This window comes from Schistocerca gregaria, chromosome X (assembly GCF_023897955.1).
Source record: "Schistocerca gregaria isolate iqSchGreg1 chromosome X, iqSchGreg1.2, whole genome shotgun sequence".
Classification (NCBI taxonomy): domain Eukaryota; kingdom Metazoa; phylum Arthropoda; class Insecta; order Orthoptera; family Acrididae; genus Schistocerca; species Schistocerca gregaria.
The window spans coordinates 751766228-751838316 of NC_064931.1; the positions used below are offsets into that span (position 1 = coordinate 751766228).

At 43.1% G+C, this 72089-nt stretch overlaps 1 protein-coding gene across 1 annotated transcript; it reads right to left on the minus strand.

Moving 5' to 3' along the window:
- Positions 1-13482: 13482 nt before the first annotated feature.
- LOC126298304 (uncharacterized) lies at positions 13483-40949 on the minus strand. Its single transcript, XM_049989601.1, has 4 exons — positions 40784-40949; positions 20437-20606; positions 13530-13633; positions 13483-13498 (listed from the first exon to the last, which is right to left on the minus strand). The coding sequence occupies exons 1-4, from the start codon at positions 40947-40949 to the stop codon at positions 13483-13485; spliced, it is 456 nt and encodes a 151-aa protein (XP_049845558.1).
- Positions 40950-72089: the final 31140 nt, after the last annotated feature.

The window sequence follows — 72089 nt, forward strand, 5'->3', positions numbered from 1 at the left end:
GCAGGTTGACATGGATGTGTTTGATGTCCTTAGATTAGTTAGGGTTAAGTAGTTCTAAGTTCTAGGGGACTGACGACCTCAGATGTTAAGTCTCTTAGTGCTCAGAGCCATTTGAACCATTTGGAGGAGTCTCGTCATGAATCCATGGACCCTGCATGTCGGCAGAGGACTGTTCAAGCTGCTGGATGGTCTGTAATGGTGTGGGGCATGTGGAGTTGGAGTGATGTGGGACCTCTGATACGTCTAGATACGATACTGACGGGTGACACGTAAGGATCCTGTCTGATCACCTGCATTCATTCATGTCCATTGTGCATTCAGATCGACTTGGGCACTTTTAGCAGGACACGTCCATAATTGCTACAGAGTGGTTCCAGGAACACTCTTCTGAGTTTAAACACTTCCGTTGGCCACAAAACTCCCCAGACATGAACATTATTGAGCATATCTGGGATGCCTTGCAGCGTGTTGTTCAGAAGAGTTCTCCAACCCCTTGTACTCTTACGGATTTATGGTCAGCGCTGCAGGATTCATGGTGTCAATCCCCTCTAGCACTACTTCAGACACAAGTCGAGTCCATGTCACGTCGTGTTGCGGCACTTCTGCGTGCTCGCTGGGGCTCTGCACGATATTAGGCAGGTGTACCAGTTTTGGCTCTTCAGAGTAGATACATCTACAGAATTGGTACAGATATTCCAGGACCATTGGAGAAACTTATTTGCACCCTTGTTACTAGTAATATCTTGATTGAAGGCGAGATACAATCGTGAGAGATGCTACAGGGTTATTCAGCTAACTTGAAGCGTTTAAGATGTCTCAATTCTCTTTTCGCCCAAATAAACTCTGAAAAAAATCCTCACTAAATGACGTAAAGTCTCTTTACATACCTATATTAATAACAGAGATATCAGTATCAACTCAGCTTTTCAAATGGAACTATAGTAATTTTTTCTTCTTATATAGTAGTTCTAAAAGAGACAAATTCAGCGGCGTTTTACTCTTGTGAATTCGGTTACTAGTGCGTCGGTGTGCATTTCCGATCAGTTTTTCGGATATTGTAGGTGCAGGGTCGCATTATGCATGGATTACACCGCCTGAAACCTAGGGACAGCGCCACAAACGGGGCTACACTACAAAAATTTAAAGGAAACTGTATTTGTATTAATACTCGGGTCCACATCCTCTTGTAATCGTAAAATATGTAGACGTAATTACTTTGTATGGATTTACTCAGCTGAATTTTTGAGTGGACAGTAGATATTAAATCAGCATTCGTCTCTCAAAACCGAGCGAGGTGGCGCAGTGGTTAGCGCGCACGACTCGCATTCGGGAGGAGGACGGTTCAAACCCGCGTCGGGCCATCCTGATTTAGGTTATCCGTGATTTCCCTAAATTGCTTTAGGCAAATGCCAGGATGGTTTGAAAGGCCACGGCCGACTTCCTTCCCCATCCTTCTCTAATCCGATGGGACCGTCGATCTCGTTGTTTGGTCCCTTTTCCCAAATCAGCCAACCAACAATCTCTCAAATCCCACATTCCCTCGCGGAAAAGTCCCAGAGACACCCCGCTAAGGCCGCCCCATGTGGCCGATCGGTTCTAGGCGCTTTAGTCTGGAAGCGTGCGACCGCTACGGTCGCAGTTCGAATCCTGTTTGTGATGTCCTTAGGTTGGTTAGGCTTAAGTGGTTCTAAGTTCTAGGGGACTGATGACCTCAGATGTTAAGTCCCATAGTGCTCAGAGCCATTTGAACACCCCGCGAAGGCATTGTATTTCCGTTGGAAAAAAGGCTAACACTTCTAGAATAATGGTTAACGAAATGTTGTCAGATTAAAGTGAGTTCAGTTTTACTGAAAGCAGATCAATCCCATTCCTCAAACTAGCATCCATAAAAGATTTTCCGTCCTTTCGCCAGTCGCGGACTCTTGGCTCTTGGAACGAGAGAAAACCGTTTTCAGATAACTTTATTCATGAACAAGATATTGCTGCAAATTTACAAGGTGTTTTAAGATACAGAGCGTCTGGCAGATAACTTACAGAGTCGTGACGCCATAGCTATGTCACGCAACCATTGTGAGCGTTTTAGCAGGGAAGTTTAAAGTCAAATACATAAGTATGAATTTTTTAAAAGAAAGTAAATATTATTTCATAAAAGAGCTTGTTCATAGTAAGAATTACACTACTGCCAACAGGAGACAACTTTAAATATTTGTCAAGAGCCCTATTACAGAAATATGTCAGCTGACAAGAATTGTAGGGCCATACACAGAGCTAAGCCGCGCGGGATTAGCCGAGCGGTCTTGAGCACTGCAGTCATGGACTGTGCGGCTGGTTCCGGCAGAGGTTCGAGTCCTCTCTCGGGCATGGGTGTGTGTGTTTATCCTTAGTATAATTTAGGTTAAGTAGTGTGTATGCTTAGGGACTGATGACCTTAGCAGTTAAGTCCTATAAGATTTCACACACATTTGAACATGTTTTTGAATACACAGAGCTAGCTGTTCCAGTCATTGTGGGCAACTAACAACAGTGTAAGAGCAGTTAAAGCCGTTACTATAACAACACGTTCTCTAAATTCATCCATGTAATCTGTTATTATGGTCTGCCATAAAATGCAAACTAATCATGATAAAAATAAAGTTGAATTTCGAGCTGGAGTGCTAACCATAAGTATAAAGGGCGATCAAAAAGTTTCCGTTTCAGGGCCTCGTTGCATCGTATATGCAACGCCGCGCGACTCCGATGCGGGTATAAAACCAGCGACATGTAGGCAAGGGTCTGCTGTGGCATTGGTGTCTCCGACGCGCGTGCAGTGAATGTGGAACGTGAACTAAGTCGACGTTATTATCAAATGCGTCCAAATAGGACCAACGTGCTGTTGAAGAATGTGTATGGGGCACAATGTCTGTCGAAAACCGCCCTTGTGGATTTGTGTGCCAAGTTCTGTGCTGCTGCTTCATGACAACGCATAACCCCATATCGAAAATATTGTCACGCAGTAGTTAGTCCAAGTCAAGTGGGAGGCACTCAAGCAACTGCTCTATAGTCTGATTTCTCGCCACGCAATTATCACGGCTTCGGTCCCTTACAAAAGGCTTTGAAGAGTCGACGATCCCTGTTGGGCGAGGATGTGCAGCAGGCAGTTACAGACTCCTTCACGCAGCAGGACACGGAGTTTTACCAAACGGATGTCTTCAATCTGGTGTATCGGTGGGATGATTGCCTCAGTGCTCACGGCGAGTTTGTCTGATTGCCATACCAATTCTGGACTGCGCTGGTTTCGAACGGAACCTTTTTCATCCACATCGGTATCTACGTGATTACTCTGCTATTCACAATCAAGTGCCTGACAGAGGGTTCAATGAACCACCGTCAAGCTGTCTCTCTATCGTTCCACTCTCGAACGGCGCGCGGGAAAAACGAACAGTTCAATTTTTCTGTGCGAGCCCTGATTTCTCTTATTTTATCGTGATGATCATTTCTCCCTATGTAGGTGGGTGCCAACAGAATGTTTTCGCAATCGGAGGAGAAAACTGGTGATTGAAATTTCACGAGAAGATCCCGTCGCAACGAATAACGCCTTTGTTTTAATGATTGTCACTCCAGTCACTTACAGCCTTCAGATTTGTGTCACTTATCACGTAATCGAAATTTAGCGGATTTCTTTTAGTACTCACGTGAATAACTTCACAGTTTTCTTTATTCAGGGCCAGTTGCCACTTTTCGCACCATACAGTTATCTAAATCATTGATCAATTTTGTCACTGTAGCAAGTGATACACCAGCCAATAGCGTCTTTCTGCCGCGTCTGTCTGTAGTGTACACTTCAGAGTGTGCGTAGAATATTTAGCGTTGATTTTCATGTTACAGTAGATTAAGTATGGTGACGTTATTTAATCACTGTATTGTTAATCAAAGGAGAGAATAAAGTAAACACGACAAGCAATTCGTTAATAAGTGATAGCTAGAGCTTCCCGAAATTGCAAATTTTTCTAGAATCAGAAGCAGAAACAGTGGCTCTTACTTCTGCGTTACTTCAGCGTTACCTGTTAGCGTGGCTGGTGTGTGGTGTGGGACAGAGACAGAGGGCTGTTTGGCGAAGTCATAAACTAAGTATTTTTCGTCTCTGCGCAGAACGTTTCGCTCACCTGCCTTCTTGCTTCCACTCCACTCTAGATGCTTCAAATGGTTCAAATGGCTCTGAGCACTATGGGACTTAACATCTGAGGTCACCAGTCCCCTAGAACTTAGAACTACTTAAACCTAAGGACATCAGACACACCCATGCCCGAGGCACGATTCGAACCTGCGACCGTAGCGGCCGCGCGGTTCCAGACTGAAGCGCCTAGAACCGCTCGGCCACACCGGCCGGCACACCACTCTAGATCATGGAGATATTAGTTAGTGAGTAAAGTGTCTCCATGAATTTACCTCCCCGGCTTTGTAGTAGGCCACCATCGACTAGTATAGTTTACATTTGTGACGGTTATCAGCGTTCTCGTGCACTGTACAGATACGAAAGTATCAATGTAGGACGTTCTTACACGTGTGATGCCTTTCTTTTTTCACAACGTTAATTTGTAGGCACCATGAACCCGGTATTTTTCCACTACTGCAAGAGCAGCAGGTGTGGCTACCTGGTGTTGGTTGGGAGCAGCTGATCCATCATTTCAGACAATTGCATCGATGATTTGTCGGACCCATGACACCGCTGTCTCGACGCACGCTGGGTGATTGTGTCAGTCATGGAGCTTTCCCAGGACATGGCTACAAACTGAACCAGTGTGTACACCCACTGCTGCCCTCATTCGGTTATCCTACTTTCACCCACATTATAATGTACCAGTGGCTATCACTCCAGTAACTCCTGTTGTGGAGCCCATGGAATTAGAACCAGTGTCCACCTATTCCCAGTTGCCAGTGGATGAGCCTCACCCCTGCCAACACAGGTGGACCAGCTGCTACGCCAGCCTCCACAATCTTCCGCCACTCCGTAGGCATCAGCTATGTTAGTGTTGTGTATTTCTGGGGAGTAGATACACTGCTAGGGAATTACATGTCCTCAATGGTTCCCCTTAAAAAGGGGACGAATTTAGTATCCACATCAGCGGACAGTGACAGGATGCAGGTTAGATGGCGTGGGTTTTGCGGCAGAGTAGCTCAGCAAGCTGTTATGAACGAGATGCATGAAGCATCGTATGGGCAGAACCACTGACCCAGGTGTTTACCTCTCAGCAGACAGTGAGCCCATGAGTTCTTATGCTGATTTCAACTACCACAGACCTGGTTTTCACCTTACGTCTTGTTCTGTTCCATGTGATTAGTTGCACAGTGGCTCATGCTGGTTTCGTTTTGTGTATTTCTTTGCACTCATCTCTACGTGGTATTTAGACTCTGTGTATAGTGACTCACACGCCGAAATTCGTACTCTCTTGCAAGATTCAGTTCCCGGGTTTTTAATCGAGCCACCGTCGGCTATATAGTATAGTTTACCTACACATTGGCAGTTCGCAGCATTGTCACCCCCTTTGCAGATAAAAGACTTTGTATGAGCTCCACCAGTCACCCTTTTGCAATCGGTAATGGCTCAATAAGGATGAATATGGTAAAGTGTAGGAAATACCGAGAACAGGAGCCACATCAAAGAAGGAAATAAAGGCGTGTATTGAAAAGGAATGCAAAGAAATTTGGAGCAGGGTAGTCACAGGGATGAGAAACAACCAGTTCCTTCCTAATAATAACAAAAGATAAGATGTCGTATTTCTCGTTGAGCAACACACTATATCTCGAGACAATGTTCGTATCCCAGATGTTCACCAAAAACTTGTGAACGTACCAAAGACACCTGTGAAGTGAAGAAAACACACCTCAGACCAAATTATCTGGGAGCGTACCAATATACAAAATGTTATAGATGAAGAGAGGAACACATTTAGTTATATATAGTTCTATAGAATAATAAAGAATGAGTAGTTGTGATACTAGCTCAACTTGCTGATAGCCAAAATAGCAGTTTACGTCTTGCATGCGTACAGACACCCTGTAATAAACCATTCAACGAGACGCAGCAAGGGACAACACTCAGTTACAATTGCCTTCTGGAAGCAAATGATCCTGGAGGAGGGCTGTGAAGAATTTCCTGAGATCCTGACAGCCATTTCTCTCACCACCTCTACACCTTGGGTGGTGTGGGAGCAGCCCCTGTCAATCCTGAATTGTGTCTCAATGGGCCAGAGGGTAACAGTCTAAACAGAAGATAAAAAAGAAAACTACATTTGCTCCTGATGCCAAGAGTATAAATGTAACCTAGTGCAGTATAGTGTAGTTTAGTGCTACGTAATGTTGTGTAGGCTTATAATTTGCAATATCTGTGATGTGGTAGTGTTGTATAGAATAGCAGTGATGCAGCACATGCCTTCTGGATTCCGCATGAACATATGCCTGTGTGTCAGAGGGCCAAAGGGCCTTTATTGTTTAATATGCAGTCACTTTTCCTCTATCTTTTTCTATTTCTGTCTCGACTTTTTTCCATTATTGAAGAACATAACGCTGAGATATACTCAAACATTTGAAATGTTGGTTTAATATATTATGTGCTATACTTGTTAATGCAAGTTCATGTACACCTAGATACGTAGCCAGATAAAGACTGAAAGAAAACAGCAAAACAAATTCTTAACGGACGAGCAGATTTGCATGTCTTTCTGTGTGGAACTTGTGAAGAAAACGGTTCCTGGAGATTGACTGTGACTGTGAATTTTTAATCAGACAATTTCTAAAGAAAAACTGCATGAAGAAAATTAATTTTGTGTAAATCCCACGAACCCGTTTTACTTCCAGAAACTTCAAAAGGACACCGCTATCTGAGGAGTTTCCAAATCCTGATAAACTCCTGATAATAAAATCCCTTGATAGTGGAAAACACTAAAAGAATCTGAAGCAAATTTGATAAATAATTAGGCAGTGTACTGTACTTTTGCTTACCAGTAACAGCTAAAACCAGATAAATTTGCACCTAAAAATGAATGAATGGGAATATTGCATTAAGTGGCATGTAAACAAAGATCGCGTACTTTAACAACTGTCCGATTCAAAGTTCCGTCCAATACGTTAACTTGAGCCAATGGCCAATAAGCCAGTTCTTTGTAATTGGTTGGTGTAAGTAATGTTAATTGCAAATGCCTCAACGTATACGTTTAGTCACATTTTTCAGTGCAACACACAAATTCTCCTGTCTAAATTACTGCAGATACACATCGAAGCAGGCCCGTCCAAAATACATGTACAACGGATGCAATGTCTAATGCAAATACTCTGAAGAACAAAACCAAATAAATGATGGCAATAACTATTTTTAGGGGTGGGGTCAGCAGTCACTGAAGGTGAACAGTGTTTACAATAGACTACTTTTATTTATAGAGAGAAATATTAAGAGATAGTCTTTTACAAAGCATAAAGGAATAAAATTGGTTACAAATGTGTTTCTCGAGGAAAGATTTTAGATCTTAGCTGTTCTGGGTCGGCGTGAGGCAGCGACGGCACTAGAACAGTTTGAAGTTGCTGATATGAATCCTATAAGTTTATCGAGTCGTGTCCTTGGCATTGAAATATCCTCTTTATCAAATAGGAATTTGGGCTGGCGGTGGTAATAAGTGGCAAGCATCCGTTTGTCGTAGGCCAGAACAAAGTAACTGCTTATGCAGCACCTGAGGGTCGTATTAGTACAACTGTAACTTTCACCCACGACAGTTTGGCACAGTCCACATGACGTGTTTAAATTAACATTCTACTTGCTATACTTCGCCTATTGCGAAGCTAGACAGTTCATCTGCTGTTAATATTCACGGTTCATAGTAACACTGTTCCCGCAAAAAGTTACTTACGTAGCAACACAGTTCACAGTTTCCACATTGGCAGTTAGTGTTTTAGCACAGTCATGTATCGTAGTCAAGCAAATGAGCAATATTAAATTCACAGTTTACGTAATGCAGTTCAATTCTAAATAGACGACACTACTCTCGGTTCACGAGTGCCTTGTCACTGCCACAGGCATCGTCTTGCAGAAACCAACGGCGTCTGCATAATACAACGTCCGTTTAAAAAGTCCACCATAAAGTTAAATTCCAAACCGGTGTAACACAAAAACGGTATTAATATCGCATTAAACCAACACCATTGCTACACACAGCAGTCAGTACTTGCTTCCATACCGCCATGCTTTCGCGCCAACAGCTCCCACTGTCTGCTCCACACTGTTCGACCCGACAATTATCGATAGCCCCCTCGCTCCACAATTCTTACAACACTGCCTATTGCATTCTGTTTCACACAATACATTTAATAAAACTTCTTGAAAGATCACCTGAAACTAAATCCAAGTCTTTACATAAGGAACTCGTACAGAAATTAGCACAGCAATCATAGTCACAAACTCCATGTCCCACACTATATAACCAAATGAAAAATATTCTACGTCATCGAAAATATATCAGTGAAGTACAATTTAGTAAAAGAAAGGAAAAAGATTACATCTCGTTATTAGCCATGGCATCACAAACTGTGACAGCTTTTGGCTATAAAAATGAAAAATCGTTGACCCTCGTGACGTCCTATCGTCGGTGCGATAGGAGATGACTTCATATTACAAGGCACAAGAGTGCTCGGCCACGCACTAGGGTGGAGTGGCGAAGATATGGACTCTAGTTCAGAAGGAGCGGAACTCATATCCCTCTGTAGACGTGGATATCTAGATTTTCGTGGTATCCACCATATTTAAACTGATTGTTATAGTAGTTTCTTAGAATAGGCAATGGTAGATCCTTTCCCCATCCTTGTCCAATAGGTAACGACGATGGGTTTTGTAAACTCTGATCTTTTCTCCATCGACCGCTAAGTGCTCCACTATAATATCCAGTCAACAGTGGAATCTTTGGAAATGGAAGATCTCTTATTCAAACTCAGCCATGAGGAGTTGAAAAAAGGCATTGTTCTACACTTTATAGAGACCTCATAGACATCATCGTTAATTTCACGTCGCAATACTATATGTTCTGTTTTGCTGCTCAAACATGTTCACGTGAAACCACAAATTCATTGGCTGAATCTATGTTACCATCTATCATATTGCATTGATACACGAGAGGGGAAGGTTTTCATACACCAGCTGTGTGCAAGAGAAAAGGGAGTGATAAATGGATGGATTTTAGAAAGAGTTTTGATATCACAAATGTCGATAAATATGAAGACGTAGGATACACAGTCAGATTCTGTGATGATGTTACAGACGTTCAGGGATGATGAAGAAGGGTAAATGTATCGATATGAGGTAACGGACCACGGTCCAGGAACGACCGAGTCGAGAGTTATAAGCGAAAATCGTTCTGAAACCTCTCACAGTGGAACTCTTCTCCTCCAAGCTTATTGCTATCCATATTTGTGAGGAGATAGTATGGACCAAACAAGGAAAAAAATGTCTAATAAACATGGGCTCTAAAACGTGCACACTTTAAGAGCTATGGGCACTTGTTCAGTAGAAGACAGATGTTTCACAGTAGCAAAGATAGTTGCTCATAGCTCATAAGGTACAAAATCTAGCGGCAATATTTACTGAAGATTTGTTTCTTGTTTTGGTCGAATATAGCTGCTCCCTAAATATGGAGAACAAAGAGGATACACTAGAAGAGACCCATTGTCAGAGGAATCAGAACTACTTTCGCTTGTAACTTCCAACTGGGCCGTTTCCGGACCAGGGTCACTGACCTCATTATTGATACATTTACCCGTCTCTATCATCCCTGAAGTTTGTACATCATCACCGAATGACCCAGTATTTGGAATCATATTACAGCCGTAGTTACAATTTTATTTTCTAACACTACGACCGGTTTTAGTCACCAAGGCCATTTACAAATATTTACGGGCATAACACTGTGAAGGTACATAAATGCAGATATCAAGACGCTAGGCTCACAACAACTTGAAAATTATCTTAGCTGTTGAAACTTGTAGTGGAGTTGGAAAATAAAACAGTAATTGGTACTGTAATTTGTTTCCGATTAATTACAACAGTTCCAAGATGCGACTCCAGGCGGGTGTAAAATGAATGTGCGCAACGAAAAATAATAAACGCTAAAATGAAGATTTGGCCCTGTCTGACTACCCCCTGAAGCAGATCTTAGGATCTCTTAATTCAATAAATTACAATCTAAACATAAATGAATGATGAAGGCAACATCCTACTCAATGATAAACTTTGTTCATGCTTACATTTTTATTGAAGATTAAAAAGAACTTTATATTACAAAGTTTACATTTCCTAAGTAAAATTACTAATCAATTGCCCAACTCTGCCCCTTATTATGACTGCGCTGTCTAATATCAATAACGGAAAATGACTGACATCATCTATGTACCAAACACTAGAAGGCAGTACTTTCAGAGATGATCTACGGTGGTGTGGAACCTCAGTGGAAATAAACTAACGTGATCAGAGCTGTTTAGCTTTTATAGCCCTAATAAGCCGAAGCAATTTGCGATATCACCGTATGTACTGCGTCCGGTGCGTCGAACTGATGGTTCTCGTACTCGTCTGCGACGATGGAAAAACTCCAGTCACAAATAAACTCTTTCAAACACTAGGACGGCAGAAGGCGGTCTTTCGACTAATACACTCTAAACTGTCTTTTTCTCTCTGTGTTCTACAGACGAGAAACGCGAACTTCAGCCGCAAGGAGGGAATTCAGATAACGTCTCAACGTAAGAATAGGCAGAGGAAGTGATCTCAATTACTGAACGGTGCGTACTCAACGACAACTTCCAACCCGGAGGTGAAGTGCAGAATCGTATAGGTTCGTAACAATACAATGCCTAACTGTTCTAACTATAAACTCTCCAGCCGCGCGTGATTAGCCGAGCGGTCTAAGACGCTGCATTCATGGACTGTGTGGCTGGTCCTGGCGGAGGTTCGAGTCCTCCCTCTGGCATGGGTGTGTGTGTCTGTCCTTTGGATACTTTAGGTTAAGTAGTGTGTAAGCTTAGGGACTGATGACCTTAGCAGTTAGGTCACATAAGATTTCACACACATTTGAACTTTTATAAACTCTCCTGATAGCAAAGACAGCAAGTCTTTCTGTACCAAGAAAACTGATTTCGAGCGACCGTGACACACGGGCAGTCTCAACGGAAAACCACGCCTCTCCACCGCTGTCTTCCCAGCAAGGCTCGGCTCCCCACCATCGTAATTCTGAAAACGAATCATATTCCCGAAACCACGGAATATTCTCCCTCTCTACAGATTCTTCCGAACGCCAACCAACCATATTTTAGTCTTTTGTCGTCCGACGCGGAAAGTTTGCGAGGAAAAACCTATACTCGTACAATGGTACGCTTCTGAGTAAAAATCCTTGGAAATACCCAGCCTGCATGGTATCCGAGGTGACGCTTCCTCGTTGCTCTCAGCTGCGCCCAAGATTTTCGTAGTTTCCGAAGTATAATCCATCCCGTCTGGCTACAAGACCGGCCCAGCATTCAGGTGTCACAACGTCCATCTTGCTACTTCATGTGTTTAAGCAGGACCAACACACCCGTGTGGGCCTTCCACCCAGGGCTTGAGTTCTGCCTGCCGTTTCATTTCCACTGCTGTTACAATCTCTAATACTATGATAATAAAGACACTCTGCCACCTTTCATGCAATAAGCGTTAACAATTATTTACAAGGTGTATGTGACAATGTCAGTCTCCTTTAAATATTCATAAATACGATGTACAATCTATCAAATGATATCCAATTATGGTTGTAGTTCATGGCAAAGTATGTGGATGATTGATTCAAATGGCTCTGAGCACTATGGGACTTAACATCTGAGGTCATCAGTCCCCTAGAACTTAGAACTACTTAAACCTAATTAACCTAACGACATCACACACATCCATGCCCGCGGCAGGATTCGAACCTGCGTCCGTAGCGGTCGCGCGGTTCCAGACTGAAGCGCCTAGAACCGCTCAGCCCTACCGGCCAGCTGCATGTGGATGAGTGATTGTAAGGTGCGAAATTATAGCCACCTTACACAGTTGCAGATAACCTGAACCATCAAGTGCAACATCCTGGACAAAAACTGTTTCGTCCTATTTACTTTGAGTGGGGCATGCCCAAAGAAGGGGACCGCAAGAGTTTGGTCCGCTGCTGGACTGTAGGGTGGGTTGGCAGCAGTACACTGTGGGCCCTGCTAGGCGGCAGGTAGTGCATAGATCCAGTGACTGCTGACGGTGAGCACAGGGTGGTACTCAGTCCACCAGTCTGGTAAGTGATCTAGAGGCAATGTTTTCAACATTCCGACGAGGAGTGTGGAACACCGAAGTTAACTGGGTTTGAAGGGTCTGAGAGGCACCACAGTAGGGCCCTGCTACCCAGCAACCGATGGATGCCTAGCAGTTAGTGTTGCCAGCGAACATTCGTCGGCAGTCCCACTGTACCTGCAAGTAAACTAGCGGTAGTCTTAGGCCTGTATTGCACTATCAAATTTCTTTGTCAAAGATTTGATCAAAGATGTGATCAAATATTCCATCAAATATATTTGACAAAGATCTTTGACATAGCGCTAGAAGGGGTATTTCACTGTCATCAAGTTTTTCGTCAAAGTTCAAGATGGCTGACAACAACAACTTGTTATTAACGCAGTTGCATGTACCACAATTGCACTGTGTGCACTTGTGGAGGAGAAGCAGGGGGAAAAAAGGAAACATATCTGGGTGACGCCGCGGGTTTTACGACGACACGATAAAAGCAATCAACAAAACTTGTTACGTGAGCTTATAGTGGAGGACGTCAAGTCGTACATCAATTACTTAAGAATAGATGAGCATACATTTCTGTATGTGCTCAATGAAGTGTATCCTCATACCATAAAGCACAATATTCACATAAGAACTGCTACATCTGCAGAAGACAGGCTCACTGCAACACTCCGATTCCTTGCTACAGGAGAGGGTTAGGTTAGGTTAGGTTAGGTCAGGTCACGTCAAGTCAGGTCTCCAATATTCTTAATCTATTTTTGTATTCAGCATGCCTCACGTTGTAAAGCGCCTCATCAGCTTCATACATCTCTATTAATTTTGTAGTTGTTGGCACACACCAATTGTATTTACTGTCAGTGTTTATAAAAACACTACAGACAACAGAATGCTGCAGCGATGCTAGCGCTCCATGTTGTAACATATCACATTGCAGTGAACAGTAGACAAGCGACTTCTTTGATCAAATCTACAGCGAGGCCCTAGATTTGATCAAACATTGGACGACATTTGACAAAGTTCCCTATTACACCATCAAATATCTTTGACAAAAATATTGGACAAAGAAATTTGATAGTGTAATACCGGCCTTACCAGCATTCCGACGGTAAGCGTGGTCCTCTGGAGGTCCTTGGGATACGGGAGGTGCGGCGGCAGCACGCTGTTGTCCCTGGCGCCCGGCAGGCGGTAGAGGCGCGTCAGCGAGGGCGACCGCTCGACGTCAAGGGGGGCCCAGGCCCACCACACCAGCGACGCCGGGCTCAGCGGCAGCCGCAGCCGTCCCGGGAGCGAGCGCGGCGCCTCCCGGCTCCACACCAGGCTCCACAGCCCGCTGCCCACTTGCTCGCTCTGAAACATCGCCGCCCTTACTGCTCGCCCTTTCCTCGATAACCACTTATACCAGGGACTACCCCTACAAACCCGTTATGCACAAAGATTCTGCGATTCTTTGGAACCTAACTCATATCCTCAATTAAATATCCGTCCAATTACTCAATACCTAAACATGCATGGGCCATCGTTTATCACCATGAATACTGAAAGGTATGTGCTAAGGTCTGATCAGGGCAGATCCAGAAAATGAAGTCGATAGTTGCCAACTGGAAGGTGGAATGAATATAATATCTTTGAGTAGGAGAATCTTTGATGGTTAAGAGAGCCGGGCGCGCGCACTAAAAAACTCGGGAGTCGCAGCTGGTGCCCAGAGGAAACAGACGTGTGGTGACAGCTTTAAGGTAGGATTCGCACTACGCATTTTTTTGGTTGCACACAAAAATGTTGGAAATGGTAGTTACATCTGTTTTTTACAATATATATATATATATATATAGAGAGAGAGAGAGAGAGAGAGATATCAACATTGTGTTTAAATCTGACAGCCTGAATAATAATCCACATCCTTTGCTTGTATTGAATATGAAAATGATTAGTAAAGTAAAGTTACCCACCAATGAAAGAACGTAGAGAAAATAAGGCCTCTTTGCAATATAATGTGCAGTTCATGGTTTGAAATGGATTTTGGTATAACTAGAGTTATCAGAGCTAAGTTATTTCAGATAACTAATTTTATGCCATTGCACAACTGGCATTATTCAAGCCAAGATATAATTTCATTGAGTAAACATCAGGGCCAAAAGTTAATTTTTCAGTGCCATCTTAATGCCATGGTACAAACGGCATTATTCTCTTAGACTTGATTGCTGAGTCAAATACATGTTTAATTACTGGCAAACTGAAGCAGTGAACGAAACAAGTTCGCAGAGACAGTCAGATTGCTGTATAATAGTTTTGGAACAATTTATCTACGATACTTTCAATACCACATAGAACTTCCTGATTGCAAACACAGGCGTATAGTGGCCAAAAGTACCTTACATGCATTGACCACTTAACCTATAAATAAGAACATGCCCACCTATCCCCATAGAAAACAAGCCACCTCCTTAAAAAAAAATTTCAAAATGAAACCGCCAACAGAATACAACAGCTGTAACTTAACCACCTTACAAAAATTAGTGACTGTTCTCATCTGTTCCATAGACACACCACTCTATCCTGTCAACTCCCTACATCCTGCCTCCACCACTGGAGGATTAATCCGTCTTATCACGACTGTTGCTCAAACTATCACTCCTTTTTCGCGACCTGATATCCTCCAATAAATCACTCTGCCTACTTTTTCTGTACTTCAACTAAGTCCCACAGCTACAGCATCCAGAATCTCGTTTTCTCAAACTAAACACCTTTGCTTAGTCCCATTTACACCCTAAGATTCATAGAATCACCAGTCATACTGCAACAAATACCTGCCATAAAAGTTAGATCCTATTCCATTACATCTACCCTCGCAATTCTCACCTCTCAAATTCCTTTCTCCAGCTCGCTCACCTCCAGTACTAGCACGCCACTTGCATTCCCCTTCCACTTTACTCTTAATGATCTATCGATCTTATTCCATCTGTTTTTTTTTTTTTTTACTCAGACCTCCTAAAGCCAAATATAATGTTTAAGCCAACCTACAAAACTATCAACGTCTTCTAGCTCAACACCAACGCCACAACACTCGCTGTGCAAACCATCACCACCACATGAGTATCAGCTATTTCAATAATACCGTTTTTTTAACGCCCCCCCCCCCCCCAAAGTCAAAATTGGGGGGAAAAAACCAGCCATCGTAATACAGTGGTAAATCTACCATGAAAATTATCTCCAGTCTGCACAATTAATCTTGTTTTCTGCAATTTATAGCCAACTTGAAATAGTTAGACTTTATCTGTAATGGCTATTACATGAAACGATGTTATTGTATTAAGTAAAATAACCAGAAATGGACAAGACAACTAGTCCCTCTAGTAGCGATCTTCTTGTACAGGGTGGCCAAAATACCTCTGCCCTAGTAGTAGTTTTAGTAGCAGTAGCTTTATTCATCTGTAGATCTCTTTTTACAAGAATATAGGACGTGTCAAAGTTTTTACATATTTAGATCAATTTAAAATAAGCTAATTCGTAAACACATATATTTACAGACGTCTAGTTACAGACAATCATTAGATTTACTCCTGGTATACAATACTTTTTTACAAATAACTTATTAAATAATGTGATGCCACATTGTTCACTCATACCTCACTATCAGTCACTGCACACACTGTACACACATGGTTTCGAAACAACTCACTACACACACGCACACACACACACACACACACACACACACACACACACACACACACACACACACAGCTGGCCCAGGTGGCCGACCGGTTCTAGGCGCTTCAGTCTGGAACCGCGCGACCGCTACGGTTGCAGGTTCGAATCCTGCCTCGGGCATGAACTTGTGTGATGTCCTTAGGTTAGTTAGGTTTAAGTAGTTCTACACACACACACACTGATTTCTGGGCCATTTCCTTACCGCAACTTCCCATTTGCTATTCTGAAAAACTGAGTCAGAATCCCTCCATAATGAGTGACATGTTGAGCTCAGAAAGAGGAAGAGGTGTTAGTATTGTGCCATGCATAGTTTGGGGGTAAGTATACCTAGAAAGGAAAAAAAAAGAAAAAGAAACATAAAGCGTAGGTGGTATGTGGAATGTCGGCTATTTTGTAATAATAATTATTATTATTTATTTGTATAACATTTTTTATCAAACCGCTACTCTGTTTTAGCTAAGTAATCCTTCAATGTATGAAATGTATTGCATAACAGATCCTTTTTAGCTGCCTTTTTAAATAAGTGTATTTTTGCAATTCCTTTAATCTCTTTGGTAATTTAGTATACAGTTTTATTCCTTGGTAGAAATGGCTGTTTTGAGTTTTATGTTTATTTTTTCTTGGTAAATGTAAGTTGAGTCTACCTCTTGTTGCATGGTCTTTGACAGAGCTGTTTGTGCAGTAATTACCAATGTTATTTTTTATGTGCACAACTGACTGGTAAATGTATTCACATTCCGTGACAATGTAATCTAAATAGGAAAGAGATCATTCTAAAACTATTCTTAATGCGTCCAAACTTCAGTAAACATTACTGAGGTGAAAGAAAAGCAGCAGAAAAGCCCAGCAAAATCGTAACGCTGCTTAATCTTGCAAGCAGCAGTGAAACGATCGCAGTTTCAGAGCGTTATCAGAAAGGACCTGTATCTTTACTCAGTTTTTCTGTTGCAGGAGTTTAAATCTTCCAGATGGTGGCTTCTGACGAAGTTACGTCGAGACATTGGGATCGTCGGTTTTCCATTTCGTCGGATGAGGCTTGGTTCGCACTGTCTCGGTATGTGAACTCACAGAACACGCGACGCTGGACATCATAAATTGATCAGAACGTCTGTCAGACGTGGCACTATGTTCAGACTGGTTCAGACTATTTCTAGACCAGTTTTTTTAGTCAGCATGTATGCTTCATATCCGTCTTGGAGACAGAAAAAAATACTTTTAATGACAAGTAAGAAGATTATTTGCTATTCGAGCACTCTGTGAGATACAATGGCTGATGCTCAAGAACGTATACAACAGATATATGTGCAACACAATGTTTATGCAGATTTGATAACTGGATTACGGCGTTAGCTTCTACATCCACATCTAAATCTACATGGATACTCTGCAAATCACGTTTAAATGCCTGGAAAAGGGTTCATCGAACCACCTTCACAGTTCTCTATTATTCCAATTTCGTACAGCGCGCGGAAAGAATGAACACATATATCTTTCCGTACGAGCTCTGACTTCCCTTATTTTATCGTGGTGATCGTTCCTCCCTATGTAGGTCGGTGCCAACTAAATACACTCCTGGAAATGGAAAAAAGAACACGTTGACACCGGTGTGTCACACCCACCATACTTGCTCCGGACACTGCGAGAGGGCTGTACAAGCAATGATCACACGCACGGCACAGCGGACACACCAGGAACAGCGGTGTTGGCTGTCGAATGGCGCTAACTGCGCAGCATTTGTGCACCGCCGCCGTCAGTGTCAGCCAGTTTGCCGTGGCATACGGAGCTCCATCGCAGTCTTTAACACTGGTAGCATGCCGCGACAGCGTGGACGTGAACCGTATGTGCAGTTGACGGACTTTGAGCGAGGGCGTATAGTGGGCATGCGGGAGGCCGGGTGGACGTACCGCCGAATTGCTCAACACGTGGGGCGTGGGGTCTCCACAGTACATCGATGCTGTCGCCAGTTGTCGGCGGAAGGTGCACGTGCCCGTCGATCTGGGACCGGACCGCAGCGACGCACGGATGCACGCCAAGACCGTAGGATCCTACGCAGTGCCGTAGGGGACCGCACCGCCACTTCCCAGCAAATTAGGGACACTGTTGCTCCTGGGATATCGGCGAGGACCATTCGCAACCGTCTCCATGAAGCTGGGCTACGGTCCCGCACACCGTTAGGCCGTCTTCCGCTCACGCCCCAACATCGTGCAGCCCGCCTCCAGTGGTGTCGCGACAGGCGTGAATGGAGGGACGAATGGAGAAGTGTCGTCTTCAGCGATGAGAGTCGATTCTGCCTTGGTGCCAATGATAGTCGTATGCGTGTTTGGCGCCGTGCAGGTGAGCGCCACAATCAGGACTGCATACGACCGAGGCACACAGGGCCAACACCCGGCATCATGGTGTGGGGAGCGATCTCCTACACTGGCCGTACACCTCTGGTGATCGTCGAGGGGACACTGAATAGTGTACGGTACATCCAAACCGTCATCGAACCCATCGTTCTACCATTCCTAGACCGGCAAGGGAACTTGCTGTTCCAACAGGACAATGCACGTCCGCATGTATCCCGTGCCACCCAACGTGCTCTAGAAGGTGTAAGTCAACTACCCTAGCCAGCAAGATCTCCGGATCTGTCCCCCATTGAGCATGTTTGGGACTGGATGAAGCGTCGTCTCACGCGGTCTGCACGTCCAGCACGAACGCTGGTCCAACTGAGGCGGCAGGTGGAAATGGCATGGCAAGCCGTTCCACAGGACTACATCCAGCATCTCTACGATCATCTCCATGCGAGAATAGCAGCCTGCATTGCTGCGAAAGGTGGATATACACTGTACTAGTGCCGACATTGTGCATGCTCTGTTGCCTGTGTCTATGTGCCTGTGGTTCTGTCAGTGTGATCATGTGATGTACCTGACCCCAGGAATGTGTCAATAAAGTTTCCCCTTCCTGGGACAATGAATTCACGGTGTTCTTATTTCAATTTCCAGGAGTGTATTTTCGCATTCGGAGGAGAAAGTTGGCGATTGGAATTACGTGAGAAGATTCAGTCGCAAGGAAAACGCCTTTCTTTTAATGATGTCCAACCTAAATCCTTATCATTTCTGTGACACACTCTCCCATATTTCGCTATAATACAAAACGTGCTGCCCTTCTTTGAACTTTTTCGATGTACTCCGTCAGTCCCGTCTGGTAAAGATCCCACACCGCGCAGCAGTATTCTAAAAGAAGATGGATAAGCGTAGTGTAGGCAGTCTCCTTAGAGGGTCTGTTACATTTTCTAAGTGCCCTACCAATAAAACGCAGTCTTTGGTTAGCCTCACCCACAACATTTTCTATGTGTTCCTTCCAATTTAAGTTGTCCTAATTGTAATACCTAGGTATTTAGTTGAATTTACGGCTTTTAGATTAGACTGATTTATCGTGTAACCGAAGTTTAACGAATTCCTTTTAGCACTCATGTGGATGACCTCACGCTTTTCGTTATTTAGGGTCAACTGCCACTTTTCGCATCATTCAGATATCTTTCCTAAATAGTTTTGCGGTTTGTTTTGATCTTATGATGACTTTAGTAGTCGATAAACGACAGCGTCATCTGCAAACAACAGAAGACGGCTGCTCAGTTTGGCTCCCAAATCGTTTGTATAGATAAGGAACAGGAAAGGGCCCATAACACTACCTTGGGTAACGCCAGAAATCACTTCTGTTTTACTCGATGACTTTCCGTCAATTACTACGAACTGTGACCTCTCTGGCACGAAATCACAAATCCAGTCACATAACTGAGACGATATTCCATACGCACACAATTTCACTACAAACCGCTTGTGTGGTATAGTATCAAAAGCTTTCCGGAAGTCCAGAAATACGGAGGCGATCTGAAATACCTTGTCAATAGCACTCAACACTTCATGTGAATAAAGAGCTAGTTGTGTTTCACACGAACGATGTTTTCTAAACCCATGCTGACTGTGTGTCAATAGACCGTTTTTAAACGTCAAATAACTTTTGAAGGTCATATTCTCCTGTTCTCTGCACTTTATTAGTTTTGTCTACCATTAAAAAAATTCGCCCCTTCTGCACTGTGTGGGATATAATCCTAAATTTGAGGTACACATTCAGAACAGAGACCTTCCTGTCGACCTAATAAGTTCACAAGCATTACATTTTACATTGGGATCACTGAATTAGAACGTACGAAATATGGTTGTAAGACTGAAATACTAAAGGACTTTTCCACATCTTTCAGTTTATTTCGAAATCTACAGCAGAAGTTAACAGCAAGATATCGAATCGTTCCGTCTGAAATGTACTTAATAGCATAAAGTGAGAAAGTGCAGTGTAATGCTCTAATGTTTTCTCTCCTCTGTCCATGCATAAATTAATTACAGATATTGGTTTTTATCGCCATCGAGGGGAAAAAATACACATTTTAGCTACGAAAGTACCTGGTTGAGGAATAATTTGCCATCTAGGCAAGTGTAGTCCACGAAGAGGCCTGTCTTGTAGTAGTCGACAGGTATCATCCGGTTACTCGTATTGTGGCCGTAGTCCTTGTTCAGTTGTACCACCCATACGTTGTACGCACTCAGCAACTGCTTGGACAGACGTCTGGAGTCTGGAAACATTATAATGGTTTGTTCGAGAAATCTTTTCCATGTGAGTCATATGTAAGAAGTTAAGTAATCTGAAACACTATTTTCCTACTAATGTCAACACTATCCTCATATTACAACATGCAACAAATTACTGGATAATCATGGACATTTTAAGAGTTTGTAGCTTATACGTACACATACATCAGTTACTGTGTGCTATGTATGTACCAATATATTTTTTTTGTAATCATTAGATGTGCTACTAATGTAATATGCTGTGGCATCAATATATGTATACAAAATGTAAATAAAATTAAACAAAAAGTCGAGACATCTCTTTTGTTCCACTACTGCAGACGTACACATGCAGCGAGATACTAAAATGAACCGTTGTATGTTGACTGCAAGTGTAATTGTGAAAAAAAACATCAATTACAAACAAGCTGCGTCTAAATACGAATAGCTGCATTTAAGAGGTTTAATGAAAATCTCTTCTGTACGAAATCTTTATTGGTACGATATCCTCCAGCTCCCAAATTTGCAGGCGAACGTGGAGTTTTCATTAGATAATGATGAACTACTCACATAATCTCGTTACATACGACGAGTTAAAACAATGGAAATACATTCAACCTCATTGATTACAAAACTTTTATGTCATTTATTTTGGGTTTATTCACATGCAGCAGTCGACAGGTCGGTAAAGCCAGATCTTTCTGCCTTCATTTTCTTTCTATGCTCAAAATTTTTTCATTGTCTTAGACTATATTATAAATTTGTTTATCCTGCACAATAAAGAAGCATTTTCAGTGACCACTCATAGTTCACTATTGTAATTCTTAAGACGCTTTTTGAGTATATAACTCTCATCAACAGACACGGTTCTATGATTTCTGGTGCACACCTCTGCGTTTTTAGTGTCTTGTTTTGGAGATGAACATCACCAAAAGGTCGTGTTGACATTGCACTGACAAACACCTGAACTCAGAACTCGTACAATTCACCGTGCAACTGATCATGTGTATGTACGTGTCAAAATGTACTGAGAAACATTCTAAAACTACGTCTCGAGTAATCACTACTTATGATTTATTTATATTTTTTATCGCTATTGACAGCTACGTCCACTCGTAGCGATTACTCCTGAAAAACGTTATTCATATATGATGGATCTGAGAGTACGAATCGCCGTCGTGTTACAACCATATGGATTCATTTCCCAGCCGAGTGGCCACTCTGGTAATGTAAATAGAGCATCCAAATTCTCATCAGTATGCGTTGATAACACGAACCATATTTTATTACTGTGATACGAGGGATGCCCAGAAAGTAAGTTCCGATCGGTCGCTAAATGGAAACCACAGTGAAAATCAGAAACATTTTATTTGCAAGAGTTAGCTACACTTTCCAGATACTTCTCTACGTAGTCGCCGCTCCGACTTAGACATCCGTCAGAGCGTTATATCAAATTTCCAACACCATTGTCATAGATGGCAGCCGCCTGTGCTTTCCGATAATTCTTTACCCTGGTCTACAGCGCGTAGCCTGCACCCAAGTGTTGTCTTCGTCTCCAGAGTTTCATGTTAACAGAGGTGATATTCAGGACAAGCTAATTAGGGCTGTGTTGTGAGAGACTGAACACTTCCAACGAAAAGGCTGCAGGAGCGTCTTCACTGCCCCTGCAGAGTGCTGCTGAAAGTTGCTATGTAGAAGGAAGTGCGTGGCAGTTGTGTTAGGTGGGCTGCATTCATTAAGGCGAAGCCTCTCAGCGGGCCCTCCTACTTGGCGGGAGGCATCGTTGTTCTAGGCACCTTTACTCGCTCACAGTGCACTCACAACTGAAAAGAGCATCTTGATGCGATCGACAGTCATACTAGAGGCACTACCCAACACATCTGTGCAAAGCTTCATCGGGGTTTCACTGTAGTGTCCATTTCGCGACCGATCAGAACTTACTTTCTAGACAACCCTCATAAGTAAAACACGACAATGATGTGCTACTGCCGTGGATAACACAGTGACATAAGGAGTTTTGTATTATGGTGCATTTCTCCATTATCAAACAAATGTGTTATAGACGAAATATAGCTTGTTACTTTGTGAGTAATGCTCAGAATGGGGATACTTATCCTAGTCGGCCGTTACTGACTTGCTTCTGCTGGGCTCCAACCTTAGTTAAGAAACAGTATTGTCTGTAGTAGCATTGTAGAACAGTACTTAGTAATATGTAGCAGCAAGATTTCATTTCCGACTATATAAAATCATTAAACGATCATTACCTCTGTGCGTAGCCTCAGATTTCGTAAAAACAATGATGCACATTTGTTTTACAGTATATGCTGCAGTCCCCACCCCTCACCGAACGAAGTACTAAGTTACACTGCGCGTGTAGTACACTAGCAGTGTCATATTGAGGATCTTTCCGTCTCAGAAACCTACCAACAGTGCGAAGTGTATTGTCTTTCAGTTTAAACAACGGACAGAACATAAAGGAAGCCCTGCACATTTTCCTCATATGAATTTACTTGGACTTGTGAAATAAAATGCCTGACCACTCAACCGGGTCGTAGTGAAATTTAATGTCAGACAAAACTAATAAAGTGCAGGGAACAGGAGAATATGACCTTCAAAAGTTATTTGACATTTAAAAACGGTCTATTGACACACAGTCAGCATGAGTTTAGAAAACATCGTTCCTGTGAAACACAACTAGCTCTTTATTCACATGAAGTGTTGAGTGCTATTGACAAGGTATTTCAGATCGCCTCCGTATTTCTGGACTTCCGGAAAGCTTTTGACACTGTACCACACAAGCGGTTTGTAGTGAAATTGTGTGCGTATGGAATATCGTCTCAGTTATGTGCCTGGAGTTGTGATTCCCTGTCAGAGAGGTCACAGTTCGTAGTAATAGACGGAAAGTAATCGATTAAAACAGAAGTGACTTCTGGGGATCCCCAAGGTAGTGTTATAGGCCCTTTCCTGTTCCTTATCTATACAAACGATTTAGGATACAATCTGAGCATCCGTCTTCTTTTGTTTGCAGATGACGCTGTCGTTTATCGACTAATAAAGTCATCAGAAGATCAAAACAAACTCCAAAACGATTTAGAAAAAATAGCTGAATGGTGCGAAAAGAGTCAGTTGACCCTGAATAACGAAAAGTGTGAGGTCATCCATATGACTGCTAAAAGTAACTCGTTAAACTTCGGTTACACGATAAATCAGTCTAATGTAAAAGCCGTAAATTCAACTAAATACCTAGGTATTACAATTACGAACAACTTAAATTAGAAGGAACACATAGAAAATGTTGTGGGAAAGGCTAATCAAAGACTTCGTTTTATTGGAAGGACACTTAGAAAATGTAACTGACCTACTAAGGAGACTGCCTACACTACGCTTGTCCGCCCTCTTTTAGAATACTGCTGCTCGGTGTGGGATCCTTACCAGATAGGACTGACGGAGTACATCGAGAAAGTTCAAAGAAAGGCAGCACGTTTTGTATTATCGCCAAACATGGGAGTGAGTGTCACAGATATGTTACAGGATTTGGGCTGGAAATCGTTAAAAGAAAGGCATTTTTCGCTGCGACGGAATCTTCTCACGAAATTCCAATCACCAATTTTCTGCTGCGAATGCGAAAATATTTTGTTGACACCGACCTACATAGGGAGGAACGATCACCACGATAAAATAAGGGAAATCAGAGCTCGTACTGAAAGATATAGGTGTTCATTCTTTCCGCACGCTATACGAGATTGGATTGATAGAAAATTGTGAGGGCGGTTAGATGTACTCTCTGCCAGGCACTTAAATGTGATATGCAGAGTGCCCATGTAGATGTAGATGTAGACGTAGATGAAATAAGTTACTCGCCGAGATGGGGATCACGAAACAAAATGAAACTTCACTGGTTGAGAGGGTATGTGATAGTATTTCAGTGATTACAAAATCGACCCAAATTTACGAAGAACACGGCAGTATTAGCTCCGTTATTAGTATGACGCTACACCGCGTCTGCCCTGGGTACATGTACTAATTCAGTTGTGTAGTGTCATCACAGCGTCGTATCCTCTCCTAGGCAAAATGGTAATGACCTCTTTCAGTCAGCTCCACATGCCATATTTAGCAGAACAATATCCGATTACACATGGTGGAATTGTTCAGATCTTTGAAAAATGATGGATATCGTTGCTTTCCTGGCCTCCCCGCTCGCATGACATCGTATCAGTAGAAAATGGCAGGAATGTGGCACATTAATCACCACGGTCCTCCAGCAACTACGTGGAGGAAGATTCCCTACAAACATTTTCAGGCACTCTGTGATTTCATGCCACGGCCTTTACAAGCTCCTATTGTATAGCCGGCCGGTGTAGCCGAGCGGTTCAAGGCGCTTCAGTATGGCACCGCGCGACCGCTACGGTCGCAGGTTCGAATCCTACCTCCGCCATGGATGTAGGTGATGTTCTAGAGGAATGATGACCTCAGATGTTAAGTCCCGTAGTGCTCAGAGTCATTTGAACCATTTGAACAATTGCACTTCACGACAGCACATCACTTCGTTAATGAGGAACATGTTTGTGTATGTATTAACGGATACAATTCGATGACCTCAATTCACTGGAGAACAAAAGAACTGACGAGAGTTACGTTACTCCCGACGATGACAGTACAAGTGCATAAAACATTGTATAACACACTGGCGTGCAAGACTTAAGGACGAAAGTAACTTTCGCGTGAAGCGTCACTGTCTAGTAATACAACTCGATGAAATGAGAACCATACATAGAAAGAACTGCTACAGTATAGTGCAGACGTTATCTAAATAAGACACGCAATTAGACGAACAGATATGACATTTTTATTCAAAGACAATAATTATTGTATGTATAATATTGTGTTTGATAATTTTGAATAAATGATTGCTTTTACCAATTTTTTTGTGTTTGAAATTGCAAAAAAACCTTATATGGTAGAAAAAATGGACATCACTTCTGAAATCAGCTCATTCTAAAACATATAATTCAGTAAAAATATCTCATGCAGCTGACAAAAAAAAAAAAAAAATTGCCGACCTGTGTAACTACATTGAAGTCACCGCAATTCATGAGGGTCCCCCGGGCATTGCAAAAGGCGGAACATGGTTTTAATTGGTGTGTGGTCAAGACAGACTGCAATGTGCTTCCATGCTAGCCACAATATTGGTAAGGGGTTCTTGTGGTACGGTGCTCAATTGCTTCGCAAGCGTTGTTGACAAATGCTGGAGGGTTGTTAGTACACGTGGACGTGATGGAATACTTTTCCCTAATGCATTCCACATGTGCTCGATGGAATTTGAGTGGGGTGAAAGGGCAGATCAGTCCTTTCACCGAATATCCTCTCGTTCCAAGAGCTCCTCCAATTGGCCTATTCGATGCGGTCATGCATTGTCATCCACAAAAATGAAGTCAATGCCGAATGCACCAGTGAAAAGACGCGCGTGAGGAAGGAGTACTGCATCACAGTAACGTTGAGCGGTGAGTGTACGAGGTGCGTTTGAAAAGTCGGTGCAAACTAAAAACTACTTACGTATTTGGGGTAAACCTTTTTTATTTTTCGACATAGTCTCGGTTAAATGATGATGGCGTCCTCTTAGGTAAAAAATTCCGCAGGTAAAATAGTCCCCCATTCGGATCTCCAGGGCGGGGACTACTCAAGAGGATGTCGTTATCAGGAGAAAGAAAACTGGTTTTCTACGGATCGGACCGTGGAATGTCAGATTACTTAGTCGAGCAGGTAGGTTAGAAAATTTAAAAAGGTAAATGGATAGGTGAAAGTTAGATAGAGTGGGAATTAGTGAAGTTCGGTGGCAGGAGGAACAAGACTTTTGGTCAGGTGAATACAGGGTTATAAATACAAAATCAAATAGTGGTAATGCAGGAGAAGGTTAAATAATGAATAAAAAAATAGGAGTGCGGGTAAGCTACTACAAACAGCATAGTAAACGCATTATTGTGGGCAAGATAGACACGAAGCCCATGCCTACTACAGTAGTACAGGTTTATATCTCAACTATCTCTGCAGATGATGAAGAAATTGATGAAATGTATGATGAGATAAAAGAAATTATTCAGACAGTGAAGGGAGACGAAAATTTAATAGTCATGGGTGACTGGAATTCGAGAGTAGGAAAAGGGAGAGAAGGAAACATAGTAGGTGAATATGCATTGGGGGTAAGAAATGAAAGAGGAAGCCGTCTGGTAGAATTTTGCATAGAGCATAACTTAATCATAGCTAACACTTGTTTCAAGAATCATAAAAGAAGGTTGTATACGAGGATGAATCCTGGAGATACTAGAAGGTATCACATAGATTATGTAATGGTAAGACAGAGATTTAGGAACCAGATTTTAAATTGTAAGACATTTCCAGGGGCAGATGTGGTCTCAGACCACAATCTATTGGTTATGAACTGTAGATTAAAACCGAAGAAACCGTAAAAAGGTGGGAATTTAAGGAGATGGGACCTGGATAAACTGGCTAAACCAGAGGTTGTACAGAGTTTCAGGGAGAGCATAAGGGAACAATTGACAGGAATGGGGGAAAGAAATTCAGTAGAAGAAGAATGGGTAGCTCTGAGGGATGAAGTAGTGAAGGCAGCAGGGGATCAAGTAGGTAAAAAGACGAGGGCTAGTAGAAATCCTTGGGTAACAGAAGAAATATTGAAATTAATTGCTGAAAGGAGAAAATATAAAAATGCAGTAAACGAAGCAGGCAAAAAGGAATACAAACGTCACAAAAATGAGATCGACAGGAAGTGCAAAACGGCTAAGCTAGGATGGCTAGAGGACAAATGTAAGGATGTAGAGGCTTATTTCACTACGGGTAAGATAGATACTGCCTATAGGAAAATTAAAGAGACCTTCGGAGAAAATAGAGCCACTTGTACGAATATCAAGAGCTCAGATGGAAACCCAGTTCTAAGCAAAGAAGGGAAAGTAGAAAGGGGGAAGGAGTATATAGAGGGTCTATACAAGGTCGATGTACTTGAGGACAATATTATGGAAATGGAAGAGGATGTAGGTGAAGATGAAATTGGAGATACGATACTGCGTTAAGAGCTTGACAGAGCACTGATACAGCTAAGTCAAAGTAAGGCGCTGGGAGTAAACAACATTCCATTAGAACAACTGACGGCCTTGGGAGAGCCAATCCTAATAAAACTCTACCATCTGGTGAGCAGGATGTATGAGACAGGCGAAATACCCTCAGACTTCAAGAAGAATATAATAATTCCAATCCCAAAGAAAGCAGGTGTTGACAGATGTGAAAATTACCGAACTATCAGTTTAACAAGTCATAGCTGTAAAATACTAACGCGAATTCTTTACAGAGGAATGGAAAAATTGGTAAAAGCCGACCTCGGGGAAGATTAGTTTAGATTCCGTAGAAATGTTGGAACACGTGAGGCAATAGTGACCTTACGACTTATCTTAGAAGAAAGATTAAGGAAAGGCAGACCTACGTTTCTAGCATTTGTAGACTTAGAGAAAGCTTTTGACAATACTCTCTTTCAAATTCTGAAGGTGGCAGGGGTAAAATACAGGGAGCGAAAGGCTATTTACAATTTGTACAGAAACCAGATGGCAGTTATAATAGTCGAGGGACATGAAAGGGAATCAGTGGTTGGGAAGGGAGTGAGACATGGTTGTAGTCTCTCCCCGATGTTATTCAATCTGTATATTGAGCAATCAACAAAGGAATTAAAAGAAAAATTCGGAGTAGGTATTAAAATCCATGGAGAATAAATAAAAACTTTGAAGTTTGCCGATAACATTGTAATTCTGTCAGAGACAGCAAAAGACTTGCAAGAGCAGCTGAACGGAATGGACAGTGTCTTGAAAGGGGGATATAAGGTGAACATCAACAAAAGCAAAACGAGAATAAATGAATGTAGTCGAATTAAGTCGGGTGATGCTGAGGGAATTAGATTAGGGATTGAGACACTTAAAGTAGTAAAGGAGTTTTGCTATTTTGGGAGAAAAATAACTGATGATGGTCGAAGCATAGAGGATATAAAATGTAGATTGGCAATGGGAAGAAAGGCGTTTCTGAAGAAGAGAAATTTGTTAACATCGAGTATAGATTGACTTGACTAGAAGAAGGGATCGGTTGGTAGGACATGTTCTGAGGCATCAAGGGATCACCAATTTAGTATTGGAGGGCAGCGTGGAGGTTAAAAATCGTAGAGGGAGACCAAGAGATGAATACACTAAGCAGATTCAGAAGGATGTAGGTTGCAGTAGATACTGGGAAGAAGAAGCTTGCACAGGATAGACTAGCATGCAGAGCTGCATCAAACCAGTCTCAGGACTGAAGACCACAACAACATATCTTTTCAAATTAAGGTGTTTAGTGAAATCCCTCACACACGTGTAATTTTATACACATTCGACTTTTCGAAAGTAGACAGTTAGTACCAGATTTGGCATTCGATGTTTTAAACTTGAAACAGCATGGTGATTACCTAAACCATACAGGATTACACATACACGCGCTGTACTGATTACGGACTTATGGATCAAAGGTGATTGTACAATAGAGAGACTGACTTAGGAGCTGCAAGTATGATTTCCAGCGTGATTTTCACAGAAACAGTTACTTCTCGTATACGTTATCGTTATACAAGAATAAAAGAAACAGATAAGTTAAGGGTTCTTGTCAAATCACCGTGCAGATAGTAGTCACTGTACAGTGAGCACATCGACGCTAAATTTCGGTGTGATTTTGGTTGACACTACGCACTTGTCTGACGATGGCCTAACAAGTTGAAAATCGTTTCGTAATAAATGAATACTAGTGGAGGAAAAGCAGTTTATGCGATTCTTACCCTTAACTAAAACAATTTATTGATGCAAAAACGCGTTACATGGGACTCCCTCTGTAAGTTGCGAATAGTTTAACATGCAGCATGCGTGGTTCGCTGTCACACATTGAAAGCTACAGAGATTGTGGAGAAATTGTATCTCAAGCTGAAACGAGTAAAGGCCAGGCTCTTGAATAATATGTACCTAACACAATGGTTAAATGTTGTAGAGATTCTCGTGATAAACCAACATCAGGCAGCTGCTTAAGAAACACTGTTTGCTGCACAATAGGTACAAAACAAAATATAGCTCCAAAGACACGCAGATGTTAAATGAAGTGCGCTCTGCTACCACAAGAGCAATGCGCGAAGCTTTCAATAAGTACCGCATCAAAATAATGTCACGGGACCTGCCCCGAAGATCCAAGAAATTTTGTATATTAAGTCAGTCAGTGATATAGAAATCAGTATCCATACACTTGTGACTAGACAGAAACCGAATTAGAAAACGGCAAAACTAAAGCCAGAATGTTGAATTCTGTCTCCACACGTTGCTTCACAAGTGAAAATCGAGAAATATTGCCACCTTTCAACAGCTATACCACAGCCAAGATGAGTGGCATTGATCTGTGAGAGAAATGGCTCTAATCTTGACGATAATTTTCCGTAGAAACTTTGAGAAGAGAAAAGTTCCTTGTGTCTGGAAAAGAACACACATCCCACTCATCTACAAAAAGGGAAAGTAGATATCATCCAGTGAGCTGTCGTTCAGAATCACTCACATCTGTTTGTAGCAGAATCCTAGAATATGATTATCTACCTGTAACAAAATAACTTCATCCATGGTAATCTGCATGGGTCCCGGTAACATTAATGATTCGAAACTCAACTCACGCTTTTTACACATGGTATCATCAGTTTGACGGATATAGGAAGTCAGGTTGACTCCGTGTTTCTAAAACTGCCAAAAGTTTTTGATTCAGCATTATATCCACAACTTTAAAGGAAAATTCGTTCAAATGGGATATCTTACCAGGTTTGCAACTGTACTGAAAATTTCCTTACAGGCAAGATGTAGCCTAGTATCATGGATGGAGTGTCATCTACAGACATTGAAATAATATATGATGTGCCCTTGGAGAGTGCAATATGATGTCGTTGTTGACGTAATATATTAATGACGTAGTGGACAGTATTACTTACAATTTCAGACTTTTTGAAGATGATACAGATACCTATGACGAAATACAATCTCGTAATAATATCCGTAATATCCCATGAGTTCTCATCAAAATATCAGCCTGGTGCAAAGATTCGAAACTAACCCATAAGATACACAAATGCAATTTTTTGCACTTTATAAAATGTACAAGTTTAGTATCCTTTAACTACGGGATATGTAACAACGAGGGACAGCCATGTCGTACGAACATCTGGGAGTAACAATTTATAGGCATGAAATGTATCACCGCGTAGATTCATTTGCAGACGAAGTAAATGGGAGGCTGCTATTCACTGGTGGGATACTACGGAAAAGCGTTTTCTCCACAAAATTTATTTCATACAAAACACTTGCAACCACCCTTATTTGAATATTATTCAACTATATGCGATCACGACGAGAAGGGCTAACAGGGCATAGAACGTATACAAGAATGGCGGCGCGATTAGTCACAGCCTAGTTCGACTTAATAAATTTATTCAGCCACATGCTATCAATACGTAAAGAGATAATGCACTTAAAACTGGGCAGATGGCAGCTTGCACGGGAGCGAGTAGGCAGTTACTCGGTTCGGGAAGAAATTTTAATATATTTATTTATTTATTTATGCATTTATTTTACCTGGCAAGATTAGGGCCTTCAGGCCCTCTCTTACACCTAACCAGGCATACTCAGATTGAACGAGTTACAGTTTCTACTTAACATTAAGGACATATAGCCTATTATTCAGTATTGATGTTAAAGAAAAAAATAGATATTATAACAGTAGTACAATGATAATTATAACAATAAAAAATAATTATAACAATAATAATAATAATAATAGTAATAATAATAATAGTAATAATAATAATGACTATGTATATGAAAGTAAACATACTTTTCTTTTCTGAATGTCAGTCACATTGTTAGTTGGGAATTTTCTCGTTATGTTCTTGCAGCTTGTGAGTTATTCTCATCGAGCAGAGACATAAGACGATAGAATGGGGTGAAAGAGATATATAAGAGGTAGATAGGTTAGAGGAAGAGAAATAGAACGGTAAAATTCGAAGTTGTGATGGAGAGGAGAAAGAAAGAGATGGGAGGGGCACAAGAATGGTGGCTATACCGTCCCTAATATGTATGTTTTGAGTTCCCTCTTGAATGTTGAGTAGTTCTGGATAAGACGCAGATCACAGGGGAGCGCGTTCCATAGTCGTATGGCTGAGATGGAGAATGACACGGAGAAAGATTTTGTGTTATGTATAGGTACAGCCAAGATGATAGACGTATCCGATCTGGTGTTGCGATTGTGGAATGATGATAGGTGTTTAATGTGAGAGGATAAGTATTGGGGGCACCAGTGGCTAAGAAATCGATGAAGTAAGCACATCGTGTGGAGATCGCGTGCCGTATGTGGGCGTATCCAACCTAGCTGGGAGTATGAAGGACTGATATGATCATAGAACCGAATATTGCACACGTATCTAACGCAAGCATTCATCACTAGCTCGAGGCATCTAGAATTTTCACTATTTGTGCCGTGTTGAACTACATCGCAGTAGTAAAGATTAGGCAAGACTAGTGTTTGGACTAATTTTTGTTTAACATGGGTTGGAAATATTTTTCTAAATTTTTGAATTGCATGTAGGGAGGAGAGCGATTTCCGGCAAGCTGTGACTGTTTGTTCTTCCCAGTTTAGGTGTTCATCCAAGATTATTCCAAGGTCTTTTACTGTTTTTTGGTATGGTAGTTGGGTACCATTGAGGAGTATTTTAGGGACTGTTTCGCGAAAGTACCGGCTGATTAACTTTGGATGAGATATAAGTATGACCTGGGATTTCTTGGGGTTTAGTTTCAGACCTAGGTTCTGTGCCCATTGAGAAACAGAGCAAAGATCTACGTTCATACTCGCTACTGCGCCAGCAATGTTCTTGGGGCTTGCACTTATGTACAGTTGGATGTCGTCGGCATAAAGATGGTAGTTGCAGGAGTGAATCACTGAAGAAATATCATTAATGTACAGTGAGAAGAGTAGTGGGCCAAGGACGGAGCCTTGGGGAACTCCAGAGCGCACGCTTTTCCATGATGACTTTTCCGACCCACAAATGACTTGTTGACTTCTGTTTTTGAGGTAGCTGTCGAACCATTGTATTGCGCTGTTTGAGAAATTCAGCTGTTTCATTTTAATTAGTAATATATCGAAGTCAACTGTGTCAAAAGCCTTGCTAAAGTCAAGCAGTGTTAGGATGGTTGGTTCACGTCTGTCAATAGCATGTTTAATGTCATCAGTTACTTTGATTAATGCGGTTGCTGTACTATGGTGCTTTCGAAAGCCTGACTGATATTCGTCATGGATGTTATGAGTTTTGAGGTAATCCGTCAGTTGTTCATGGACGATGTGCTCTAGGGCTTTAGAAATTGCAGGTAGTATGCTGATAGGCCTGTAGTCACCTGGCGACTTAGGGTTGTCAGTCTTGGGTATAGGCTTAATTAAACCTTGCTTCCACTCAGTAGGATATGTACTACTGACAAGAGACAGGTTGAAAATGTCTGTGATAACTCGAATAATAGTGTCTACGACGTTCTTAATCATGCCAATGCTCACTCCATCATTTCCTACTGCCTCGGAAGAGATTCTCACAATTGCCTTGTGTACTGTGCCGGTAGTGACATGTTTTAGGAAAAACTTGTCTCTCGAGAGATTGATATCTTAGGGCTGGTAATTTGTCACTGCGTGGCAGTTTGCAGCTGTTGAGAAGAAATCGTTTAATTCTTCTGCAGACGCTTGATAAACAGCGTCAGATCTTCGCTTCCCTATACCGAAACTGCGCAGCTTTTCCCACAGTGCAGCAGGTTTTGATATGCCGCATACGACAGAGCGGGCATGTCTGATTTTGGCATTCCTCAAACTTTGCTTGGTTCTGTTTCGGAGTTTCCTATAAGCTTCGTACGCCTCGGGAGTTGGGTTACGCTTGAAGGCCCTATGTGCAGCATCACGTTTATTCATTAACTGACGTAATGCAGTCATTAACTGACGTAATGCAGTGGTGAGCCACGGAGCGGGAGCTCTCTTTACCTTAACAGTGCGTTGAGGAGCATGTTTATCATACAGTGCAATAATTTTGCGACATAATTGCCGAATTTTTTCGTCTAAAGTCGGTTCATCGCTTATATCATGCCAAGGGATGTCTGAGCAATCCTTTTGAAGAGCGTCATGGTTAACATTTTTTAAGTTTCTGTAGGTTACCAGGTGAGATTTTTCTTTGGTAGTATGCATTGAGTAATTTAAAAATATCACGTCATGAGCAGAGAGTCCCGGAGCGGATGTCTGATTGGCGCGGATTATTTTATCTGGTCGCTTTGTTGCTATTATATCTATGATTGTGTGGCTGTGTGGCGTGTGATAAGTTGGGTCCAGCGGTGTTAAACTCATATCATTGGAGTGGAACAGTCGCCTTAGTTTTTCGGCAGAGGGAGATTTTAACTGTAAGTCGATGTTTGTGTCGCCCATAATGATTATGTGTTCATACTGTGTCACGAGTGAGGACAGGGCAGACTGAAAGGAGGACATGGCACCGACGTTTGGAGGTTTATAGATTACTCCAATCAGCAGTTTCTGATTTTATGTATTTATTTCGAAAAACAAGAACTCTGCTTCTCCTTCGCCCTTTGCATCCGATGTGCATAGCACAGTAGGTGTCAGATCAGAGCGAACATAGGCACCCACACCACCCCCGCGTCGTGTTTCACGATCTGCCCTTAGGAGAGAGTAACCAGCGATTCGGATAGCGTCGGAAGAAATGTTTGGTTTCAACCAAGTTTCAGAGACGAGGATAATGTGGAACAGCGATTGGCAGAACAGGTCACAGAACTCGTCGAAGTGAGCCGTTAGCGACTGCGCGTTCGCGTGGGCCACAAAGAGCCCGCCGCCGGAACCGGTCCGTCCCATTGTGGCCGCCTGTAGGACCGAGAGCGCTCCGTTTACCTGCTGGCCGGAAGAGGGACAAAAGCTGGATTTCGCGGGGGAAGACATGTTTACAGGTGTCCAAGGTCGTGACTGACTCAAGCGTCTGTGGACTAAAGGTGAAAAACACGCTGGAAGTATCGAAGAAGGGAGTGAAAAGAAAGATGGAAAGTGGCAGTAGTAGTTACGAAAAAGATAGTAGTAGTAGTAGTGGTAGTGGCGAAGATGAAAATAACAGATATAGAAAGGCGGTTGTAAGGAGATTCCTGTTATTGGAGAATGTTAATTCCCATTTGACTGACAATATGAATATACATGAGCACTTATAATAGACAAATAAAGAAACAATATTTTTGTGAAATAATTGACTGATTTTAAATAGAGTACTTATGGTACTTATAGAAATAACGGAGCAGTATTTAAGCTAAAAAAATGAAAAGAAAGAATAAAAAAAATTAACTTATATTAGACAGATTACAATATGAGACTTTGTGTCTCGCGAGATTTCGCTCAGTCTTTCAGTTCGAACATGTTTGTCACCGTTTTCCTCCCTCCTTCCGTCTTGATTACGATCCTGCCATCCTGGGTCCATACATTTTGAAGGCCAAACTGTGTGATCGCAGCGTTCAAAACTTTTAGTCTTTCGCGCGTCAGATCTTCCCTCAGGGTAACCCCACTCTTGGCGAGTTTTCTTTTCTGAGCAAACACTTCAGCTCTTTTCCGGTAAGACACAAATTTAATTATTATGGGCCTGGGTTTCATGGCACCTGGTATCCTGCAATATAAAATATCTGTTCCCTCATACTTCACCAAGAAATTAAAATATCATGTTCAAAGGAAGAAAACTATATGAAATGATTAGGCGAAACGGAGAGGTAGAAATTATTTTGTGTTACAAGCAATCCTACACGGACATAAGGTGAATGATTAAAAAATTTAAAGAGCCTCAGTTTAAAAACCTCAGATATTACATATATAATAGCTATTAGAGAAACTCGAAGATCAGTTGAAAAATGTGAGGATTTCGTTACTAAAGAAAACAGACAAATAATAAGTAATAACATTCAGATAGCCAACATATTTACTTACTACCTCTTAAAGTCGCTCATAAGATTGGCGTGGGCAGCTCAAGAAATAAAGAAATATACATACAATAAGTAAATCTAGTACCACATACATATAGCATGGTAATTGTTCCATGCTCTGCTAAGGAAATTAAAATTGTTATTAATATCCTCAAAATGAAAAACTCTCATAATTTATAATATTTCATGTAAGTTAGTGAAATACTGTTCTTACATATACACAATAAATTCAGTCATATATGCCATATATTACTATAAGAGGGTATCTTTCCAGGCAGACTGAAATATACTATTGCCAGACCTCTTTATAAGAAAGGTAGTAACACGGACATTAATGACTACCGTTCAGTTTTATCGCTTACTTCCCTCTGAAGATACAGAAAAATCTTATGTGCCCAAGAACCATAACGCGCATATACCTAAATAAGATACTCTCTCAGTCTCAGTTTGGATTTCAAAAAGGCCTTATCTTATAATATGCCGTTTTAATCAAGTATGTAGGAATTGGGTAACGAACACGATGTTCATGATGTGTAATGACTGTCAACGTTACCGATTCACGTACACAATATTTATTTATGCATATTATACAGACAAATACAACTTCAACAGTTGGCGTCTCAGAACACACTGCCCAAAGTCCAAAGATACTGTTTTTGCAGCGATATTCTTGAGGACGGAAGTCCATAGAGCTTGTGCCGCCCCCCCCCCCCCCCTCCAAGTATTTCAATCCAGCCCAACTAAGTTGCTCCAACACTTGGAAATGTAGTAACATGTCTTGAAAATATCGACTGCGAATTGTCTGTCACTGAACTTGGATAAATGTGCTATATGCCGTTGTGTACTGCACAAGAGCTGGCCACATCATTAGGAGTAATAAATGTGCTTAAATCAATACAGAAAACAGAATATCTATATTCGTAGTTATTCATATTGCTTAGAACCTGAGCTGGAAGCCGCATGTTACAAATCTCCTTAATGCACATTTTTCAATTTGGATAAAGTTTCTGGACATGAAAATTTTTAATTGCTTTTCGTTTTTTATTCGCCGTGGCTGATGGCGACATATTCTGGGGTAACATTTCATTTAGGAGGAAAGTAATTGTTGCACAGGAAGATATAATATGGATACCGAGTGGTATTTTTATTTTATTTTATTAGGTTTCAGGCAGAGCCCATTTCAGCAAATGCAGCTATTTCACACAGTGATTCAAACGAGACATTGGTCTGACTTCATTGCACAATTAAACGCGGTAAGTAGTCACAAGTACATTAGCCTGACTGCACCATTACAATAATAGCCACAACATTTTAGCGTAAAATCCAGTTTTATATATACATAAAGAAACGTAAGAAAAATCTTCAAATTTTAAAGTTTCCTTTTGCAGAGACGGATGAAATGCCAAATACGTCTGGAGCTCTTCATAATCAATTATATCCGCGCTAGGGTAATAGGACAAACTGACATCAGCTTCAAGATAATTTTACTCCCTTATTAAGTTTTTGTCAGCAAATAATTCTAATTTGAAAACGGCAATGGCAACGGTATTTATCTATTAATTTATATTTAAGAATATAATGCTAGAAGGAGAAAAGGCGTACACTATCCATCACTCGGCATTTGTATGATATAGAATGGAGTGAGTTGTACAGCCATAAAAATATTTTACTACTTACCCAATAATATAAATCAACTAGATCGTAAAAGTAACTACAAACACAAACTGTAATCACATCCGCTTGGCAACTCCTACTCCAAAGAAGAATTTCTGAATCTGTAATAATGTAATATAGTGTGAGAGACTGAACATAGTTAAGCATAAATAGCTTTATGCAAAAAAAGATAGTTTAATAAATTAATGCAGAGGCTCAGGATGTTGCTACTTCTTTACTGAAAAATTGTTTTGTAATTGTATACTCACTCGTTCACTGTTATGACCATAGAGCATTCAAACAATTAATAATGAGTGGCAGAGTGTGAGTGTAAATGGTTTGGCGAATTAGTTACTATAGCTAGTTAATATAACACAAACCATAAAGAGAGGGTTAAGGGAGGCGGGTGCTGTCAGTTAATCAGTTATTCCGAGACACGTTCTTTGGACCTGATGGTGTATGGCAGAAGTAAATCTTACGAGGCAAATAGAAATACAAAGGAATTCTGGGCCAGATTCATAATACTGTTTAATTTGAGAGTGAAGCACTGTTGCCAGTAGATAAGCAGAACGATTTCTATACATGTTTGCTCTGCAATGCTCACTTAAATGCCATGCAGTTGGTGCAAAACACCACAAGCAAACTGTATCCATCCCGTTACACATTCGAATGTGGCATGGGAAAAATGAACACCGAAATCTTTTCGTACGAGCTGTAATGTCCCTTATTTTATCACGATGGGGATTCTTATGATTGGGAGGCAACAAAATATTTCGGCATTCGGAGGATAGTATTTCGTGAACATCTTCTGCGGCAATCAAAAACGCCTTTGTTTTATTGGTCTCCATCCCATCTCATTCATTGTATCCATGACACTCTCTTCCATGTATCGTGATAAACAAAAGAACTCCCTTCTTTAGATTTTGAAATGGTTCAAACGGCTCTGAGCACTATGCGACTTAACATCTGAGGTCATCAGTTCCCTAGACTTAGAACTACTTTAACCTAACTAACCTAAGGACATCACACATGTCCATGCTCGAGGAAGGGTTCGAACCTGCGACCGTAGCAACAGCGCGGTTCCGGACTGAAGCGCCTAGAACCGCTCGGCCACAACGGCAGACTTTGTATTTTCTCAGGGTCTTCAGTTAGTCCGGTCTGGCAAGGATCCCATACCGCACAACACCACTACACTACTACGCAAGAGGACGGTCAGGCGTAGTGTAATCATTTTATTTGGTGGATTCGTTGCACCTTCTAAGTAGGTAAAACGCAGTCTTTAATTCCCCTTCCCTGTGACGTTTTTCCGTATAACCGTTCCAGCTTAAGATGTTCCTACTGTAATACCTAGATATTTATTTGAATCGATGACCTCTAAATTTGTGTAATTTATCATGTAATACAAATTTAATGAAATTATTTTAGTACTCAAATGACCTGTTCATATAACGTAACGTATAGCGCGCTAGCTTGCGAGACACGGTGATCCAGACCCGGAGCCAGCTCATTATCGACTGTAGTTAAATCCAAACCTTCCTTCTTTCTTTCTTTAGAATTGGAGAGAAGAAGAGAGGAGAGATATGAAAACGGCACAACGAGTACTTTTCACCTCAAGCCGTAGGCTGGTTTTTGCAATATAAATTTACAAACAAATGAAAACAATTGGACTAGATAAGGTATAGCCAAAACTGCCCTGTGCGTAAAGCGTAACGCGCATCGTTCTAGTTTGAGAAAGAGGAACGTGAGACAGACCCGGATTTAGGTGGTCTCCCAAGCTCGTTTAGGCAAATGCTGGGCTGGTCCCCACTTTCTGTCTCAGAAAACACTATACACCAACAGCTAAGATACGATCACACACAGAACAAAGTTTACACAACTCACAGACAGTCACCGCATATGACTTCCTCCCCTTAAGTATCTGACAGGAAGGACAACTATGTATCGTATGACTTTTATTGAGGTCGTTTCTGATGCTCACATCGTCGGGGCTGTCTTTTCAGTTCTTGTGTCTGACTGCAACTTGGTTTTCCGATTTTTAATTATTTTTTACCAGATTTTCACCACGCTAGTCTGTATAACATTCATGCAGGGGCATTGATGGTCCAGCTGTTTAGCGCCCTCGACCGCGAATTATCATCATCAGGAAGGGCTTCTGACCCAGAGTTAATTAAAATGAAAACTTTAATACAGCGAAGCTCGTCCTTGACGAGATGTTCAAGATTGGCTGTCACTTTTCGCACAATTTATCTATCTTGTCTAAATCATTTTGTAATTAGTTTTGAGACTCTTTTGACTTCAACGACGGCTTCACAAATTGTCTCCTAAATCATATGTGTGGGTACTTACTTGGGGAACGTCAGATGTAAGTTCAGTGTCACTAGACAAACGCGCATCAGTTACTGTCTACAGTAGATTTTTGCGAAAATAAATCACGAATCTAGTAGCGTAGGTAAGACGATATTCCATAGACACAGATTTCAATAGAATCCGCTTGTGAATTATCGTGCCAAAAGCCTCCTGGAAATTTAGGAATATGGATCAACTTATATAAACATATGGGTTTCACAATAACGATGTTTTCTGAATTCTTGCTGATTCTGTGTCAATAGACATTTTTATTAGAGATTTGTCATAATCTACAGTGAACCTGTTACTCTGCAACGGAGTGTGTGACGGTTTGAAACTTCCTGGTACATCAGAACTATGTGCCACAGCGGGAATCGAATCTGGTTCCTCGCTTTTGGCGGGAAATTCTGGTATCAAGTGAGCTAACCAAGTACGACCCACGAACCATTCTCACAGCTTTGGTTCCGCTAATAGGAGAGTGATGAGTTTCTGGAGGAAGTAAAGCTGCAAGGACGGGTCGCAAGTTGTGCCCGAATAGCTGTCACAGCACTGCCTTCGTACCGCATACTATTCGGACACGACAAATGTCCAAAATACTGACACGGATTTGTAATTAAAGTGATTGCTTACTTGAAGGGGGAATACCCACCAGGTTAGCCGAGAGCGCAAACGCGCTGCTTCCTGGTCTCGGGTAGGCGCGCCGGCCCCGGATCGAATTCGCCCGGCGGATTACCTACGAGGGCCGGTGTGCCGGCCAGCCTGGATGTGGTTTTTACGCGGTTTTCCACATTCCCCTAGGTGAATACCGGGCTGGTCCCCACGTCCCGCCTCAGCTATACGGCTCGCAGACACCTGAACACTTTCGCACTATTCCATGGATTACGCTAGTCGCAGACAGTTGGGGTACACTAATTCCTTCCCGTGGGGTACGGGGTGGCGGCAGGAAGGGCATGGCAACCCCTTCAACTAACACTGCCACATCCGATTAACCGTGCCGACTCTGCGTATCCGCGGAAAAAACGGTTCAAGCAAAAGAAAGAAAAGAAGTATACTTGAAGAGGGGGACAGAGAGAGACTGGCGGCTGGGGCTGCGAGCGTACCGACGTCGGAGCAGGTGTGCAGCGCCACGATGCGGACGTTCTTGTCAGCGAAGAAGTCGGCGACGAAGCGCGCGTCGGCGGCGGACAGGAGCGCGTGGGCGGGAAGCGCCAGCAGCCGCAGCCCCAGCCACAGCGCGAAGGGCACCCACAGCCGCCCACACTCCATCCCGCCGACTGCGCCGCCTCACACAGACTCGCAAATCGCCGCAGCCGGGTTGCCTAGGCTCCCCGCCGTAAACAAACGCGTCTGCTTGCGGTATGCCCTTTCCCACACTATCTGCTTTGTGATATCGACAAGATGTGCGCCAGTCTCTCCCTGTCATGCAGCATAGCCAATGAAGTCACGTCAGGTCAGTGATTCTCACTGAAACAGTCCCTCACCCGTAGAATCTTTGGCTCTACTACAGTAGTCTATCTCTCTCACTTTCTTCGCTTGTGAAACACAACTAGCTCTATACTCTCACGAAGTAATAAGTGCTATCAAGAGAGGATGTCAAATTGATTCCGTAATTTTTAAATGTCCAGAAGGCTTTTGGCACCGTGCCTCAAAAGGGACTTCTAATCAAATTGCGTGACTATTGACCATCGTCACAGTTGTGCTGCTGGATTCGTGGTTTCCTGCCAGAAAGGTCGCAGTTCGTAGTAACAGATGGATAGTCATCGAGTAAAACAAACAACAGCTGACGTTTCCCAGGGAAGCCTAGGCGCCTTCTGTTCTCGCTCTACATAAAGGATTTAGGAGGCAATCTGAGCAGCCCACTTAGATTGTTCGCAGTTGGTGCTGTCATTATCGACTTATAAAGACGCTAGAAGATCAAAACTAAGGAGATTTGTATTATGCTGCTTCCAGCTCAGTTTATAAGCAATATGAATAATTGAATAGTGGACGATTTATATGCAAACTGCAACCAGTTTCCTTAGATTGCTTATAATTTTTTCTGTATTGATTTAAGCACATTTATTACTCCTAATTATGTGGTCAGCCCTTGTGCAGTGCCGACTGGGGTGGCCGAACGGCTCTAGGCGCTACAGTCTGGAAGCGCGCGACCGCTACGGTCGCAGGTTCGAATCCTGCCTCTGGCATGGATGTGTTTGATGTCCTTAGGTTAGTTAGGTTTCAGTAGTTCCAAGTTCTAGGGGACTGACGAACTCAGCAGTTAAGTCCCATACTGCTCATAGCCATTTGAACCATTTTGAACCTTGTGCAGTACACAACTCCGTATATCATGTTTATCTAAGTTCTGTGACAGACAATTTGCAGTCAATTTTATGAAGAAATGTTACTATATTTTCAAGTGTTGAAGCAAATCAGTTGGGCTAGATTGAAATACTTGGAGGGGGGGGGGGGGGGGGGGGCGGGGAGCGACACAAGCTCTATGGACTTCTGTCCCCAAGAATATCGCTGCAAAAACAGTATCTCTGGACCTTCGGCAGTGTGTTCTGAGACGCCAATTATAGTTACGGATAACTTAAATTGTAACAATCACATAGATAATGTTGTAGGCAAAGTAAACCAAAGTCATCGATTTACTGCCGAAACACTTAGAAAGTGCAACAAATCTACTCAAGAGATTGCTTACACTATGCTTGTCTGCCCTCTTCTGGAGAACTGCTGTGTGGTGTGGGATACTTTATTGCCGCTCACCTATGTAAGGGAGAAATGATCATCACAATAAAATAAGAGAAATCAGAGCTTTAAGTGTTCGTTTTCCCGCGCGCTGTTCGCGAAGGAAAGATAGACAAATAGCTTGAAGATGGTTCGACGAACCCTCTGCCTTTACATAATTGTTAATTGCAGAGTAATCTTGTAGATATCGATGTAACGGAGTACTTTTATCTGCTTCCCTACAGCGTGAAAGGCAACTGCTTATAACAGTAATAGACTTTTTTTATTTACTTGTAATTAAAGCAACGCGAAACGCATCTCAATTAACTTATCCAAACTGAACGCTCAGCTTTGGACCGCCATTAAATAGTGGACGATTTATATAGAAACTGCAACCAATTTCCTTAGATTGCTTATAAAATTTTACTGTTCAGTTGGCCAGTTGTTTAAACATTGAAGGCGCATTAGCAGGCTGTGGGTTTATCACAGAATCTTTATCTTTTCTACCGTCCGCCCCCGGTAGCTGAATGGTCAGCGTGACGGAGTGTCAATCCTCTGGGCCCGGTTTCGATTCCTGGCTGGGTCGGGGAATTTTCTGCGCCCGTGACTGGGTCGCCGAAGTGGAGTCAAATTGAAAGATCTGCACCCGCTGAACGGTTTTGCTGACGGGGGGCCCCAGCCATACGAATAAAGAAAATAAAATCTTGTGTACCACGTGCAGCCAGTCGCTGAAGTTGTGGTGTTCAGCAGAACAAGCTACCTGCAGCGTGGGAAAGAATTTGCCTAAGTTGTACCGCTTCTGAGATTTTATTTGTTATAACCTAAACAATGAGTTACAAAATTATTTAAACAGTGTAATTCTCAACTGTGGGATGTTATTCTTGATATCTGATTTAGAGACTGGAAATTCTGAGAAAAGTAAATACACTCCTGGAAATTGAAATAAGAACACCGTGAATTCATTGTCGCAGGAAGGGGAAACTTTATTGACACATTCCTGGGGTCAGATACATCACATGATCACACTGACAGAACCACAGGCACATAGACACAGGCAACAGAGCATGCACAATGTCGGCACTAGTACAGTGTATATCCACCTTTCGCAGCAATGCAGGCTGCTATTCTCCCATGGAGACGATCGTAGAGATGCTGGATGTAGTCCTGTGGAACGGCTTGCCATGCCATTTCCACCTGGCGCCTCAGTTGGACCAGCGTTCGTGCTGGACGTGCAGACCGCGTGAGACGACGCTTCATCCAGTCCCAAACATGCTCAATGGGGGACAGATCCGGAGATCTTGCTGGCCAGGGTAGTTGACTTACACCTTCTAGAGCACGTTGGTTGGCACGGGATACATGCGGACGTGCATTGTCCTGTTGGAACAGCAAGTTCCCTTGCCGGTCCAGGAATGGTAGAACGATGGGTTCGATGACGGTTTGGATGTACCGTGCACTATTCAGTGTCCCCTCGACAATCACCAGAGGTGAACGGCCAGTGTAGGAGATCGCTCCCCACACCATGATGCCGGGTGTTGGCCCTGTGTGCCTCGGTCGTATGCAGTCCTGATTGTGGCGCTCACCTGCACGGCGCCAAACACGCATACGACCATCATTGGCACCAAGGCAGAAGCGACTCTCATCGCTGAAGACGACACGTCTCCATTCGTCCCTCCATTCACGCCTGTCGCGACACCACTGGAGGCGGGCTGCACGATGTTGGGGCGTGAGCGGAAGACGGCCTAACGGTGTGCGGGACCGTAGCCCAGCTTCATGGAGACGGTTGCGAATGGTCCTCGCCGATACCCCAGGAGCAACAGTGTCCCTAATTTGCTGGGAAGTGGCGGTGCGGTCCCCTACGGCACTGCGTAGGATCCTACGGTCTTGGCGTGCATCCGTGCGTCGCTGCGGTCCGGTCCCAGGTCGACGGGCACGTGCACCTTCCGCCGACCACTGGCGACAACATCGATGTACTGTGGAGACCTCACGCCCCACGTGTTGAGCAATTCGGCGGTACGTCCACCCGGCCATCCGCATGCCCACTATACGCCCTCGCTGAAAGTCCGTCAACTGCACATACGGTTGACGTCCACGCTGTCGCGGCATGATACCAGTGTTGAAGACTGCGATGGAGCTCCGTATGCCACGGCAAACTGGCTGACACTGACGGCGGCGGTGCACAAATGCTGCGCAGCTAGCGCCATTCGACGGCCAACACCGCGGTTCCTGGTGTGTCCGCTGTGCCGTGCGTGTGATCATTGCTTGTACAGCCCTCTCGCAGTCTCCGGAGCAAGTATGGTGGGTCTGACACACCGGTGTCAATGTGTTCTTTTTTCCATTTCCAGGAGTGTATACTGATCTTAATTTTCTAAACATTACAAGTGGTATAAATTAGGAACCTGGTTCCCTAATTTATACCAGTGGGTGTATAAATAGTACCACCCTTATAAATTATGTCCTGAGCATAAAGATGCTCGTATATGTGCCTACCAGTGTAATTTTATGGAAATGTTCCATATTTTAATCCCAAGCAGATATTGCAATATAATTTTTTCACTCATTCCGCCACTCCTGCACCCTTTCCCCGAATCCACAGTTTTTATCTCATTCATTTGTTCATTTGAAGGGCTTATTGCAATAGTGCTACAAAGCCATTTTTGTTCATATTGAGATACGGAGTCCTAAAGTTAAATGAACGCTGAAAAATCTGCAGTTGAGATACCAGAAATATTCAAGCATAAGGCTTCCTGCTAGAGATGTACCTTTCCTTCTGTTTGTTTGGCTCATTAATTTCAGAAGCATTATAGACAGAAAGGTGGGGGTAATGGACTTGTACCACTATTGAAATAAGCCCTTCATTTCTTCCATTCGATCTCACTCGCATTCCCCTCCTTTATGAATGTTTTTGTGGTGGCTTTCCCGCAGAGTCATCCTGACTTCTTTCTGACTGGACCTGACGGAATACCAATTCGATTCTACACAGAGTACGCGAAAGAACTTGCCCCCCTTCTAACAGCCGTGTATCGCAAGTCTTTAGAGGAACGGAAGGTTCCAAATGATTGGAAAAGAGCACAGGTAGTCCCAGTTTTCAAAAAGGGTCGTCGAGCAGATGCGCAAAACTATAGACCTATATATCTGACGTCGATCTGTTGTAGAATTTTAGAACATGTTTTTTGCCCGAGTATCATGTCGTTTTTGGAAACCCAGAATCTACTCTGTAGGAATCAACATGGATTCCGGAAACAGCGATCGTGTGAGACCCAACTCGCTTTATTTGTTCATGAGACCCAGAAATTATTAAATACGGACTCCCAGGTAGATGCTATTTTCCTAGACTTCCGGAAGGCGTTCGATACAGTTCCGCACTGTCGCCTGATAAACAAAGTAAGAGCTTACGGAATATCAGACCAGCTGTGTGGCTCGATTGAAGAGTTTTTAGCAAACAGAACACAGCATGTTGTTGTCAATGGAGAGACGTCTACAGACGTTAAAGTAACCTCTGGCGTGCCACAGGGGAGTGTTATGGGACCATTGCTTTTCACAATATATAAGTGACCTAGTAGATAGTGTCGGAAGTTCCATGCGGCTTTTCGCGAGATGATACTGTAGTATACAGAGAAGTTGCAGCATTAGAAAATTGTAGTGAAATGCAGGAAGATCTGCAGCGGATAGGCACTTGTTGTAGGGAGTGGCAACTGACCCTTAACATAGAAAAATGTAATGTATTGCGATTACATAGAAAGAAGGATCCTTTATTGTATGATTATATGATAACGGAACAAACACTGGTAGCAGTTACTTCTGTTAAATATCTGGGAGTATGCGTGCGGAACGATTTGAAATGGAATGATCATATAAAATTAATTGTTGGTAAGGCGGGTACCAGGTTGAGATTCATTGGGAGAGTCCTTAGAAAATGTAGTCCATCAACAAAGGAGGTGGCTTACAAAACACTCGTTTGACCTATACTTGAGTATTGCTCATCAGTGTGGCATCCGTACCAGATCGGGTTGATGGAGGAGACAGAGAAGACACAAAGAAGAGCGGCGCGTTTCGTCACAAGGTTATTTGGTAACCGTGATGTCGTTACGGAGATGTTTAGCAAACTCAAGTGGCAGACTCTGCAAGAGAGGCGCTCTGCATCGCGGTGTAGCTTGCTCGCCAGGTTTCGAGAGGGTGCGTTTCTGGATGAGGTATCGAATATACTGCTTCCCCCTACTTATACCTCCCGAGGAGATCACGAATGTAAAATTAGAGAGATTCGAGCGCGCAGGGAGGCTTTCAGACAGTCGTTCTTCCCGCGAACCATACGCGACTGGAACAGAAAAGGGAAGTAATGACAGTGGCACGTTAAGTGCCCTCCGCCACACACCGTTGGGTGGCTGCGGAGTATGAATGTAGATGTAGATCTGTAGTTCTAGGATTTCTTGTCCTTTGCTTCAATTTTTTTCTCACAGGCTCCTTGCATAGGCTTTGAAATTTAGCTTAGGGCTTTCATTAATTCCCTCAGATTCAAAGATATTTATTTGATGGAAACTTTCAACCAACGCTTTGTCTGCCATGACTTCGTCTGCATTGAAATTATGTAATGTCTAACGCAAGTTATCTTACATCAGACACGCATATACCGAACATCATCTCTTCATCTGCAAAATGTGCTTTCCAATTCGTCTTCAACTTCGCTTGACAACATTTTACTGTGGGCATAATTTTTTATATCACCTTATAATTTATGGACTGCAGCAATCAGTCGTCCTATTTTTAAATTTTATTGTGCAGATATAGATTTCGGCTAGAAGCTAGCCATTCACAATGCACTATTATTTTCGCTCAATGTATGTAAGTCCGTGTTGATCGGGCTTCACCCACTGTTCATTGAATACATTCATTATATCACCGTTCGCTTTTTCTTTTCATTTTCACCATGGCTCTTAATTTTTGGCTTAGGCACATTTTACAAGCGCGCAAATTCCTTTAACCTATGGTCCCCATTTCACTTTTACACTTAAATGGAATTCACCTGTGTTCCACTTTCATAACGCCTTTCTGTTGACTTAGTGCAATAAAAAATAATTATTCAATTAACTTAGTATAAAAAACGCTTTATAAAATTCATCACATTATTTCTAAACGTTATGCCACACTAGTAATGCTAAAAGTTAGTTTTAAAGCTCAGTACGGGAGCAGATGAGATGGTTCGGATGTCTCTGAGCACTATGGGACTTAACAGTTGAGGTCATCAGTCACCTAGACTTAGAACTACTGAAACCTAGCTAGCCTAAGGACATCACACATATCCATGCCCGAGGCAAGATTCGAACCTGCGACCATAGCAGCGCGGTTCCGGACTGAAGTGCCTAGAACCGCACGGCCACACCGACCGGCTACGTGAGCAAGTTTCATGAACTGTAAAGGTACAATCCGGAAATACATAGTGGTACATTACAGGCAAATCTTTGTCTGTTTCCTACAAACGAATGACAACGAGTACAGCAAATTAATAACGGTCTGAAGACTATGGATATTTCTTGTTTATCCATCCATTAATAAAACATTATGTTTCCATTTATGTTATAGCAGTAATTTTCTTCTCCACATACACAAAAAGTTAGACAAAAAGTACAATTAAAGCAACGCTGTGTTCAGACGATCTGTTCCTCAGCACACACAACGAATAGCTCACAGTATGGCTCAAAGAAGCACGTAATTCACGCTAGCCTTACTAAATGTCGGATAGTACAAGAGGTACGAATTTTATAGTACTGGTACAATTAGGAGCCGGTAAAATATAAGCAGCTCTCCTGTGTAAGTAAAACTCGTACTTTTTCTCGTAATTGTTGGTTAGCTGATTATTCATCCAAGGTCATTTTGAAATGATCTTTGCAAAAATACAAAACACGGCCGGTAGTTGCGTTTTTGGCGACGCTAGTCTTATGATAATAAGGCCGTTGTCCAGGGCATATTTCTCTGCCTAATATTTCGTCTTACAATGCTGGACACATCAACAGAGGCTATAGCAACTCAGAAAGCAGATACAACTGCACTATTTGTACGTCATCAGACCGTTATCTTAGATCGCGGAGTCGCTCCGTCGTGCGTTACGCAGTTTTATTTAGTACTAAGGTCCTCAACTTGTTGACAGAACCCTATCAGACGTATTAATAACAGTATGACTCATATCTGAAGCTAGGAATCTCCCTCTCTTCTTCTTCTCGTGATATTTGGGACAAGAACGACAGCTTAACTGACCGAAACATGGCAGAAGAGAGTGACTTTCTTACCTTCAGACATGAGCCATACCAAAGCTGTAAATATGATTGTTTCCAGACATATGACGATGTTTTAAGTCATTGAAACGAAACCAACAAGTAGTAGGACAAGGGGGCTGCTCGTGGACTTTTGATATAAAATTGGTATCAAATTAATGGATTAATTAATTAATTAACTTCGCCAGCCCTTGATGATGTCTTGGATTTTCCCACGCTGACATTTGGGTACCCTCCCCACCCCAACCTGCAAATGGCGGGAAATTATAAAAATGGCGGGAAATTCAAAAAATGGCGGGAAATTCAAATTTATTGGCAAGAATATCAAATTTGGTGTGTTCACCTTAAGGTCTGGAGACAAACTCACCTATTTTACAACACCACCACAACCACCACCACAGGGCACTGTTGGCCCTCCCCCACTCTTCTCTTCCCTCTCTTCCCCCCCCCCCCCCCTCCTGTCACATAATTCAAGATGGTGGTCTAGAAAAAAAGGGCGGGAACCAATATGAATGCTGAATCCAGTTACGCGAGAGGCTTCAGCCAATAGGATTGCAGTGTCTGGTAACGCCGTCGGAGGAGATGTAAGACTGGCTCTGCGGCTCTGCAGCCACAGCCTCAGTTTCACTCAGTCACTCAGCAGCAGCAGCAGAACAGTAACCATGAAGCGTCAGCAGCAGGAATCGAGATTCAGCACAGCTCTTGAGAATACTACATCTTTGTCTGTAGTTAGCATTATTACTGGTTGCTCAGTGTCTTGGTCTGCATGTGAAGCTGCCGCTTCCTTCTTGTTCAGCAGTAGCGTTCACTCTGTCGAGACCTGCAGGGTTAACCACCAACGTGTTGACATCCAGGCAACCGAGCCGGCAGCAACCACAGCTGCCATCTTGTCGAGACCAGCACCGACCTCTGGGTCTGTAGCAGTAGCAACGTCCAGCGACCATGTGGGGTCCTGTGGCGCACATTGCCCACATGGTGGAGCAGGACAAAAAGCTGTTATTGAGGTCCCGTTCATCGATTTGGCTGATGAGGATGCCCGCTCTTTTCCCAGTGCCTCGAGTGCTGCTGGTGGTCCTAAACAACAAGATGGAGCACAGTACAGGTCACCAGAACATCCCTGTGGTAGCGCAGAAACAGTGTGCAGATGCTGTGGATAAGAAGGTACCAAGTGTGCTCCGGCTTCTCAGTTCTACATACAGTTGAATTCATACTGGGACGAAATGTGTAAATGTGGGTGTAGACGCACATCATGAGTGGAGCTCACGTGTGAGGACAGAAATTGAAAATGCATAAAATGTGTTAAAATGCCTATTTCTAAGGATACTGGGATGAAATATGTCATGCAGAGCGCTACATATGACCGTAGAGTATTATCCAACTTGTAGCCCAACTGACATTCACCTTACTGGTGTGACACTTTCTATTGCAACAGAGTATGATGACTTTGCATTGTGTGTGAAATCGGGTGACATGTGTATCTATCTACAGTACGCCACAGCTATGAACTTATAAGATGTGGATACTGCACTGGAGAGACTGAGACGGTAGTTACCGAGCATAGAATTGTAAACTTTCTGTGTGCAAAGTGTACACATCGATGATTTGGAACAGTACCAAAGGCGAAAGAGAAACAGGTTAAATGTACGTGCGAAAACCAGAGTACTGTGAACTACCCATCGGTTTGAAGATACGAGCGGAATTTATTGCATATCAATAAGCTTTATTTGGGAAATATTGTACAAGTGCAAAGAAGATAAAGAAAGAATCTGATGATTTTTTTAAAAAATAGTGCATTCGATGTATGTTATTTAAATAAATAATGTGTATATATAATCTCAAATCCTGTTTGTGTTTGGTTGGTTGCTTGATTTGGGGATGAAGCGATTTATGGAAATCACGGAAAACCTAAATCATAATGGCTGGACGTGAGTTTGAACCGTCGTCCTCCCGAATGCGAGTCCAGTGCATTAACCACTGCGCCACCTCACTCGGTGTTCGTGTTTTATTTCATACCTCGTTCATTATAGTCAAGTATTACACTTATTAATATCATTATTTTCAGGGCAACAGACAATTTCCTCAAACACACCCTCACGAGTCATTGTCAAACTAAACGATGAAGTTATTTTATCATGGGTATATACATATTTATATAATTGAATTCTCTGTGTAGCCATCGTAGATCAGTTGGTTAAGCTATCATGGCTACACATATTATTACCATTCTGACAAGTGTGTGTGTGTGTGTGTTTTTCTGTAAATGCCCACGACATGTCGGTACTTGATGTAGTCGGTATCATGGGAGAGTGGGTGAAACATCCTCGTCACAAGGACTTTGTTGTTGGCGACTTGTGAAGATGTACAAGAAGACCTGAACAATAAGAAGAATAAGAAGAAGAATGGAAACTCCCTCTTGATAATATACGAGCAATTATTGTAGATCCATCCAATTGTGGCAAGACTAATGTTCTTATGACGCTAGTAACAGACGTAGAAGGAGTCCGATGTGAACATGTTTGTGTATCTTCAAAAACACTGTTTCAACCCAAGTATCAGCTGTTACAGGAGATGCGTCGTGTAAAAGGAGTTACATAACGGCATTCAGTGAAAGCAGTGGTATCTCTCCACCTGAAAAAGTAAAGCCAAACACTGTACTCATATTTGACGATGTTGCTGTGGAAAACCAAGGCTAAATTCGAAAATATTTCTGTTTCGGTCGTGATATGGGTGCAGATGTACACTCCTGGAAATGGAAAAAGGAACACATTGACACCGGTGTGTCAGACCCACCATACTTGCTCCGGACACTGCGAGAGGGCTGTACAAGCATTTGTGCACCGCCGCCGTCAGTGTCAGCCAGTTTGCCGTAGCATACGGAACTCCATCGCAATCTTTAACACTGGTAGCATGCCGCGACAGCGTAGACGTCAACCGTATGTGCCAGTTGACGGACTTTGAGCGAGGGCGTATAGTGGTCATGCGGGAGGCCGGGTGGACGTACCGCCGAATTGCTCAACACGTGGGGCGTGAGGTCTCCACAGTACATCGATGTTGTCGCCAGTGGTCGGTGGAAGGTGCACGTGCCCGTCGATCTGGGACCGGACCGCAGCGACGCACGGATGCACGCCAAGACCGTAGGATCCTACGCAGTGCCGTAGGGGACCGCACCGCCACTTCCCAGCAAATTAGGGACACTGTTGCTCCTGGGGTATCGGCGAGGACCATTCGCAACCGTCTCCATGAAGCTGGGCTACGGTCCCGCACACCGTTAGGCCGTCTTCCGCTCACGCCCCAACATCGTGCAGACCGCCTCCAGTGGTGTCGCGACAGGCGTGAATGGAGGGACGAATGGAGACGTGTCGTCTTCAGCGATGAGAGTCGCTTCTGCCTTGGTGCCAATGATGGTCGTATACGTGTTTGGCGCCGTGCAGGTGAGCGCCACAATCAGGACTGCATACGACCGAGGCACACAGGGCCAACACCCGGCATCATGGTGTGGGGAGCGATCTCCTACACTCGCCGTACACCTCTGGTGATCGTCGAGGGGACACTGAATAGTGCACGGTACATCCAAACCGTCATCGAACCCATCGTTCTACCATTCCTAGACCGGCAAGGGAACTTACTGTTCCAACAGGACAATGCAAGTCCGCATGTATCCCGTGCCACCCAACGTGCTCTAGAAGGTGTAAGTCAACTAGCCTGGCCAGTAAGATGTCCGGATCTGTCCCCCATTGAGCATGTTTGGGACTGGATGAAGCGTCGTCTCACGCGGTCTGCACGTCCAGCACGAACGCTGGTCCAACTGAGGCGCCAGGTGGAAATGGCATGGCAAGCTGTTCCACAGGACTACATCCAGCATCTCTACGATCGTCTCCATGGGAGAATAGCAGCCTGCATTGCTGCGAAAGGTGGATATACACTGTACTAGTGCCGACATTGTGCATGCTCTGTTGCCTGTGTCTATGTGCCTGTGGTTCTGTCAGTGTGATCATGTGATGTATCTGACCCCAGGAATGTGTCAATAAAGTTTCCCCTTCCTGGGACAATGAATTCACGGTGTTCTTATTTCAATTTCCAGGAGTGTATTTTATCGAGGTAAACATATTCCAGACTCCGAAGCCAGTTTGCTAGGGATAATACAAACCTGATAACCTTCAAAGAAGATAATCTGAATTTAAAACAAATTTACCAAGAACATGTGGTAACTGACAGGTCGCTCAATGGATTTGTGAAGATATGTGCTGGTTGCTGGAATCGTTCACATTATGGTCTCACGTTATTGATAAAACAAGAAAACTGAACGGTGATAGGTGTAGGCGAAACTTCCAAGCATGGTAAAAGATGCGAGTGCATCAGTATACGCTGCACCATGGACAAATTCGGCCGCATGTTTGGCTCTCAAACCGAGAGAATAGCTGTACGTAGACAGAACACTCGCCTGTACATGGATGCGAAAATTCAGACTACCATGCATAAAGTTTGTAGGTATGCGCAGGTTGTTAAGGATATTTTACCGGACTCTTCTGAGAATGATCAATGCATTAAATGACAGTTAATAAAAGCGGTAAGAAAGTAATCGACTTAATTGGAAAGGTTGAGGCTGTTGAGAGTAAAATAGATGTAGAGGCCTTTGTTACTGATAAGGGAGAGAAGTCACATAATAAGAGAAAGAAGAGCGGATGTATAAAGCCTCACGTTGCAGAGAGTCTGATTAGTATACATTGATACGTCGATCAAGCACAAAGTCATTCAGTCGCGGAAAGCCATTCGAGAGAAATTATGCTTGCGAAGGTTTCGGCATATAGATAGACAGCAACCACGAAGAGAGACCTTTAATCCGGTTACTGGATCTCTCAGGTAGCTCTCAGCAAAGTCCGCAGCTCGTGGTCTAATGGCTACTGTCACGATAGCTCAGCGTGTTCGCTCAGAGAGGCGCTGGCCCTCTGTAATAAAAAAAACTGAGTAAAGGATTCGACGATTAACTTGAACGGATGTCATATGAAGTCCGTCCAGACCAAACTCCGTACGAAAAAGGGGGGAAAAAGTGGCTAGCGTCGCTGCCTCTGGATCACGGGGTCCCTGGTTCGATTCCCGGCTAGGTTGGAGATTTTGTCTGCCCGGGCACTGGGTGTTTGTGTTGTACTCATCATTTCATCATAATTCGTCAAAGTGGCTAAAATCGGACTGTGTAAAGATTAGGACTTTGTACGGGCGCTAATGGCCGCGCAGTTTAGTGCCCCACAAACCAAACATCATCTTCATCATCATCATCATCATCATCATCAACATCTCAGCAAAAAGAAAACCACACGATAACGATGATGTTGCCATTGACGAATCAATTATCCGTCACGCCCCTGGCCAGACAGATAGACGTTATGCACACGCAGCCTAAGAATGCAACATATGGCCCAATACAGATTGATGATAGGCTGTTCGAAATACTCCATTTGACTGATGTACATAAGATCACAAAAATCTAGTGCAACAAGAAATAAATAACTATTGTAAAACTGATACTCGATGGTGAAAACAACAACAGCAGCAGAGGTGATGGTATTAACATTGAGCATAAAGTAGTGAACAATTGAATCCCGCAGTATATATATTATGACGACCCAACGAGCTAACAGATCGACTACGTCTGCTTGTAGCAGCAGTTGCTGCCGATAATACAGGGCGAGTCAAACGTCCTTGGACACCTTCATAAGTTGGAATATTAAAGGGAAAATTGAAATGTGATGATGGGAACACAGATTTGATGTGTTTGTGGTGAATGTCATTCATGGCCGCCATCTTTAAAACCGCCATTTTGGGTTCAGTCCATTTTTTTTTTTAATGGGAAGGGAGGTGGATGACACATCAAATAACACTCGCTTTAGCTCTGGAATTTAGTGGTGTAATTACCTTCATACCGACTGCTACAACACATGTTCTACGTGTTGTCCATCCCGTGCAATGCACAACTGTAGTCGCCGCAACCACTCTGACTGCACACAGAGGAGAGAGTCTCCTGCAATTTGGTCACAGGCGTGTTGTATGCGTTGCTCCAGGTGTCTCAAATCACGGATACTCTCAGCATACACTATCTGCTTAAGATGTCCCTATAGGTAAAAGTGAAGGGGCGTTAAGTCAGGGGATCTGGGCGGCCACTCCACGGGACCACGGCAGCTGTTCCTCCAATCATTCACGGACACCAATGCCATAGTGTGGAGGGGCTCCATCATGCTGAAAATACGATGGGAAAATGCCGTCAGCGTTCAGTGGGGAAGGGAACACAAGGTCCTGGAGTAGCATCAGCTACTGTGGTGCAGTAAAGGTGTTGTAAATGAAAAATGGCCCAATGATGCGGGTGTCCCATATGCCACACCACACCATCACCTTCGCTGGACTATGTTCTCGAATTGGGGCAACCCAGTTCGGATTTGCGTCACTCCAATATCGACATTCAAAGTGAAATACGCCTCGTCGCTGAACAGTATGCCCTTGGCAAACGAAGGATCCAGTCGTGTTGTTCAGTAGCCCACAGGCAGGACTCCAACCGGCAATCAGGATCATCCTCGTTAAGTCGAAGTTTCATCTGCAGCTTGTAAGAATGCCACTTATTGGTGTACAATCTCCGGACTATGGAAGTTTGGCTTATCCCACATGCGAGGGTCTCACGACGGGTACTTCATTTAGGACTTCTCACAAACGACGCACCAACCGCAGTTGCAGTTTCCTCATTGGTGGCAGTCCTTGGTCGCCCACTACGTGCCCTATAGCGAACAGAACCCATCTGCAGGAATTGCGATACCGGTTCTCTGTCTGGGTGCCGTCTGTTGTAGTCAGCTGATATTGTTCGGTAGCTGTGTTCCCCTGACATAAGGATGATTTCGATCTTCTGTTCACTTGTCAGACCCATTTTAGATTGTAATGTGCGCGTGGGGCACACAGTACTCGTTAAAGCCTGTACTATGGTAAGTGAGCGGGGTTCACCTTATGAGAGAGGATTTTTCTATCGATATCGACCGAGTGTACCTGAATGGTGGCAAATCAGACTTACACCCACTCTGTAAATACAATGATCCGTCAAGTAAGTCCAAAATGCAATTACATGTCAAGATGGACCAAAAGTAACACTGAAGATGCTACCAATTTGATAATAATACGGTCGCCAGCCTAATTAGGCATTAACTGAGTTTCTTCCCTGTACAAGTTGGTGTATATTCCTGCAAAACAACACGTAGTAACACTGCATAATATAGTAAAATTTTAGAAGCAGAAAATCTATTGAACTGATATTTTCACGTTCTGTACTGATATGGAAAAACCATGAATACTTAACACTACACTATAATGTATACTATAAAACTTCGTACTGTCTATTGATCTGATTAAAATCGGGCATAGGTTAGCCTAGAAATAGTACTTTCGAGCCACATACAAAATGTCAATTTTAATAAAGATAAAACACTGATAAATTTTGGCTTTTATATTGACTGTAACTTTTGCTGGTCAAACCAATTTAGAACACTTCAGAATTCAAATGAATAAAAGGGGGGGGGGGGAGGGACTCTGAAACTGTATAAAAAAATTGATTACTGAAATTATTATGCGTTCAAGATTTCCAGTATATGAGTTACTACTCTTTTTTTCTCTTATTTACTGTTCATTTAAATACCTTTATACCTGTCTCGAAATAATTAAACTTCATTACTATATCAATATTAAAGTTTCCAGAATGAGATTTTCACTCTGCAGCGGAGTGTGCGCTGATATGAAACTTCCTGGCAGATTAAAACTGTGTGCCCGACCGAGACTCGAACTCGGGACATTTGCCTTTCGCGGGCAAGTGCTCTACCATCTGAGCTACCGAAGCACGACTCACGCCCGCTACTCACAGCTTTACTTCTGCCAGTGTCTCGTCTCCTACCTTCCAAACTTTACAGAAGCTCTCCTGCGAACCTCGCAGAAGTAAAGCTGTGAGTACCGGGCGTGAGTCGTGCTTCGGTAGCACAGATGGCAGCCGGCACGGTAGCTCAGCGTGTTCGGTCAGACGGTTACGTGCCCTCTGTAATAAAAAAAACTGAGTCAATCGATCAACAACGAACATAAATGGATGTCTTCCGACGTCCGCCCCGAGCAGATGCAACGAACACATGCGAACAAAATGAGATTAAAAAAAATAAAAATATGGTAGAGCACTTGCCCACGAAAGGCAAAGGTCCCGAGTTCGAGTCTCGGTCGGGCACACAGTTTTAATCTGCCAGGAAGTTTCAATATTAAGTTATCTTTCAACTTCGTTAGACCTTCGTTATTCATTTACTGGTTCATTAACAAAACAGTTCTTTAAACACCATTCTAACATAACTAGGTCTGCAAGTAATTATTATTAACACAAAATTTAATTTTTCATTTCGGGACACTCGGATTGCACAACATTTGCAAAGGACCCTGTCTAGGTTAGTTGTGAGGACAATTACATGAGGGGAAAGTTCTGGTAAAATTTATGTTATTATTGAACAGTTCACTCTATGGTCCATACGAATACAGTACTAAAAGTTTCAACCTGCTTGTATCGATGCGGCGGTTGGCTAGCGGCGAGATGGCGAGGCACAGAGCACACATACAACCACAGCTATGGCTTTTGACGTATCGGCACTTTAATTCTTCTTAGCGTCGCAATACTTTTCCATTTAGTGCCTATGGAATTTTGCCATGCTGTGAGGACGTTGGAACGGCATACCCGAGGCTCAGTGAAACTACATCTCCCAGGAGAGCCTCCTCGCTCCAGAAGGTGTTGCTCAAACCAGTGCCAAACTCCAACTACTACTGCTGAGCCCGTTGTGCCGTGTAGTGGCCGTGCGCATTTTACCCAGCTCGCCTGCCATCCACCTTTTACCGCTCCCTGACAGAGCGGGTATTCACCCGAGGTTTTACATTCGACATATCCTAACACATTGCCTACGTATGGACCAGACGCACATTTACAATTTTAAACATCTTACAACAGTTTCAGAATTTGTTACATTTCAATTCTATCGGAATATTACTTGCCATTTGACATAAACATTAATCTTCACATTGAAACTCGTTAACACAATGGCATGAAACAAAAAACAAATGAAATCAGAACATCAATTACACTAGTTTATCGAAAAATCAGATGGAAAAAAATTTACTTATATGTACAATAGTACAGCGTCGTTGTTGTTGTTACAAGATCGCCTGGAACAAAGAGAAACATGAGTCGGTATCAAAGTAACTTTGGACATTAAAAACTTCTAAACTGTACATGATAGACAAAAACAAATTACACCTCCCCATTCCAGAGTTCAAGCGAGTGTTATTTGATGTGTCATACACCCCCCTTCCCGTTAAAAAAAGGCTTGAATCCGAAATGGCGGATTTAAAGTTGACGGCCATGATTGACATCCACTCCAAAAGTTGCGGCCCCACGTCAAACCTATGTTCCCATAATCCCTTTTCAATTTGCCCTTTAATCTTCTAACTTCGAATGAGGTTGTTTCGATAATCTCCGAGCTTAGAGAGCGAGATATCACCGAATAAGCATGGAGACAGTAGTACGAGCAGTGGACAAACCAGCACTCAAAACATACTCTCGTAGGCACAAAAAGGGCCTTCAGTCACAAAGGGTGCAAGCCGAACACAGAAAGAACGTAGATACAGGAAGCATCGGTATAACAGTTGTAAATTGTCGTAGTTGTGTTGGGAAAGTACCAGAGCTCCAAGCGCTAAAAGAAAGCACTAGTGCTCAAATCGTTAAAGCCAATGAAAGCTGGCTAAAGCCGGAGATAAGCTCAGCCGAAATTTTTGCGAAGGACCTAACGGTGTTCCGAAAGGATAGGCTAAACACGGTTGGCGGTGGCCAGTTTACTGCTGTTAGGAGTAGTTTATCTTGTCGCGAAATTGATGCAGATAGTTCCTGTGAGTTAGTATGGGCAGAGGTCATTGTTGGCAACTAGAATAAAATAATAATTGGATCCTTCTACCGACCTCCTAATTCAAATGATACAATTGCTGAAAGGTTGAAAGAAAACTTGAGTTTGATTTCAAGCACGTACCCGACTCATACGATTACAGTTGGTGAAAGTACGTGTTTAATTCCGGAGGTACGCATAAAACATCATCCAAAATTGTGCTAAACGCATTCTCTGAAAATTATTTAGAGAGGTTAGTTTACGAGCCCACGAGAATAATAAACGTTTGTGGAAGCAAACTTGACCAATCCTGAGTTAACAACGAGCATCAAAACGGATACAGGGGTTAGTGAACACAGGGTTGTCGTAACGAGACTGAATATTGTAGCCCCCAAACCCTTCAAAAAAAGACGAAAAATATACCTATTCAAAAAAGCGGATGAACATTCACTTGACGCCTTCCTGAGACACAATCCCCATACCTTTCAAATGAACAATATATGTGTTGACCAGATGTGGCTTGGATTCAAAGAAATAGTATAGGCAGCAATTGAGAGATTTATACCAAATAAACTAACAAACGACGGAGCTGATCCTCCTTAATACACAAAACGGGGCAGAACACTGTTGCAGAAACAACGAAAAAAAAACATGCCAAATTTAAATTGACGTAAAATCTCCAAGATTGTCGATCATTTACAGAAGCTCGAAATTTAGAGCAGAGTTCAATGCGAGTTGCTTATAGTTTCCACAACGAAACCTTGTCACGAAACCTCGTAGAAAATCCAAAGAGATTCTGGTTATATGTGAAGTGTGTTACCGGCAAGACGTAATCAATGCCATCTCTCCGTGATAGCAATGCAGATACTATCGAAGACAGTGCTGCCAAAGCAGAGTTACTAAACACAGTGTTCCGAAATGCCTTCAAAAACGAAGTCGAAGTAAATATTCCAGAATTCCAATCAAGAAAAGCTGCCAACGTGGGTAACGTAGAAATAGATATCCTCGGAGTAGTGAAGCAACTTAAATCACTTAATAAAAGCAAGTCTTCTGGTCCAGACTGTATGCCAATTAGGTTCCTTTCGGAGTATACGGATGGAACAGCTCCACACGTAACAATCTATACAACCCGTTCGCCCTACAAAAGATCCTTACCCGAAGACTGGAAAGTTGCACAGATCGCACCAGTTTTCAAGAAAGGTGGTAGGAGTAAACGACTAAATTACAGGCACATATCGTTAACGTCGATATGCACCAGGATTTTTGAACATATATTGTGTTCGAACATTATGAATTACCTCGAAGAAAACTGTCTACTGACATATAGTCAACATGGATTTAGAAAACATCGTTCTTGTGAAACACAACTAGCTCTTTACTTGCATCAAGTGTTGAGTGCTATTGTCAAGGGTTTCAAATTGATTCCGTATTTCTGGACTTGCGGAGGGCTTTTGACACTACCACACAAGGGGTTTGTAGTGAAATTGTGTTCTTACGGAATATCGTCTCAGTTATGTGACTGGATTCGTAACTTCCTGTCAGAGAGATCACACTTCGTAGTAATTGACCGAAAGTCCTCGAGTAAAACAGATGTGATTTCTGGCGTTCCGCAGGGTAGTGTTGTAGGCCCTTTGCTGTTCCTTTCTATATAAACGATCTGGGAGACAATCTGGGCAGACGTCTTAGTTTGTTTGCAGATGATACTGTCGTTTATCGACTAATAAAGTCATCAGAAGATCAAAACAAATTGCAAAACGATTTAGAAAAGATATCTGTAAGGTGCGAAAACTGGCAGTTTACCCTAAATAACGAAAAGTGTGAGGTCATCCACATGAGTGCTAAAAGTAATGCGTTAAACTTCGTTAACACGATAAATCAATGAAATATAAAGGCCATAAATTCAACTAAATACCTGGGAATTACAATTATGAACAATTTTAATAGGAAGGAACATCTAGAAAATGTTGTTTGGAAGGTTAACCAAAGACTGCATTTTACCGTCAGAACACTTGGAAACTGCAACAGATCTACTAAGGAGACTGCCTACACTACGCCTGTCCGTCCTCTTTTAGAATACTGCAGCGCGGTGTGGGATCCTTACTAGATAAGATTGACGTAGCACATCGAAAAAGTTCAAAGAAGGGCAGCACGTTTTGTATTAACTCGGAATATGGGAGCGAGTGTCACTGAAATGATATAGGATTTGGGCTGGACATCATTAAAAGAAAGGCGTTTTTCGTTGCGACGGAATCTTCTCACGAAATTCCAATCACCAACTTTCTCCTCCGAATGCGAAAATAATTTGTTACACCGGCCTACATAGCGAGGAACGATCAACACGCTAAAATAAGGGGAATCAGGACTCGTACGGGGAGATATTGGTGTTCGTTCTTTCCGCGCGCTATACAAGATTGGAAAATAGAGAATTGTGAAGGTGGTTCGATTAATTCTCTGCCAGACACTTAAATGTGGTTTGCAGAGTATCCATGTAAGTTTAGACGTAGATTAAAGGTTTGGATGACTTACGGCAGGCTGATCTTGTAGATATGAGGTAATATTCAAATGAGAATTATGGATTCAAATATATCTCAATGGTTATTGATCCATACTCAAAATTTGCAGGGGCATTACCTGTTAAAACAAAGACGTATAGAAATGTCACAGATGTGTTTGTGCGTTTGCTACGGACAGGGACGAATCGATGCCCAGACAACTTCCGAGCCGACCACGGTGGAGAGTTTTACAATAGGAATTTCAAGACCGTGATGCAGCGGAATGGAATACATCACTACTCAACATTCACTCGCCTGAAGGCAAGTATCGTGGAGCTTCTGAACAGAACAATAAAAGGTCGAATGTGGATGCGTTTTAACCTTCGCCGCTCATACAAATGGGCAGATATACTCCCAGAAATAATTGCACAGTATAATCGGACCAAAAAGAGCAAAATAAAAATGAGACCAATGGATGTTCGTGACAATGGACTCATGGATATGGTCTACCATCGTATTAAAATGCAAGATCCCTGTAAAAAAAAAATTTGATGTAGGTGATTTGGTACGTATCTCAAAACACAATACAGCATTTGAGAAATCATACGTGCCAAACCGGTCAACAGAGATATTTTTAGTTTAGAAGGTGCAAATAATTAATCTTAGAACTCATATCTTGAAGGATATTAAAGGTGAAGAAACTGCAGGTTGCTTCTACTCCGAAGCGTTGCGGGAAAGCTCAGAACCGGATGTGTTTCTCCCGGAGAGACGACGAGGAAATAGTGCGCTAATCAAATGACTTGGTATTCCTGTAGCACAAAACCGTTGAATTGATGCTAACGATTTGCTGTATAATGGGGGGGGGGGGGGGGGGGGGGCAGTCCACAAACACCGCAGTAGCGTAACATGCACGCTAGGTTGGTTTGTTTGGGGGAGGAGACCAGACAGCGAGGTCATCGGTCTCATCGGATTAGGGAAGGATGGAGAAGGAAGCCGGCCGTGCCCTTTCAGAGGAGCCATCCCGGCATTTGCCTGGAGTGATTTAGGGAAATCACGGAAAACCTAGATCAGGATGGCCGGACGCGGGATTGAACCGTCGTCCTTCCGAATGCGAGTCCAGTGTCTAACCACTGCGCCACCTCGCTCGGTGCACGCTAGGGACGCATTAGAGTAGGTGGTGGGATTCTAGACAAACTGCTAGCAGAATTACACACCGGGATATAATTACTGTGGACCTGGAACAAAGGTTCAAAAACGCTTGGCATGGGATGATAAGAAGATTAACTTCTCGACATAGTGGGTGTGGAACACGACACTCCATTCGCTGGAAATAGAGATCCCCCAAGTCGTCACATTAAAGACCGGATTTTAGCTGATAAGACTAAGGCGTTACACAGAAGAAAGGAAGGTTGCAGCGTTTGCAGCTGATAAAACCATGCGTGGAAAAATTAAGTAGGGTTTAGGACAGACGAATTTCAAGCGACTTATGAACGCCGCATGTTGTGCGCTAAAGAAGAAGAAGAAGAAGAAGAAGAAGAATGGGAAGCAAAGATGTTTGAAGAACTGTATCCTGACAGCGATGTATGCAGCTAAAAATGCTCTGAAGTAGAAAGAAGCGGGAAAAAGAAGAGGATCGGTTAAAGCACCTCGATTTCCACCAATACCCAAGACGTTTGTGGTTTTCTTCCATTTCGCATCCTAGCCCTCTCCGCGCTCTCGACGGTAGGATCCCTCACTGGCGGTGCTGCAACTATTGCTCGAACAGTCGAGAACGTCCAAAACTCCCAAGTGAAATCAGAAGAAGCAAGAAGACATAACCACATGGCGGAAGCGGCAGCCATCGGGAAAGGACTATACTTGAAACCGAACAGGAAACGACTTGGTCTATTCATAAATTTTAAAAAAAGCCCCTTACCAGTGCTACCAGATTGGGCACTCTCAAGTACTCGTTTGTTAGAAAAAAAATTAAACATTCCAAGATTCTGTGGTGTGTTAACGCCGCATACGTTACCGACGACTGTGTGGAAAACTGTAGAATGTACAGATTTTGAATTTAGATGTTGCTGGAGGACCCGGCACCCACTGGATGTCATCTGTTATGAAAAATGGAAATCCAGTCAGTTCCACAAGAAAGTGTAAGCAGTTATCTGTATGAATTAAAAGACACTATTACAAATATATGTTTGCATGAAAATATATGTTATCACTAATTGCACAATAATCTAACAGTTAATGCAGTCGCCGTCATTGGCGATTATAGCTTGGCACCGTAGCCCTCTCTCCGGTAAATCGCCCGCGTTTCCAACCTCTAAATATTATTTGACCCACTTCCCAACGAATTTCTTTGACTTTCTAAGAATTTTAGCAGTAGCTCCATATGAAAGTTTTGGTTCCTTTGGATGATTTACAAGGAACACTGCCTCATTACGCTTCAGATATTTTGCACTCATTTTAAACTGCAACTGACAAAACGGAACATTCAACTCTCATACTATTTATCTATACAATGTGCAAAAGCGCATCGATTACGGAATGGAGGCACTCGAGAATTGTCGCTGCGGACGTTACATTTAAAATTATGGCGTACACGTTCTTGTAGAACTGAGTATACCGTCTATTATTTCGACTAATTTGGTGACCTACAACCCCCGGAAGAACTGCAACGACACTACACTCGCAGAAGACGTGTGTTCTCGATTTTTCGACGCAATCAGAACTGTCAGGCATCTATGCATCATGTTTCTCTTGACGTTTACAAAGAAGAAAGTATAAATAAGAGTTAAACATTTCTTCACCAGTTGACGTTCAGATGCAATGTAGAACGATTTGACTTTAAAAGAACGATCATCTGTATTACGCCCAAATTACTTCCTGTCAATTGAATTGAGCATTGGTGATTGGAGTATTGCATTGACTGCACTGGAGACGTACAATACCATCCCAGATATCACTGAGGCTAACAACAAACTGCATCTGGATATTAATTGTTCAAAAATTGCTCTGAGCACTATGGGACTCAACTGCTGAGAACTTCAGTCCCCTAGAACTTAGAACTACTTAAACCTAACTAACCCAAGGACATCACTCACATCCATGCCCGAGGCAGGATTCGAACCTGCGACCGTAGCGGTCGCGCGGTTCCAGACTGTAGCGCTTAGAACCGCTCGGCCACCACGGCCGGCGATATTAATGGTGAAAAAGACATTGTGGAAATAGAACCTGGTGCGTACGATGTCGAAGATGTAAACGAGGTCTTAAGAAAAACTGTCTGGATAACGTACTAAGGTATTTGCAAACATCAATGCACTTAAATCTGAAGTAAGAACTGTGAATGCAACGATTGATTTCACCAGTAAGGTTCAATGGGGCGCCTATTGAGTTTCACAAGGGGACAGGTTTTGAAAGATACTACAGTGAAACTCCAGAGAAATTGGTATAGGCGCGCGTATTCAAGTACAGAGATATGTAAACAGGCAGAATACAACGGTGCGGTCGGCAACGACTACATAATATAGGTGTCTGGCACAGTTGTCATATCGGTTACTGCTGCTACAATGGCAGGGTTACCGAACTGAGTGAGTTTGAATGTGGTGTTAAACATCAATCGGCACACGAGCAATGGGACACAGCATCTCCGAGGTAGCGATGAAGTGGGGATTTTCCTGTACGATCATTTCACGAGTAGACCGTGAATATCAGGAATCCGTTAAAACATGAAGTATCCGATATCTTTGTGTCCGGAAAAAGATCCTGCATTAACGGAACCAACGACGACTGAAGAAAATCGTTCAACGTGACAGAAGTGCAGCACTTCCGCAAATTGCTGCAGTTTTCAGTACTGGTCCATCAACAAGTATCAACGTGCGAACTATTCAACGAAACATCATCGATCTGGGCTTTCGGAGCCGAAGACCCACTCGTGCAACCTTGATAACCCCACGACACAAAGCTTTACGCCTCGCCTGGGCCCGTCAACACCGACGTTGAACTGTTGATGACTGGAAACATATTGTCTGGTCGGACGACTCTCGTTTCAAATTGTATCGAGCTGATGGACGTGTACGGGTATGGAGACAACCTCATGAATCCTTGGAACTTGTCCCGGGTTCGATTCCCGGCGGGGTCAGGGATTTTCTCTGCCTCGTGATGGCTGGGTGTTGTGTGATGTCCTTAGGTTAGTTAGGTTTAAGTAGTTCTAAGTTCTAGGGGACTGATGACCATAGATGCTTAGTCCCATAGAGCTCAGAGCCATTTGAACCATTTGAACCTTGGAACTTGGATGTCAGCAGGCGTCCGTTCTAGCTGGTGGAGGCTCTGTAATGGGGTATGGCTTGTGCAGTTGTAATTGTATTGGACCTCTGATATATCTAGATACAACTCTGACGGATGACACGTACGTAAGCATCCTGTCTGATGACCTGCATCCATTCATGTCCATTGTGCATTCCGACGGACTTGGGCAATTCCAGGAGAACAACGCGACACCCCACACGTCCATAATTGCTACAGAGTGGCTATAGGAACACTCATCTAAGTTTAAACACTTCCGTTGGCCACCAGACTCTCCAGAGATGAACATAATTGAGCATATCTTGGATGCCTCGTAACGTGCTGTTCGGAAGAGACCTCCACCCCCTCGTACTCTAACGGATTTATGGACAGCCCTGCAGGATTCATGGTGTCAGTTCTCTCTATCAATGCTTCAGTCATTAGGTGAGTCCATGCCACGTTGTGCTGCGGCACTTGTGTGTTCTCACGGGGGCCCTACACGGTATTAAGCACGTGTACCAGTTTCTTTGGCTCTTCAATGTAGTAATTTTTACAAGTCAGATCACACTGTGGACATACTGCCTGTCAGTACAATCCGTGTCGAGTGTAACATGGCAAAGAACTCCTATCTAAACGACAGTCTAATTCATACTGTTTATGGATTCTTCCTCTAAATTACAACAGGGTATAAGATTGTTGAGACTCCCACCAATGCAATTTACCTTCCAGCGACGGTTCAGACACTGGACTATTTGGAGTTGCGCATTTTGGACCAGAATAATCAGCTTGTTGACTTTCCCAGTGAGGAAATCATTGCACGATTAAATATAACGCAGGATGGGCGTACATTATAAAACCAGAGCATACAATCCACAGCATACCACTCTGGTGTCGAACCGCAGAGTGATAACATATGCGAACTACGAGTTTCTAAAATCAGTAGGCTTGAAACCTTGCAGTGATGTCCTCACTCAATACAAGCAGTCCAGCAGAGTTTGATGAGCGAATTTTATGTCAAGAATACTTCTCACATAAACATTACGCTTCAACCACATTTAACAAGAATGATGAAATTACATTTTTCATGCACCACCAAGACGCGCTGACCCTATATATTTGGAGGAATTATTCAAGGAAGCTGACAGTAGTGGTACAGTAGGATGCAAGCCTATACATAAATCTTTAGCATTCATGTTTCAAGAGATACGCTATGAACTCAATGGGTCTGAGTTCGACTGTACATGTAGTGTCGGCACTATGTCAGCCTTTAAAACATACGTCTCCGCATCACACGTGGATTTGAATGGTTTAGATAATTCAGGATGGTTGATAGACGATCCAGTGGATAGAACAACTGCAGAGTACAAACGATTTACTGCATGCATACCTCTAGAAACGCTTATTGGCTACTTAGAGGACATCAAGCACATTATTATGAACGCAAAACACGAACTGATTTTGGTCCAGAGTGTGATGGATAGTAACGCATACATTAAAGGAGCTCAAGAGGAGAATATGATCACAATTATCCAGATAATATGGAAAATGCCTCACATCAGTGCATCACACAAGGAGTGTTTGAAGCTTTTAAAAGTTCTTAATTATGGTATATATTTATCACTAACATTCCGCTCTTGGGAGATTTTTGAATACCCTATGCTACCGATGGCACCTGGACAAACATGGGCTGTTAAAACCTCTGTTCGAGTGGCAACGCCAAGATTCATCATATCTGCGTTTCAGACTGACAGAAGTAGTAATATCTGATTCCACGGTATTCGACAACTGCAAGTTAACTAATGTCAGAGTCTACATGAATCCAGAATTCTACCCATATGGCAATTTACTTCTGCAATGTGATGAAAATACATACACAGCCTAGAGTTGGTATGCAAGGTTCCATGCTTCTTACTACGAAAGTACGTTAGAAGAATCGTAATAGACTGCTCTAAACAGGACGAGATAATTAAATCTGGGCCTATAGCAGTATGAATTGAATTTAAATCATCGACAAATTTCGCGGAACACACTGCAGTGTATGCTCTACTTCTATACAGCTGTGTGATTAACTACTGGCTGCTCACCGGTGTTGTGCAACAACCTGTGTAAAGGAGCAGGTACTGCGCCAAACCCAGAGCATTCCACAATGGTATCTCAAGTTGTGAATATCATTGCAGACGCTAAGGTTTTCCATGATGATGAGCGTAGACAGTTTACATTTAAAGATGTTGCATTCACAGCACACACAGAAGATGCCGAAATGATAGAGACATTCTCAACAAACATTGCATCACTGAAGTCTTTCGAGGAAGTCAAGTGTGCTGAAACACAGAAGAGTGCAAAGTAGTTAACACACTTCTAACATGGAATTCACTGGGGTGATCCTTGCATACCTTATATAGATATGATGACGTCGCTTCGATTATTCGATCTCACGGATACCATCATATACATGAAGGAGAAGGAGAAGATCCCATGCACGCGTCAAATCTTCAAGTTTTCTGCTATTCAAGACCTGGAATTCTAAGGGTTCTCTGCTCACCATAGACTAAAGAAGAAGATGTGTGAAAATAGAGTTGCTGTGTTTCCTTACGAAAATTTAAAATTACTGTTAAGTTGGATCAGAAATAAATGAATTTTTATATCATAATGTGGGTGTACGTCTTTGCTAAATTCCCCCTGTTCCCCCTTTGATAGTATACAGTGTAGTCCAGATACTATGTGGTTTTTTTCAAGCACACTCAGATTATCTACACTCCTGGAAACGGAAAAAAGAACACATTGACACCGATGTGTCAGACCCACCATACTTGCTCCGGACACTGCGAGAGGGCTGTACAAGCAATGATCACACGCACGGCACAGCGGACACACCAGCAACCGCGGTGTTGGCCGTCGAATGGCGATAGATGCGCAGCATTTGTGCACCGCCGCCGTCGGTGTCAGCCAGTTTGCCGTGGCATACGGAGCTCCATCGCAGTCTTCAACACTGGTAGCATGCCGCGACAGCGTGAACGTGAACCGTATGTGAAGTTGACGGGCGTACAGTGGGCATGCGGGAGGCCGGGTGGACGTACCGCCGAATTGCTCAACACGTGGGGCGTGAGGTCTCCACAGTACATCGATGTTGTCGCCAGTGGTCGGCGGAAGGTGCACGTGCCCGTCGACCTGGGACCGGACCGCAGAGACGCACAGATGCACGACAAGACCGTAGGATCCTACGCAGTGCCGTAGGGGACCGCACCGCCACTTCCCAGCAAATTAGGGACACTGTTGCTCCTGGGGTATCGGCGAGGACCATTCGCAACCGTCTCCATGAAGCTGGGCTACGGTCCCGCACACCGTTAGGCCGTCTTCCGCTCACGCCCCAACATCGTGCAGCCCGCCTCCAGTGGTGTCGCGACAGGCGTGAATGGAGGGACGAATGGAGACATGTCGTCTTCAGCGATGAGAGTCGCTTCTGCCTTGGTGCCAATGATGGTCGTATGCGTGTTTGGCGCCGTGCAGGTGAGCGCCACAATCAGGACTGCATACGACTGAGGCACACAGGGCCAACACCCGGCATCATGGTGTGGGGATCGATCTCCTACACTGGCCGTACACCTCTTGTGATCGTCGATGGGACACTGAATAGTGCACGGTACATCCAAACCGTCATCGAACCCATCGTTCTACCATTCCTAGACCGGCAAGGGAACTTGCTGTTCCAACAGGACAATGCACGTCCGCATGTATCCCGTGCCACCCAACGTGCTCTAGAAGGTGTAAGTCAACTACCCTGGCCAGCAAGATCTCCGGATCTGTCCCCCATTGAGCATGTTTGGGACTGGATGAAGTGTCGTCTCACGCGGTCTGCATGTCCAGCACGAACGCTGGTCCAGCTGAGGCGCCAGGTGGAAATGGCATGGCAAGCCGTTCCACAGGACTACATCCAGCATTTCTACGATCGTCTCCATGGGAGAATAGCAGCCTGCATTGCTGCGAAAGATGGATATACACTGTACTAGTGCCGCTCTGTTGCCTGTGTCTATGTGCCTGTGGTTTTGTCAGTGTGATCATGTGATGTATCTGACCCCAGGAATGTGTCAATAAAGTTTCCCCTTCCTGGGGCAATGAATTCACGGTGTTCTTATTTCAATTTCGAGGAGTGTATATACACACACACTACTGGTCATTAAAACTGCTACACCACGAAGATGACGTACTACAGACGCGAAATTTAACCTACAGGAAGAAGATGCTGTGATATGCAAATGTTTAGCTTTTCAGAGCATTCGCACAAGGTTGGCGCCGGTGGCGACACCTGCAACGTGCTGACATGAGGAAAGTTTCCAACCAATTTGTCATACACAAACAGCAGTTAACCGGCGTTGCCTGGTGAAATGTTGTTGCGATGCCTCGTGTAAGGAGGACAAATGCGTACCATGACGTTTCCGACTTTGATAAAGGTCGGATTGTAGCCTATCGCGATTGCGGTTTATCGTATCGCGACATTGCTGCTCGCGTTGGTCGAGATCCAGTAACTGTTAGCCGAATATGGTATCGGTGGGTTCAGGAGGGCAATACGGAACGCCGTGCTCGATCCCAACGACCTCGTATCACTAGCAGTCGAGATGACAGGCATCTTATCCGCATGGCTGTAACGGATCGTGCAGCCACGTCTCGATCCCTGAGTCAACAGATGGGGACGTTTGCAAGACGACACCATTTGCACGAACAGTTCGAAGACGTTTGCAGCACAATGGACTATCAGCTCGGAGACCACGGCTGCGGTTAACCATGGCGCTGCATCACAGACAGGAGCGCAAGCGATGGTGTACTCAACGACGAACCTGAGTTCACGAATGGTAAAACGTCATTATTTCGGATGAATCCAGTTTCTGTTTACAGTATCATGATGGTCGCGTCCGAGTTTGGCGACATCGCCGTGAACGCACGTTGGAAGCGTGTTTTCGTCATCGCCATACTGACGTATCACCCTGCGTGATGGTATGTCGTGCCACTGATTATACGTCTCGGCCATCTCTTGTTCGCACTGACGGGACTTTGAACAGTGGACGTTACATTTCAGATGTGTTACGACCCGTGGCTCTACCCTTCATTCGATCCCTGCGAAACCCTACATTTCAGCAGGCTAATGCCCGACCGCATGTTGCAGGTCCTGTATGGGCCTTTCTGGATACAGAAAATATTCGACTGCTGCCCTGGCCAGCACATTCTCCAGATCTCTCACCAACTGAAAACGTCTGGTGAATGGTGGCCGAGCAACTGGCTCGTCAAAATAACCCAGTCACTACTCTTGGTGTACTGTGGTATCGTGTTGAATCTGCATGGGCAGCTGTAGGTGTACACGCCATCCAAGGTCTGTTTGACTCAATGCCCAGGCGTATGAAGGCCGTTATTACTGCCAGAGATGGTTGTTCTGGGTACTGATTTCTCTGAATCTATGCACCCAAATGGTTCTGGTATAACATATTTGTCCATCGCTTATCATCTTCATTTCTTCTTGGTGTAGCAATTTTAATGGTCAGTAATGTATTATTTTGGCTTTTAGCCGAGAAGATATTGTAATTTTACTTAAGTAAGTCATTCAGCCGTTACTCTAAATCCTGGTCTTTTAAAAACAATCATTTAAAATAATTCTGGAGAAGTTACTTGGGCCCTCAGCAGTGACCTGATCTTTGTTGTTTTGAAGAGAAAACTGTGTATTGGTTTGAGGAATAAAGTTGTGTGTGTTCTGGTATAAGTAACAGTAATTGACCTTTCCCCCTTTCCACAACCTGATCCGCTCTGTCCCGTGAAACCAGATTTCAAGCAGCAAATCGGCGTGCACATCTTTTGAACTATTCGGGTATGTGATTTCTGCCTCCACCAAATATCCCACATAAAAATCACCTGCCACGCCCCCATGATTTTTCCCCCTAATCCCTTGTATTCGTCTTTAGGCACTGTCGAACAAGCAGTACCTGTATAAATTATTCACGTCCAAGTACATGATGTGTACTCGATTCAAAGGATGTGTTGAACCTGTCACCCATCTATGGGTTATTTGCCTTGGCGTGCCTATGGACACATTGGCAAGGTCCCCCATGGATCCTTCGCACAAAGAAAAGAAGCATGTTAGGAACGGTCAATAATTCAATGGTGTACTTCTTTTTCTTGAGCACTGCATTCAAATACAACCCAAGTGCCGTGCAATAAAACGTGGGATCTAGATAATACGTTGTCATGCATAGATTTTTGAATGTCCTGAAAACGTCTACAAACAAGCACTCATCTGTTTTCATGTAAAGTCGTGCATACTCTCCGAAGGTGGAGATGTTGAATTCCCACCAGACATTCACGGCATGCTCATACTCTGCATCTGTTATGGCATCGCCTCTAAGATTGCTGAGAATGCAGAGCATGGCTTTTGTGCAGGAGACAATGCTTCAAGAAATGAGTGAGTGTCAGACAGGATGAAAGATGGCATCTTGCAGCTCTTTAAGAGACTATTATAATTTACAATTAGACATTAACGCAAATCTGAACAAATCTGCGATCTCAGAAAATTAAGGCACATCCAATGACACAACAATATTTCAATATCTTTAAAACTACAGTAGTTAATACTTCACAGTGAGTAAAGATTTACACAATGAATCTCTGAATTAACAACCTTTAATCGCTTCAACGTATGATACCTCAGATGATAGCATTGCACTTGATCTGTCATTGCTGAAAGTTACATATCGCGCACGTCTACTTTCA

Bases quoted from the DNA above. Each gene is read 5' to 3' on its own strand.
- LOC126298304 (XM_049989601.1), bottom strand. From the start codon at position 40,949: ATGGAGTGTGGGCGGCTGTGGGTGCCCTTCGCGCTGTGGCTGGGGCTG. The intron at 20,607-40,783 runs GTACGCTCGCAG...TAATGTTTCCAG, and splicing joins GCACACCTGCTCCGACGTCG to ACTCCAGACGTCTGTCCAAG. The intron at 13,634-20,436 runs GTACTTTCGTAG...GCGATGTTTCAG, and splicing joins GCAAATTATTCCTCAACCAG to AGCGAGCAAGTGGGCAGCGG.